Genomic DNA, 71,455 nt, shown 5'->3' with positions numbered 1-71,455 from the left:
GGTCTCAGAAAAAAATGGTTCAATAACTCTAAGTAATGGGGACTTTTCTTAGTGTGCTGTCAACCAGGGAGAGAAACTAAAGAGTTCTCACTTTTAGATTCTGTCAAAGAATGATTTACTGAGCACACAGTGCCTGTTTTACATTTACTCTGATATTGAACATGTGCACTTACAGTGCAGCTTTCTGCTGTAGGGCCAACTGTATCTGAGGAGCTGGGGATAGAAGTGTCTCACTTATGCCAGAGTTTTTATCAAAACATTTTTGTTTGCATTCAAACTTTCTCATCAAAATTCACTTTGTGCATGATTACGACTTAACAAACTTGACAAATCATCCATCTTCCAACTGGCCTTCATTCACAGGTCTTTTCAGACACTGCAGATGGAGCCAATCAGATGCATTCAGCTTCAAAAGCACTTTCCACTCTGGTTTTTCTTTGCAAATGTAAAACTTTGATTGATATGATGCAGCATCTTTTCTATTTGTTTTTTTTTGAGGATGTGAGGTTAGGTTCCACAAGGTTCTCTTTTTGTTTTTGATCTTTTAGCTTGTACCATGCACTTGTATTTAGGGGTTAAGTAGCAACATTTGTTCCTCAAGAGCTTGATGAAAAACAAAACAGCAGTACAACATAAATATATAGTTGCCACAACACAAACAAGTCAGAGACAAGGAAACAATAAACCTTAAGAATAAAAAATAAACACAGCCTCCCAGCAGGCAGAGTACAAAGCTTTTGAAAAGCACCCAATTATGATGAAAACAAAGATTTCTCATCAAATTACAATTCATCACAAATGAGAACATCAACTTAAAATGTAATTTCCTGCAGAGGTGCTTTACCCTCTCCACAGCATCAAAGAGCTCAGTCCTCCAGTCACTTCATAGAGAAGTTTCTATTCCATTTAAGTTTACAGTTCAAAATCAAACTACTTGCCAGAAAACCCTTCTGTCATCTAACTTTTATCTTGAGCAGGAAAAGGTACAATCTGCATCTTTTTCCAGCTAAAATAACTCTAAAGTCTGGGTTTCAGCTCAAAGAGGGACACATGTGAACATAACAAACATAAGACATGCTAATGTCCCAGTGCTCCTCCATGAGTAAGGTCTGTTGTGCATCTCACTAAATCAGTCAGTCTCTCTTCACACAGCACTCAAACGTTGCAACAACAACACTTGCTATTACTAGATGTAGTAGTGTACATAACAGTATCACAAATAAACTAGGGTTGGGCGATATTGGCAAAAAAATTAATCACGATTAATTGTGGCATTTAGCCGATAACGATTAATTTGACGATTAATTGATGACAATTGCACTTACATGTTTTTGACTCTAAATCACCAAATTGTTCTAAAATGATACCGACAAATCATCAGTCAAGTGAACTACTTCATTCTAACAGGTTAAGCTGGTGAGTAGTGATTAGGCACAAACCAGCCATGTTTGAAATATGTATTGATAACAGATGGACAAACTGTTTCAAAATAATAATGAAGCAAACATTTAAAGTAACTTTGTCCTTCAAATGTTCTTATCTTAAGTCACAGAGCAGTGCATGTCAGCATTAAAATTAAACAGGACAAATAAGTGCAGAAAAGTCACATCAGTGACTTTTCTGCACTTCTCAACTTCTCAACCTGCCGTACGTTCTTCCAGTGCTTAGTTTGGTCGTAAGCAGCACAATGACTAAACGTATCGCGGATTCTCGGCTGAGTGGAATTCTTTCCGATATCTGCTGGAGAAGACTTCGCTGTTGTTTTTCTATCTTGCTGTTATCAGCAGATAAAGATCTGGAGGCAGCTTCTCCAGTCGGAGTTCATACCTTTGATCCGAGAAAACATTCAGTTGCTATGGCAACAACCAACGCTCCACGCTTCACACCTAATGCATGTCGCGTATGCGTGCGCAGCACTATACACTACAGCTGTAGCCGGCGTTGTGGCCTTGTCGCGCTTTCTTCGGCTTTCTTCGTACTCCGGCTTATGGTGACGTACATTGAACCTCTGTTAGAAACGTGCTGCTCCGCATCATTTAACTGAATACCACTGCCTTCCGCCATTATTGTTATTGTGGGCTCACGTGTGCGCTTGAGGGTGATGGTGAGAGTACGTCTCACACAAAAATGCATCATCATGACGACACGCGACTAATCGCCGTAAGCGATAAGTGGCAAATATTAATCAGTGACGGTTTTTCTGACGATTAATTGCACACGATACGATTTTGCACAAGCCTAAAATAAACACAGGTGAGTCTCATGTTCACTATTGCTAGCATGCATGCTAGCTACAGGTGAGCAAACTCCGAAATATCATATAACTCGTGGAATTTGACCCATAAACAAAGTAAAAATTGTCCAAAATACATTTACCAACACATTTTATCATTACAAATGACGCAATGTGGCTACGTGTTCATTTAGCTAGCAAGCAAGTTCACATGCACACATTAGCGCTCTGTAAAAACTCCAGTTTAACTCATTCAGAAGTTAGAAAAACCTTTTCTTGGAACTTGCAAAGTCATGATAGACAATTATTATAACCACGAAACAGTGTAAAGTGAAGACATATTACCTGAAAAGCAGGGAGAAATGTTCACGTGTGGCCATCACTGGAGTGAAGAAAACAGCGCGTGCTCCCCCTGCAGGTGGAACAAGGCAAAAGCAATCTATCCAAGCTTAACGGATCAAAACCTGATCAGAACATCAAGACAGATGCTGCGGATGACAGATTATGCTGATTTGCAATAGGAAAACAGGATTAAACAATGAATGAATCACAGATTTTATTTACTCTTTTTAAGTCAATGACTTTTAAATGTTTTTTAATCATCTTATTTATTGTCGTATTTTTTTTACCATAAAATTTGCTCTTTAGTTTTTAAAAGATCCTTAATCTTTACCTTTTTAACCCTTCCAACACATTTTTAACATTTATCCATCCATCCATCCAGCCAGCCAGCCAACCCATTTTATCCTGTTGGCAGATATTCATCTATTTCAACCCATCACATTTGAAAGGTTGTACACCGCTACTGGCTTAATGCATCTATTCTAAATGGTTTCTTGATAATTACTCTTGTGAGTTGTTCTAAATGGGAACTCGAATGACTGATCATTTTGTGCACATCTATAAAAAGCTATTATCTATACAAACACGAGGTAGAGTCAGAGTGTGGATTGTCCCCAAAGTAATCAGTAACAAATGTGCTTGTTTTTTTGCACAATTAAAATGAATGAATAAATGCTGCTTCAGAAAATGTCAAAGACTTGCAGAAGTTGCAAATATAGGTGCACTGGAAAAAGAGAAAAAAAATAACATTGCATGTTTATGTGGCAGCCAACTGGTACTAAGCCATTTGATGTGTGAATAGGGAATGAAGGAATGACTTTAGCTGAGGGACTAACTGGCGATCTAAACACAAAAAACAAGCAAAATAAACCAATAATTTTGTTGTTTACAACTTACTGTAACTGTATTTTAATAAGGCAAAGACAAAAAGAGGGCATATAGATTATAAGCAACAAGATGATTCTTACTTATGGCTGGCTGCACTGAATTAATAAGTATAATCCACAGCACAGGAAGCATGCACCCCCTCAATGTCTTAATAAAATTCCCTAATATTTTGCTTCTGTGCACTGCCCCCCCTCCTGGTTAATCTCACTGTTCTATATTTGCATGATTCTGATCCCTACGCCAGCACGGATTACTGCTCTCATCATGCTTTTCCGAAAGAACGAGCTGGGATGGTTCCACGGCATCAATTAGTCATGTAAATGTCACCGATCATTATTTCGACTGGGTTTTGATACCTTTATTCTAAGCAGCAGGGTTTAAATCAAAGCTTAAAATGAAATGAGGGAAATCTCTGCTGATGGTATCCACACAGCTGTGGATCAAATATTTAACAGGGACCTCCGGGGCAAAAAAATCTATCTGATTGGCAATAAAAACAAAACAAAAAAAAACAATTGGAACAATTGTAAAGAGCACTAATTGGGACGAGACAATTGATGAGATATGGCAGAGGAGGAAATACAATGACACAAACATTTAGAGATAGCATGTGATCACAGATCACCTTGCATTATATTTCCTTTATTAGCTGCGATTTAATTTCACACGAAAAAACAATATGCCGCGTCCTCCCTTCTGCTTCACACGCCTCGCCATCTGTTGTTTCTCCAACTGAATTGTTCTCTTATGTTGCAGTGCACGCTTACAGAGGCCAAGATTGTCTAACTGTACCTCCATTTCTACTCTGATGGAAAAAAGAAATAGATAGAGCTGCATAACCCCCCCCCCTAAAAAAAATATAAATAATAAATAAAAATAAAAAAATTAAATCTGTCAGTGCAAGGCATCAACAAAGTACTGTTTCCTCAGAGCTTCCTCTCAGGCCTTTGATATGCTTTAATAAATGTTAATAGAATACAGAACGCTCCAGGTAGAGTTTAGGAATTACAAATTGCTGAGCTCATTCTCAGGCATCCTCTAGGGACTTCTTGGACTCCGACACCTTGACACATTCCCTCCGGGGCAACAAACGGAAAGGAATGAAAATCGTGCAAAGATGTAAATTGACTGGAGGGAGAAGCTGCCAAGCGAACGCGCAGATGGTTGTGTCAAACTGGCAGAGGACGAAGAAGAGAGGAGGAGGAGGAGGAAGAAGGGTGGTGGTGGGGGGGGGGGGGGGGGGGGGACGTGGTTGTCTTTGGCACAGTGTACGCATCTGGCAACAGAGACACAGACAAAAAATAAATAAATAAAAAAATAACACCACCCTCATTACTGAAGACATCCCCAGCTCCATCCTCTATATTTGGTTTATCTCACCAGCCACAGCATCCACAGAAAGACAATGGCACTGTGGGGAATCCACTGTGTGTCCCCCTATAGTGCCGTGGCCCTCTGTTTGTGCTACTGCGTTGGTTGGGGATGTTACCCAGGACCGAGTGGTCAGAGGCAAAGGAAGGATTGAGGAGATGTGACGCTGGAAAGGTTTTTGTTAAAAGATGGTAATCTGCAGCGCTTCATTTCACAGGTTTTGTGGCTCACCTGGTGTTGTGAGCCTTGTTTTTAAGAATAATAATATTCATAAAGAGTATTTTATTTTCAAATATTCAAAATTTAGCAAGTGGAAAAAACGTGTACACATGTACACAGACACACGTGTTAAGGTGCTAACTAAAGGTTTAAGGGCACTTTACAGCATGCTCAATGGCAAAGTCAATATGCCCCTATAACTTTTTGATCAACAGGGAACTGCTGCTTACTGAATATCTGCTCTTTGTGTGAAAGTGTGTGTGAAAATCCCAGTAGATAAGCAGTTTCTCAACACGCTGCGTTCAAAATCCCTGAGATCACCCTTTTCCCACAGTGTACTGCTCAGTTTGACCTTCTGCAGACAGTTAGAACTGGCACACCAGAAGCACAAACCTCCCAGGGAAAAACAAAGTAATGTCATATATGCAGTCCAGTGCACTCTGTGGACGACAATAATGTTCACATTTTAGAGAGGACAGGCAGTTTGAAAGAGGAGTCAAGGAAGCTCTATGTTAAGCTGGAAAAACCTTCCCTTAACAGAGGTGATGGTCCCAGCACCTCAGCCCCCCTGCAGTCTCATTATCAGTCATTATCCAGTCATTAGACACACCTGAGCGTCAACAGACAGATCAAAGAGCACAGGTAACTAATGAGACATTTAGAGCTACAGTCATGTGAGTCCCTCACACATCCACCCACTGAGGTCCAGTGTTGGGAAATATACTTTTAAAAAGTAATGTAATGTATTCCATTACATTACTCAGTCTGTGTAATGTATTCTGAATACTTGGATTACTTGCACATTTGAATTGCATTTTAAGTGGTTGAATGCAGCGATCAGCCCCTGCTTACTACAAAGGACACTATAGAAAATGCAATAAAAAATGTCCAGGTAGTTACGGCTGACTACATTCACATCAATATTATTCTATTTAGAGAAACAGAAGCAGAACACAATGATGTCAGAATAATATACAGTATGTTTTTAACAATCCAACCAAAAGTCATTTTGAACATGATGATCCTACTTAAATGGCCTCAGATTTGGACCGAGTTAGCTTGCAGCTAACAGCTAACTACTGTAGTTCACTCATTCAAGTGATATTAATGGTGTACCGGCATCATGCATGAGGAGCATTACAAGACACCTTCACTCTTCATCCTCAGACTCTGAACTCCATCAGTCCGGCTGCACTGTCCTCTCTGTCACCCGCAGCACGCAGCTTCCTGTCCTGTTTGCTGATCAAAGATTTTGCGTTGATGGAAGAAGAGCTCTCACTCCAATGACTATTCACCATCAAATTGTAACGGAATACAGTTGCTCATATTTTGTATTCTAATTACGTAACGTGGTTACATGTAATCTGTTACCTCAGTGCTGAGGTCTTCCAACACATAAAAGCCAGTCCCCCCCCCACCCATACAATATTTAAACAGCTTTGATCACTAGTTTATGTGCAGATCACCGATTTTAAAATAAGTCTTAACATTAAATGCAAGTTTATGCTCAAGATTGTAGAGATGACTTACAGTATAATGTGAAACTTAAAGCCGGCTGTACCAGGATGACTCACTACATGCTGGTGTGAAGTCAAAGGAATTCAATTTATATAATGTACTCGGATGTAAAATATGATCTGAGAAAAGTAATTGAAGCTTAGAAAATAAACATTGATTTTGAACTACACCACTCAAAATTCAATAAAAACACCACAGGCTGCATCAGGCTTATTCTGATGGGTGTTCTCGATGTGTCTGTCTGATCCATTGTATATTCCCTGACGTCCTCTCAGTAAACTAACCTATTATTCTTATCTTCACTTATGTGTAATGAATAAATTAATTAGATATAACATTTACATAAATTAGAGTGCCCGGCAGAGCAGATAATCAGAATCTGAAATAATTTGAAACAAAGAAAGAATCTGACCCAAAAAATAATACATAGTCTGCATTTGAATTTTGTTAACATTTGCAGCCTTAAATTAAACTCACCTTGGACTGAGCTGAGGACACAGAGCAGCAGCCACTGGGAAAGCATGAGTCATCCTCCCTCTCATGGTTTACATACACAGAAGACAATGCTCAGCGCACCCCCCATGTGTCTGTCCTCGTCCATTCCCCTGCAGCTAAACTCATTATGGTGCAAGTGCAACAGGGAAGTATCTTCCCAACGGGAATGTTTAAGTTAAACTCCAGGAGCTGTTGTACGATAACATTATTATCTGCATAAACTTAGCTTGAGGTAGCTCTTTGTTAGCTTAGCATAATATGTGTATTCATGGTCAACTGCCTTTTATAAACTTGTAAACATGGGTTCTGTGTTAACCATTAATGTGCTGATTACCAAGCCAGCAAAGATAAATCTGTAGCAATTAGATATCACCTTTAGCTTGGGATGCATTGTCAAAGCTGTCACTGCTGGTTAGCTAATGCTAAACAAAAACACCAAACAACTGAGTGACATCACTGTCTCTGCTAGGACAAAATGGTGCTTTACATATGGGGAAATGTGTGTTTTATTTTAATTTTGCTGACAGTGTCATTCTTTTTCAGAATATAATCCGTCTTTTAAATTCTGCTGACTACAGTCAGTGCTTTATTTCCTCTTTAATTCCAAAAATGTTGGCAGTGTGTAACAGTTTAGATTCTATGCCATAGCTGTGGTATCTTCTATGCATGAGCAAAAAAAAAAAAAAAACTGAAATTTTAATTACAGCGCCTCCAGATTTTATACTTTGCTGTGTGTACACTAGCATCTTGGCACTTTGGCGTGCATCTCATTAGTGAATTTAAACGTATGAGACCAACAATCTGGTATCCATTTACCGCCTGTGAGGAGATTCCTGCTAAGACCCAATCGCTTGGCAGAGGCCTGTCCTCGCGGCATCCAAAAGCAGCCGCACGGCAATACATTGAACGCACTGGCAAAAAAAAGCACACAGCGGTGCCTTATCTACACTGGCATGCAAACAAAATCCACACGTTAGAAGGGCAAAACGTCCTGGCAGACATTTTACAGGCAATGATGTCTCATGCTAAATAGATTTTCTGTTTCAGTGACGGCAAAACAATGAACTGTGCCTGTCTTTATAATACTTTAACTCAATCGGAAATGCATTAATATGTCTTTAATATATTCATGATGAATGATGGCATTAAATTTCAGTTATTAAATTAGTCCAAATAATGGCAGATACAAAAATACTCTAATCAAACACAGATGACTAAATTGTTGTCTGTTTATAGAATGGTAACACAAACACAAGGTAAATAGTGAAACTGGAGCATAGTGGCCCCACTTACCAAGCAGCTACTATATTTGAAGAGCCAAGGCACGCTGCAGTCTGTCAGCCAGGCACAGCTAAACAGACAGTTTGACAGGTTGTGATATTGAGGACATGCTACCGTTGTCACCTCCTTCTGACAACCTATTAGCAAAATATGAACTATGGGCCAAAAACTTTAGAGCACATGAATGGCACGTTCAAGTTGATTTTTATCAACTCTAGAAATGATCACCTTTTTGTTGGTTTGACAGACCTCACATCAGTGATACATACTACAAAGATTTCAACCTGGATGCATCACTAGGGTAACTTAGCAACAAAGTTAATTTAGATCAGTATAGACTCAAAGTTGAGGGGATATGTTTGTCATTCTGTTAATAACTCCACCAAAACAGCCCGTCTCAATAAGACTGACATCAAATTACAGCCCTAAAGCTGTTGAAATGTGCCTATAGACCATCAGATTTCTTTTTTAACACATAGAATCATATTTAAAGAGTAAAGATTAGTGACCACATATTATTGATCACAGTGTTATATTAGTTACAGCCTAACATTCCATCTGTAAAAATCTATTTCCCTTTGAGTAAAAACTAAGCTGATTTCCATCTAACTACAGTGGTGAGGCATTGCATATGAATGAATCAATATTATCAGCATTTTTTCTTTAACCGTTCTTATTTGTTGCAGCATTATAATGGTTTTACTTTCTCCATATCTTTTTGTTTCTGCCTGTTCCACCAGTCTAAAATGCTCTGTTTACTTGCTCAAGTGACATGTCTTAAACCCACTCTAATATGGATGCAAAGAGAGTCTGACACTGACACTGAGGCAAATCTGAAATCTGAAGTTCAGCTGCAAAACAACAGGTTGATGCACTGGAGGTGCATATTAAGACAATACAGGAGGTGACATGCTCGTCAGCCGATTTATAACTTTTGGTCATCTTTTAGGGGCATAATTGTCTGATTTATTATCTCTACCACAGCAGACAACATGTAAAAAGCATGCTTTTAAAAAGGCATCCCCCCACAGTAAAGTGAATCAGCAGAAATATAAATAACTAATAATAATAAATATCATCAGTTTTCAACAACTTACTGTTATTCTCTTTGGCCTTAAAGCTCAAACATCTTGAATAAGAGTGACATTGCTTGAAAGAAGTGTTGCCAACTGCCAGCAGATGCTGATACACACTGTCATGAATGATAGAAAATAGACTCCTGCTGCAGAGGGACAGCCAGAGTCAAGTTCAAATTTTTGTCTCATCTGCTCTCCAGAAGAATCTTCCGAGAGACAGAGGATTATGGATTCAGTCCCAACTCCTCCTGCTGCTGGGCTTCACCAGGGCTTAGACAGAAGCGAGGCCCCAGTTTATCCAGCAGGGGGCGTTTAACCGGCTCATCAGAGTGCAGCTAGGAAACTCTGACCTGTCTTGTGCTGCAGGCTGCCAAGATTAAAAGGCCAGTTCTCACTTCAGACTGCCTGTGATATTCAGGGTGTTCTGTGTGACCCACAGTGCTGGGATCTACTTCTGTGTGAAGTCTCAGAACTGTTTTACACCTTCCAAAGACGCAGAGACTGGATTATTTCTTCTGCAAGAATATAGTGATTCGTCCAGTTTTTCTAAAAACAGAAAAAACACACATCTGTGTGAACGTTTCACACAATTATTTGGCATTAAAACACTTTTTAAGGTTAGGTGTTAAAAACATTATGAGATAAAAATCATGCTGTCTGTCACCAACAGTGGTGCATGAAAGATATTCAATTATATGACTACTGCACAGAAAAACATGTGCATTAGTTAGAAATGTGTGTTGCCTGTGATGAAAAAGGGACGACTTGTGTGTATTGGTTGGTATAGTTGAGTTGCTTGCATGTGTTTATATATATTAGGCATGTACAACTTTCACTCAGTCATTCAATGCATTCACAAGAAGGGCTTGATCTCTGCACACACACACACACACATTCTTCTTATTTGTACAGGCTCTCTCACACATATGTGATTTGTGAGAACCTAAACAAAGTTAGACATTAGCATGCTTTGCTGATGGTATCTTTGAAATAATAACAGAGTGTTTGAGGACTGAGTGGAGCCCATTATTACCCATAAAGCATTCATTATCATTACCACGGACCTGCTACAGTGAGAAGTCTTAGGTTTCAGGCTGCTCTGGTTTGACAGTTTGTGACGAATGCGGGTAGTACTGGGAGTGAAGTTCATCCATTATTTCAGTGTAAACAATACTTCAGCCGCGATCTCCAAGACTCCGCTGCATTGTTGTGTGAATGATTTACGACATACAGCGCTGACTGAAACGCTTCTCCTTTTGGAGCTTTGTGCGTTTGTACACACAACACAAAAGACACACACACACGAGTGGGCCGACCCCAGCCTGGCTGCGAACCCTGTTTTAAATTACCTCTTTGTGATGCAATTACACCCCTTGCTGCGAAGGGTGATGTTGGCTTTTTGTTTCACCGCCATTTGTTTTTTTCGTGTGTGTTCATCCTCTGCGGAGCATCTTAACAAAGACTCCATGACCTTGCCTCCCCATTTAGACATCACTACCAGAACACAAAGGAAATCCAAAAGCGCCACTCATAGGGGAAGGAGGGAAGGCGATTCCCCAGTGGAAACTAAATAAGAATAGGAGATGTGACACGCATGCATGTGTGCTTACATCGTCTACTAAACTGAAAGGGAAGCAAAGCAGTAGATGTTAAACATCTTTGTGTTGCGGTCATTGGAAAAGCCTGCTTCAGCACTGTGGTCTAGTTACAAAAAGTCAAACTTTGCCTGCCACTTCACACAAACAGAAACACTTCTATAACTGGAACTATAGGGTCTCTTTCCTTTTTAGGCTCATCTAAAAAAATCTAAAAATCAAGGTTGTGAAATTTATCATATAATAATCTGCCAAATGGTTGTCACTTACGAAATTACATGTGAAGTTGCATCCTGATTTTAGCATAAAATGAAAACAGAATTGTTGCCAGCGTGCTAACAATGTGCACAATTATCTGCTTTTAGGTTTCATTGAGTCCGGTGTGGGCTGTTTGGCCCATACAAATCAATGTGGGCAGATGGCAGATTAGAACATCACATATAAAAAGACAGTTAATGCCCAAACCCACAGACTGAAAACGATAAAAACAAAGGAGCAAATGAATGAACTACTGATAGTCATTATCACAATTCATTTATCTATTATTGTGTCTTTACTTCACCCACTGTGCGCATGTGACGTCTTCTGCCTGCTAACACAATCAATGTGTGAAATCAACACAGAGCAGCAGCATCTGTTAGCAGACTCCAGTTACTCCAGTATAAAAACACTTAACACCTTTGCTGCTGGAAAGATGTTGCTGCTATAAGGAATTTTTAAAATGTCTTTAATGTAGAAGTCACTGCATTGTTTAAGGTGTACGAAGATTACTTGTCATTATACGTCTAATGGCTTCTATCGCTGGTTTTTATGGTGCTGATGGTGCTAAAACATCTTCCCAAGGGAAGGGGGTAGGAAGAGACAACTGACAATTGACAACTGCTTCTTCAGTGCAGACGAGAGTCCTGAAGTCCATGATCATTTACTTTGTTAGTTCTGCACCACCTTCTTGTACTCCCCTTCATTGTTTTGGTAAATTTGTCACAAAATGAACAGTGTCATCTGCATATTAGTTGATATGGGTGCATTGGGATGTAATGCATGAACATTTATTTCTCTGAGGGCAGCCATCTTTGAGGGTGATGGGAGAGAAAGTGATGCCATGGATTCTATTAAAGAGTATGGTACAGACGAAGCCCAAGTGCGCGCATTTTGTTTGTCAAGGTATGGAGAATGCATCTCAACAAAATTGTTGCTGTATTTTTTTTAATAATAATAACCTATCATCAGCCATGTACATATGTTATTTTCGGAAAAGCCATTATGATTTAAGTACTCTGCTACTTAATGCCTTCATCTCTGAAGAACAAGAGTCATAACTCTAATGGCCACTGGAGGTCTTAGTTGGATAGATGTGAATGTATGAACACAAGATATATTTAAAATGAGAAAGGTTAAAGAAGAACCTGTATTATCTGTTATAATTATGTTATATTTACTTATAACACAAAGAGCCTTGTTGAAATGAAATGACACTTCACAGACATCAACCTGCTGCCACCTACTGTCTACAGTTATGTTACAAAAGAAAGAGTTCTTTGCACAGAACAAGTCGTTCTTGGAAATAGTTTGGAACGAAAACAAAACACAAACCATAGATCACAGTGGCAACAACAAGAAGGGACTATTCATATACAGTTTTGTGTGTGTGTGTTTTATTGATAAAAGGTTGTAGTCCGACATGCTAAATGCTGCTTGCTAACATTCAAACATCCTAAAGGATGTCATAGATTTTAAATGACAGGTGGTTCATCCAATCATCTGTGCCTTTCCAAACTGTTTACCATGGCAACCTGAGTAACAAGCTGTGCAGTGTAAGCACATTTATTTATCTTATTATTATTTGTTTAAACTTGGAGAGATTATGAGACCTTCCATCTCTGGCCAGAGTTTGTTGTTAAGAGGGGGGGGGGGCTTTTTTTATTTCCAGCCACTACAATGCAATTTCTAAACCATCACTGGAAAACAACAGGCTCTGGTGTCAGTCACTCAGCCAAAGGCTTATTTCTAATCTCACAATTTTGCAGCAAGATTCAATAATCAAACAGGGAGAAATCCATCACAGACGGCACAGAGAGACTAATTTCTGCAGCAACAGTAGCCCCAAGAGACTGATGCAATTCAGCCATGAGTTGAGCTGGGAGAAAAAGGAAAGACTTGTACAATGCCAAAATCTGCTCTGGTCATGTTAATCCTGCAATATTGTGTTTAAAGGATTTTTTTCACTCAGTGCATGGTTAGCAATAAGTCAGATTTAGTGAAGCAAATACAGGAAATCATGTGATCATTTTGTGACCACATAAACTCAAGAGGAGCCGATTCGATCATGCCACTAATTATGCATATGTTGTAGAGTAGAACATTTTAACATGGAGGTGTATGAGGACTAACTCACTTTTGGAGCCAGCCCCTAGAGGATATAGGGCAATCTGGTGTAACCAATGATGCCATTTTCTTAAGTCATGTTTTAACCCTTATCATTAAACATATCTAAACATAACCCTGTGTTTTAACACTTTAAGGTGTTTTTAATACATAACCCCAACTGTAAGGAAAAACAAAATGTTACCACACATGGAATGGAAGTGGTGTAGGCTGTCCAAACACATTGCACATATAGAGTGTTTTTTCTATTTTTTTGAACAACAAACAATAATCCACAGACTTCGTGCCTTTGATTATACAGTGATTTTTTTTTTTTTAAAAAGGAATTACTTGTAGCTGAAAGTTTCAGGAACAGCTGAGTAATACTGCATGTAAACAGCCACTATTTGTGGCTATAAAATAAAAGGAGCTACTGGGGATAAGAAAGTCTGTAAAAGTGTCAAAAACTGCAGTTCTTCTTGCAACCACTGGAGACTAGCGTTTTCTTTTAAATTGTGCATAATGTTTGGTGAAACCACTTTGAGTGACAGGCGTGTGTTGACTTAATCACCCTCCCACCCTAGCTCCACCTCTCTACCTGTAGTTGGATTAACCAGGAGTTTAGATTTACTTTAGATTTAGGAGTTTAGATTTAACATGGTGATATACACAAGACATCATGCTCATCCACATTTTATATGGATCAGTCCAATGTTATCATTTGTGTCTAAAGTGAAAGGACAGGTCTCTGGCAGGACAAACTCTTCTTCTGCCTGAGCTAGTTCAATGGTCGTACCATCTTCTCTGTCACCTCTCTCACTCTCTACTTTTTTTTTTTTGCTGTACTAAATAAACACATTAGCACAGAAACCACATCACTGACTAGTTTTCTGGCGGTGTCAGTACAGCACACAAATAAATGTTCTCACAGACACCGGCCACAGGGCTGATGTTTTATTTAAAAACTGCTTTTGGGTAAATGATAGACAGGAAGATTGTTTATACTGCCTGTGTGCTGATGCCGGAGATTGTGTGTGTGTGTGTGTGTGCATGCTACTGTATGTGACCTTTCAGCGTGTGCGTGCGACACTTGTGCGCCTGCATGAGTGCTTATACAGAAAGGGGTTGGAGGAAGTGTGGTGGGGGTGGGGTGAATGGAATCTGTACACAAAACCACGTTAGAGCTGTCACAAGCAGAGCTGAAATTGGATTAGTGTCACCCGTGATAAGGCAAAGGGGTGAAAGAGGGAAGAGGAGAAAATTGGAAGAAAGGAAACGGCTATTTCACCACTACTACCTCCCTCTCTACCTCCACCTCCACAATAATTTCATTTCAAATTCCAGGCACTGAATGCATAACCGTGCTGCCATGCCGTTATGAAGCTGGCTGAAGTTAATAGAATATTTATATGCAGACTGAGGAACCCTGAATTTCCTTTCTTTTCCTAACAGCTTGCAACCCCAAATCCCCCACCGCTGCCGCCGCCACCACCACCCCACCCATCTCCCCTACCTTTTCTCCTATCTCTGGTTTTGCCTTTGTTAGAATTTGACACTATTTTTACACCTCTGAGAGCACTGCATTTCTATTGGCTGCAGCTAAAAGGGCCTGTAGAGAGTGAATGTGAGCAGATTTTTGGTCAGGTGCTATTAGCTTCACCTTGAAGAAATACGAGCAGCAACCGACATCACATGGTTTTTTTTTGGTAAAAGAGAAATAGAATATTCAATTAAGCTAATAGATAGAAGGAGGATATGGCTCTGTGGGCAAGCATTGAAGTGTAACAATAATCTGGACACATATCACCCAAATGCTGTGTTTAAATAAGGACTGCCTGTGTGTGTGGGTGGGTGGGTGGGGGGTGTTAAGATAGAGATGATGATATGTGAAACTGAAATGAAACAGAGGAAGAGTGCTGCATAAAGCCACAATAAGATGCCCTGACGTTGTTAGCATTCAGCTAGCGTAGCATTATGATGCAGCCCCTGCTGTGTCTACAGTAAAAGCAATAACAGGGAGGTATCATGGGATTCTGCAAGAGAAATATGGTGCATTCATTTGCAGTGGGAGGGTGGGGTTGTGGGGGGTGAGGGAGGGGGGGTGGGGTAATTTTGAGAGACACTACACCTGGGATACAGATAGATGCCCATTAAGTATTCAACGGCACGGGGGTCACAGCAGTTACAGCTCCTCCACAGAGATTTCCATTCTGTATTCATACCTGTAGCTTTTGTGCAGCCACAGTCCTGCCAGCAGGGAAGGGGATTTTATGATGCTACTTGTATTGATGCTTTAATTAAGGTGCCAAGTTAGAAATGATATATATTTTTTTTTTCTTTGCAGGAGCTGAATAGGCCCCGACCGTGCACGGCTTCCTCCAGTGACCCTTATTCTCCCCAGAGATTAAGACCATCCCTTCTTTTGGGCTGGCTGAGTCTGATAACTTCTACAAGAGATAACAAGCAAGTACTGAAAGGAAACATATGAGTGAGAGTGAAAAAGATGCCACCTGTACCCGTGTGTGCGGCAGGAAAGAAAAAAAAAAAAAACCCCAACACTGTGCAGTCCATTTGTATGAGTGTGTATTTGTGTTGTTCACATCAAACAATGGGAGGGAGGTGTTCCTTGGCTCCCTGTTAGCGTTTGAAATATCACATGAATGGACACCTTTTGAAACGACGGCACCTCTCTCTTTGTAGGAAAAGGGAGAGGAGAAGGCAGGGTGTAATATTGGAGGAGCAAAAAGAAGATGAGTCATGTCATCTTTAATGAAAGCGCCCGCTGCATCTGTGCACGGAGTTGTGGTTTTGTGGCACCATCAGCACATTGTTATCTCCCTCTGTTCCCCCACACCCCACCTCCAGCTAAGAGGCGGCAGCAGACCTCCCAGGCCGCACTGTGGCAAAGTCAACACTGCAGACCATTAAAGACTGACAGCAGCACCTTGCAAATGGTGGAATGCTTGGAAGACGGAGGAAAATGACGAGAGGCGAGAGAAAAAAAAAAGAAGAATAAAAAGCAAAAATGGAACAGAGAGAGGCTCGTTATCGCTCAGAGCGGGTATTACAGGTTAGCTGTCAGCACCCCTTTGGTTGTGAGAAGGAGGTGCCATTGCTGGATGGAGTGTTTTCTTAATTAGACCTCCACATGATACGTATGAACCATCTAACTCTTCCAGGTCAGAATTTAAATACACAATTTTTCATGACCAAATGTGGAGAAAAATATGTTTTGAAATTAGATTTGGGCAGATATAAAAAGGCCACAGATGTCATAAAGTGACAGAATGCCTGATCTTTCCTGTCTGCCCTCACCAAAAGGCCAGAGTCACATATTTTCTTTTAACTTTTAAGCTCATTTCCCCAGTGGAACCAGTAAATCGTGGATGTTGTAACAGTGCCCCCTAGTGGAAATGGTGAAAAAAAACCTTACAGGTGGCCAGCACACACTGGTTGACACACGCCTCGTTATAAAATATCATGAAAAGGTAGCTGTGATCCAAATGTTTGACACATTCACCTCCACCACATGACAGATGCACCCTAAATGTTTTGAATGAATCCGTTTAGCTTCACTTCACATAAGCAACAAACAATGCAGAACCTTTTTTAATGCCAATCTCAACACAATACCTGTCAGTTTAATGTGCACCTGATTGTAATTATGTTAATTTAAAGTAATTAGTCAAGAAACCTGCTAGCCCTAATCAGCTGCAGCTAATTTCAGATAATGAGCCTCACATTGTGCACTCTGGTTTACATGAAGCTAAACGTCTTCCTTTTCTTTTCTTCTTCTTCTTCCCCACATATAGTCACAACCTCCCCACTGATTTCTTCATCAAACACAAATTAGAAACCTTCATATCTGTCACAGCCGAGACTCTTAAAAAAAGCGCTGTCTTTTACTACCTGCCACAAACACGCCTTGGGGCTGCTATTTTGGCCCAGGGTCACCTATTGACCTGACAGACAAGTGTCAGGGGAGAGGAGCACATGTCATCTGCAGGTGGAAACTCTCAGCAGGGAGCAATGCTGAGGCGCCGGCTGTGCGCAGTCGGAGCCGAGGATAACACAGCGGAGAGTGACTGCAGGTAAGGGGGACTCGTCTTTTTCACCTTTGCATGCTTTTATGAGCAGTTTGATTTTGTGTTTTGTTGGAGTTAGCTGACAGATTAGGAGCATGAGGCGCTGCTTGATTTTCTTGTAATGTTTTATTTTGCACACATTTTACAAAAAAGAAAAGAAAAAAACAGCAGCATAGAGCAAAGCAAAGCAGTCACAGATGCTTTCTTTTTAAATACCTTTCCTGCTGATGTTACTGTTTTCATAGATGTAGCTGGTGTCTGAGGAGGTTACCTGAGGTTTCATGAGGTTGTGTGTGACACAGGTAAAAGGATATATTCATTATTTTCTTCGGTGCGTACAAATTATGTCTCTAAATCTGCAGTTATCCCAGAAAATGTTGTTTGTTTAATCTCCTCTATTATCTAGCTTTGTTCTTAAGATGACTCCAACCTGTGTTTGTCCATTCTCAGTTAAGAACTTAACTTGGGCAGCAGTCTGGAGGTTTCCCGACCCTCTGAAGATGTACGGCCTGTATCTGGAAGCAGTGAACGATTACATTAATGAATCCTACGGAGAGGATGTGTGGAGGCTGATCGAGAACAGAGCGGAGATACCCCACCTTAAATTTGTCAGACATCAGATGTACAAGTACGGCTGACACACAATTCCAGCAAAGATTTGTCAGCGGTTTCAGATACAAGCACAAATGAATAAGTAGTGTTCCTCCTTCTTTACAGTGATAACTTGATCCTGCGGTTGGCAAAAGCTGCAGGCGAGGTTCTGGGAAAGACCCATGATGAGCTCATGTACGCCTTCGGGGTCTATATGGTGAAGAGGATTGGAAACTATGGATATGAGCGGATCTTGAAGGTGATATACTTATATCCCCTTTGGATTTCAAGTAATTTCAAAGTCACATGGCTTTGAGTTTTTCCCCAGGAGGTTATTATAACAGAAGAGAAAGCAGAAATAAATACATTAGTATAATACAGACAGTATTCAGGACCCACAGGGCATCTGTTTAACCTTTAACCTGATTCAATTGTGGAACAATTTTTTTCCAGGTGTTGGGGCGAAATGTGCGCGACTTCATTAACGAGCTGGACAACCTGCACGAGTACTTTCGCTTCTCTTTCCCCAAGGTGCAGCCACCGAGCTTCTGCGTGGAGGAGGAGTGCGAGACGAGCCTCACGCTGCACTACCGCAGCACCCGTAAGGGCTTCACGCAGTTTGTCAAAGGTAACACAAACAGGACAGCATGGGGTGTGTGTGTGTGTGTGTGTGTGTGTGTGTGAGAGGTCACTGTGTTAAAACCACAGGAAACCTAGATCTCTGTGCAGAAGTTTTCCATGTCGGTGTGTGTGGGTTTTTGTTTGGTTTTTGTTTGTCTTTTGTTTGTTTTGTTTTTTTTGCATATTGCATGCTGGGAAAGAGCATACAGGAGTACATGTTGTTCAGAAGTGCTACTTATTGGACAGTTACATTATACACTGGTCAGTAAGGTCCTGCCATTTACATGTGCTTTACATCTGAAGCACATTTTCCAAAATATGCCATCTATCTTCCTGAAAAGCTTTTTATTCATTTACATTTCTGTGGACTAGGAATTTCCTTGTAATTGCAAAAGGTTGTCATTTGCTGGTTGGAGTGACTGGAAGTTCCATTTAGTTATTAGTATATTCCACTCACTTTCTGCCCTACTCCTTTCCCGAAAAACTGTTTTTCACCAGCTTATTATGATGCAATAAGGACAAAAATTATTTAAAATACGAAGATAAAAGACATCATTGGGGGAAAAAATGTTAATCTGCCTTTTACTCCTACAAGCTAGAGTCGGACCTTTAACCATCCATGACCTGTGTGTGTGTTTGTGTGTGTCATCCACTCCTGCAGGTCAGCTCTCTCAAGTGGGCCGACAATTTTACAATACAGACATCGAAGTGGAGATCCTGTCCAAGGAGGAAACAGAGAAAATGACGTATGTGGTATGTACTCTGGATCACTTGACCTTGACCCTGCGTCGGTTCAATTAGCATTGAAATGATTCCATCGCTTTCAATGAGACGGCAGGCAGAGTTCCTGTTTGCACTCAGGCAGCAAGTGTTTATTGGATGGAGATAAGTGTTTATTGGGATGGGATTCTGGGTAAATGCTGAATTTTACAACAGAGCAGTCACGCAACCTTGTGCGCCTGAATTCATTCTATCTAATGTCAATGTCATCTCTGTAGGGGGTGCAAACTTTGAATTAAAGGACAAAAGGTGCCACAGCGGGTTGTCTGAATAAGCAGTCTGTTCTCATTTTTATTAAAAAAAAAAGGTACAGAAACTGAATCATTATACAGGCTTATGAAATCAAATTTGAGATTCAAAGCACAGATTCAAGCAGTCCTTTGTCCTTTTGCAAGTCCATTCAGAACATAAGTTACACTTCAGCGATACAGTTTTTGAAATTTGATTAGCTCTGTGCTACATCTCTCTCTGGGGCCTGACTATTTAAAGGTCACCAGACATAACTGAAACTTTCAATTTTTCATTGGCTACACTGATGGCCCTTTATTAATATACTAAATCATGAATTAGTATTATTTAACTAATGAAGAAGTTAAGTGTGAAGTAATCACATAAAAAGCCCTATGACTTCATCATTAGTTCATAATGACCAATAGGAATTCATGACTGAATGATCATGGATGTAAATTACACACTTCTAATAAAGTGTTACCATGACAACTCATGCACATGAGAGGGGCTATAATTAGAGGATAGGTGTCATCCGTCACTAGTCTGGTCATTGCAGTCAACATATGGGCCGAAAGAAGGGGTAACGTCCCCACGTTTGGTATAATTCAATGTATTTATACAGCAAGTTTGAAGCTTATGGTGTAGCACTAGTAGCCAGGTCATCAATTCTGTTTAGTTTACCTAAGCAGGTACCGCCAACAAGCAGAGACATCGACCATTGAAAGACCATTCCGAATGCCTGTTTCTGTTCTCCTGGTGCAGGTGTATAAGATGAACTTTGACAATGCTGCTTTCAAGCACCGCATGCCGCAGCAGAAGACGGCGCCAAGCTACGAGAAGCTGCCAATGAAGCGGGGCATCTTCTTCGACATGTTCCCCTTCAGCGTCATCTTCCGTCGCGACATGACCATGTACCGCATCGGCGACGGCCTCAAAGAGGTCTTCTCCGACCTCCAGGGCAAGAAGGTCAATGAGGAGTTCACTCTGGTCAGACCCATGCTGGAGTTCAGCTGGGATAACGTGAGTGTGGAGGGTGAATTACCTGTGATTAACTCTAAAAAATCAGATGTATTCATCTGTGTAACTTTCTCCTTTTGTCTACTAGATCTATACCCACTTGAACAATGTGTTTGAGCTGTTGTCTAAAGCTGTGGTGGAGAGCAAGCAGAAGGTCAACATCCCTAAACTAAGCAAGGAGGAGCCAGAGGAGAAGGAGGAGAGCGAGAAAGCAAAAAGAGAAGAAGAAAGGGGTACCGGTGTCTCCATTTCAAATTTCTTTGCAAATCTATAATGTATGAAACAGGTTCATTTTAAATGGATGGGATCACAAAACGTCCATCAAGTCTGTCTGAATATCAGAATAGGACTAAATAAAATATTTAGAGGTGGAACTGAATATGGAAAACCCACCACAGTCAAAGCAATTTTCTTGTTCTATAGATTGACGACACAAAGCGATCCTACAACAAGTAGACCCACACTAAGGAATAGAATAAATGAGAGATAATCCTCACACATTTATGTTTAAAGTCAACTCTGAGCATAAATGGTTATTATGCTGGTTGCTGGTTGATTATGTCTTCTATCCTCCATTAGAGCCAAAGGCAGTGGAGGAGATGAAGGGCACGGACCAGGAGTACAGCAGCGCTCTCACCCAGTACAACAGCTCTGCCAACTCTGGAGGGGAGGACATCGAACTGCTGGCTTTCCAGACGGTCACCGGTCAGAACATTTTACACTTTGTAATGCAGCATTTATGGATACATCCGGCATTCCTGTTTACCTCTGACTCTCCCTAAGAGATTTATTTTTATGTCACATCATGAACATACTCCTCCTGCATGTTTTTTTTTAGGGAAGTGCAGCGAGACCATTTTTGAAGACATGCGCGAGCCTCCGAAGAAACCTCTCCATCTGAAGGGCCAGATGAAGTACGTCCCACAGTGGGACTCGCTCATCTTCCTGGGAACACCCATGTAAGACCTCAGCCTACAATCTGACCATGTAGTCTGTTCATGACTGTGAATCAATGCCCCTGATACAGAACTGGATCCAGGCGATCAGCAGTGATGACACAGAGAATCTATGACTGTTGTTGTTGTTCAAGAACAGGCATCAGTTATCCGGGCTGCACAGTTATAGTGTGCTCTGAATTGTTATTCCTCCTCTACTAATTTAATCTGGGTCAACTGCATTTTGGATTGGGTCTAATTATCATGTCAGATGAGGACAATTAAAGCTTATTTACTCAAATCAGGTCCAACATTAATTGTTATTCATGTGCATAATGATAAACAGAGAATGCACTTTTTCTGCCTGAGCCTATACAGAAAAAGCTGTCTTCAGATTTCATAAGACATATTAGCAATTTAGTGCAGACATCCAGGTTCTTTGAGATGAGCCGTTGACCTTTAGTGAAGTGGTAATCTAAGGAAATAAGTTGAGTGTTCACTTGAGGCTGGCAAGTCAATCTCCTCAAGTTAAAATGTCCATATTTAAGGCCTGACACTGAAAACATTTTGATATTTCTCCTTGTTCATGACAACTGCAGCCACTTGGCTGCCTTCGGGAGGGGAAGTGATAAAAACAGACAATTATCTGTTTAAATTAAAGGCACTTGGACTCAACAGTGATCCTCAAAACTCACCAAAGAAGCAGCGGCTATATGCTATTGCTATATGCAAGCTGCATATTAGACATACTGCCATATTTACAGTCTGCGTATCATTTTCTCTCTCTTGCAGTATAGAGACAGTGGAAGACATGATAAAGATGGGTGTCTACGTGAACGACCTGAACCTGCATGACTCCAGCAGAGAGCTGATATTGGCTGGGACGCAGCAATCGGCTGAGCTGCAGCTGGCTCTGGATCAGGTGAAAAAGAAACCCCAACCCCCCAAATCCTCATTCGGTTCAGCAGGAACTCAATCCTACAAGTTTGTGAACTTTGCAGTTTAAAGTGGTTCACATTACCATATAAAATGTACTGTCATAGGACTCAAATGGATTTAAGCATAAGTCATTTTATAATTGCACAAAGCAGAAGAGCTGCCAGTTCTCTCCGTGAATGCAACCTGACCAGGTGAGCCCAGGTGACAGCTCTGCTACCCTATTGATTTCACCCATTAAATCCACCGCAGTCATGCAGCAGAGGTGTGGATTAAGAGGATTAGAGAAGGCAAAGGGGGATTTTTCGAGCTTTAACAGAGGTGAGACTGTAACTGTAGACTCTTGTGTCCCATTTCTGATCCTCTAGGAGCAACAAAAATATGCTCAGCTGCAGGAAATTATTAAGAAGCTAGATGAAGAGAAGAAGAGAGGAGATTCTCTGCTGTACGCCATGATCCCTAAAGCTGTGGCAGACCGCCTCAGGAAGGGAATCACTGCTCTGGAGACATGCCAGGTATGAAAGGCTGCATTGGCTGTAGTCAATATAATATGAAAAAAATATCAAGTTCTGAAAAATATTAAGTGAAGGTTTCTGTTCAGCTGTGAAAAAGACACAGTGACCATTCACTCACAGAGTGAGCACATCTTGCATCCTAAAGTACTTTTTGTTATATCAACCCTGCTGCACACAAGGTTAGAGGGTAGCTGTGCAGCAGTGGCTGTAACTGTGCAGCACACACACCACATGAAATACAATTACTTCCTGGTGTGTGTGTGTGTGTGTGTGTGTGTAGTGCAGTCATAATTCTACATGTCTGTTTGTGCTGCAGGTCTTCCCAGATGTCACCATCCTGTTCAGCGACGTGGTGAAGTTTAACGAAATCTGCATCCACATCACCCCCATGCAGGTGGTGGACATGCTCAACGAGATTTACATCGTCTTCGACACCCTCAGCGAGAAGCACAACGTTTACAAAGTCAGTCTAAAGAGAAAGCACACAATATGTTGTGTACATAAGTGCACATAATTGATGTTTTGCATACCGCCTAGCCTTCAGACATTTTAGGCATTTTAGCACTAAAAGTATTTAGAATTTTTGTCCAAGTTTTAGGGTGGACAACCACCTGTCACTGTCCAAACCATAAAAATTCATACAACAGCCAGAAGGAAGAGATTTGTACAAGCATTGACAAATTGGATGAAATTGGAAGTAACTCTGGTTTTACAAAATGCTTTTTTTACGTATTGAGCAAGATAAAAACAGAGTCTTTTGTTGTATAAGAAGTTGCCACTGTCATTTCTGTTCAGGTGGAGACGATCCGTGATGCCTACATGGTGGTGGCGGGCGTACCCAACAAGACCACCTTTCATGCGCACCATATCTGTGACATGGCCCTGGACATGCTGAGCTCCATCGACCACCTGAAAGACCCTTCTACCGGGGATAACATCCAGATCAGAGTTGGTAAGAAAAAAAAAATCTGGAACTGCAGTGGTTCGGGTGCGATAAGGCACCCAGATAATTTAGATGCTCTGTGGGTTTCCACACTGCTGTTCATACAGAGGTTGCAGATTTGGGCCGACTGCATAACTGGTGGGCAGATCCTTTGGATCTTTATCTACTCGACCACCCTGAAGTATTTAGGAAATAATACATTTTCCTGTGAGTAAACACAGACTTTCAGGAAGGGTCCAAATTTCTGACCACTGATAACTCTAGAGCAAAGAGGAGATTAGGATAAAATCCATTTCTGGGATTAAGGAAATGTAAAATATTGATGAGAACTCTTCACTGTGACAGTGGTTAAAAATGTAGCTATGTCTCAATTCAGAGGCAACATATTTTTAAAGCTGTGGTAACATCCTAACTCTTAACTTTCACCAAAGACAGAAAAGGTTGCACAAGCAACAAAAAATGGCTTATTACACAACTTAATTACCAGTACTTCATACTCATTTAGTTATTTCTATGTATAAAGGTGTAATAAAGAGGAACAACTTCATTTTGACAACCTAATCACTGTCCCCCTTTGTGCTCTCTGTTGACCACCTAAGGGACCTCACATTGGGAACTAGAGCTTTACAGTATATGTGTAGGCCAACTGTGTCAACTCAGCACCACAAGATTTCTAATGCTGCTTCAATTATAAATGTTTCCCAAAATAGATGTATCCCTAACTTATCATATCCCAGCATTCATTGCACCTCCAGCACATATGGATTCTTTTTCAAGCGACAAACAGAACTTTAGACTTCACCTTCAGATTTTCACAAACAGAACTCCGAAGGCAAAGAGTAAACTTTTAAATGTTAGTATCAACTGCATGTTGCTAGGCAACAGGAGCACAGCACCCTGGTAAAGTGGAAGTCTTGAACAGAACAGACTGTCTCATTTAACAGCCGTTAGTGCGACCTTTACAGACTATGTAGGACGCAGTCCCCAAACTGTGGCACAGCTTCCTTCCTTCAGGTTTATTGCACAAACAGTGTACTGTGGTTATATTAGTAAATGAATGAAATAGCTAATCTTGGATGCTTACATGGTAATGCAGAAATCCTGTTTCTCAGGTATTCATTCGGGTATGGTGGTGGCTGGCGTCGTCGGTCTGAAGATGCCTCGCTACTGTCTGTTTGGCGACACCGTGAACACAGCCTCGAGGATGGAGAGCAATGGAGTGGTGACTACACTAACACTGTTAACGACCTACATTTCCCCCAGCAACATGAGCCAAATAACCATCAGCCATAATATAAATAACAGCAATGACATTAAGGATTTCCCACAGCCATATTTGTATGTAGATTAGAATAGAAAACCATTTCCTGTTTAATGACGCCACAGTGCATGTTGCGTTGTAGTTGATGCAACGCGCTAATCGCTTCATTTGCTTTCCATTACTTACAGTAATGGAGGTTGATGTCACGTTGTGCGGGAAATCTGCCCTGCGATGAAAAGAAAATAAATGAAAAAAGAAGCAGTCAGTGCAGGCTTAATTTACTCGCTATACTCTCCCATAAAGCGGGAAATGTCTGAAAAATGAACTCCCATTTTTAGAGGTTTCGGTACCAAATGGAGCTCGTATTTCAATACTGCGCTTTAGCACAGTTTTCTGTGTGTGCGTCTGTCTGAGCAGGGCATGCAGATACACATCAGTCAGACCACTAAAGACCACCTGGAGCATGAGCCCTACATTATCGAAGAGAGAGGCAAAATCTTTGTGAAGGTGAGTGGTTCATATGTGTCTTTTTTGCCATCATGTTCTCTTACAAATGACAAATTTTTTTAGTCATCATCCAGTAACAGAGATGGACATTTGATTGATACTTTCTTGTCTTGTATGAGACGTGTAATAAAAAAATGGCTTTCACTGACATATTTGCTTCATCTGAAGCCATTTCTGAGTTTTTTCTTTTTTTTTTTTTTACAAAAACACTATCCAGGGTAAAGGCTACATGAAGACCTACTGGCTGAAGGGAAAGAAAGATCTATCGTTCAAGACCCCGGCAGAGCTGCGCTACAGCAGTGAACAGAAAGACTCAGAGGACAAGAGCTCTAATGGGTGAGTAGATAAAAGGGGACCAGTGAGTACTAAAGAAATTTGTGTGGACTCAGGATGCCCCCTGTTGATTCAGTTAGAGCTGTGCTCATTGCCCCATGCAGTACAAGACAGCACTTAAGAAAACTGGAATGACTGTTGTTTGCCCGAAGGAATCAGGCTGCACCCAAAAACCACAAATTATTATTCACATAGACAAAACTACGTATCATTTTAACCATATGTGATAGCCGATAAAAACTCATATGTCATAGTGTTATATTGTAATATCACTGTTGTGTGTAGGCACATGTTAAACCCTTTGCAAAGCCTGAACAAATATATACACAGAATGACTGCTATAGATATTTCTTTTATTATCTCTGCAAGTTTGTTGTAACTAAAAAGATACATCAAGATAAATATAACTTTAAAGGAGCAGCCACAGTTTCCAAATTCCAAACTTAGCAGTGGTTTTGTGTAGTTTCTGCAGCATCAGATCATTCTTTGCATTTGAACTCACTCGTCTTTCATGTGATGCATCTTCAGATCTTTTACTGCTAAAAAAGAAACTACAACATGCACACACTGGTGTTTGGCTGTATGCAACATTGCCCAGTAGCCATGTAGCTAATTTCAGCTAACAATTGTAAATAAATTCATCACTAGGGTAGACAGTTGTGCTGTACAATCCAGGAAAGCACAGAGCAGCAAAGTAGAATTCTGGTAATTGGGATTCACACGCTTTTGAAGAAATCCATTTCAGGACAAGTCCAGGGGTTGTATTTACAAAACAGCCTCGAAATTCTCTGTTAACTTTCCAAAAGGAATCCAAGCCAGTGAGGAAGTAACAGAAGGAAAGTTTTACCTCAGTGAGGAGATGTGGTCCAGCATGTTCTGTGTGAAACATTCATCTGAAAGTCTTTAGGCCTAAGATGCACTGTAAAGAACTTCTAAAGGGAAATTCTAAGAAAATGCACTTATTCAAAGAATGTTCTTACTAAAGGCAACTATTAGCGTTAGGAATTTTTATTAAAATTGCTCCTGGCTATTTTTGGTAACATAATTCTGGAATTATCAGGTGACTAACAAGTTACACTTGAAAGAAGCTACTTGCTGTAAACTACACTTTTCCTTCTACGTGATCCTAACCAAGACATTCATGGCGGACAGTCCTGCATATGGCTGCATGATAAATTATAAAACAATATTAAAGGTGCTGTAAAGTGTAAAAGTGATTGTCTTATTTGCAGTACACTTTCAGTTTTTGCAGGCTTAGCTGATTTGTGGTTCATTCAAAAGTCTGCCTGCTGAGCCAGCATACTATTTTAACTTCCCTTTTAGTAATCGTGGCCGTTTGCTCAAAGCTGAAAGATGAGAATGTCCAAAAATATTTTCTTTTATTATTTTTCTCAGTTTTTCTCAGTTCCTTTAGGACTGGAATGCATAGAAACACTGAAAATGTTCTCAATATGGTAATATTGTACCCACTCGTGTCAACATATGAGTGAAATTTGAAAACACAGTTCTACTCATATGTTGAAAATAACTGTTGTTGTTTATCATCTGTGCTATTTTTAAACATTATTTGCTTATGTATACTAGTTCCACAAGCACCAACGCCAAACGCATGGCCTCCAACCTCCATATCACCAGCAGCGAGGAGCAAGCAGAAGGGAAACCAAGCCCGAGCGACCTCCCCCTCGACACCCTGCCCACACCGGAGGCCGCAAACGAGCCCCCAACCATTTCAACTGAGTCTCAGGAGAAGGAAAAGGCCAAAAAGACTAAGAACAACAAGGGGGCCAAGCTGGATGCGCCTCAGGGAAACGCAATGCCGGAGTCTTCGCCGCCCGCCGACGGGCTGGAGAACCCGGGTCCTTTACTCAACAACAAGAAAAACAGCTTCAGACAGCAGTACGTCAAGCTGCCCGCCAACCTGCCCATGCGCAGCGCTGCCTGCTCCATTCTGTGAGCGGAGAGAGGTGAAGGGGGCGAGAGAAAGCAGAATACTTTACTGAGTATCTGCATTCTAACAAATTGTCATGTTAAGAGTGTGTGTGTGTCTGGGGGGAGGGGAGGGGCATGTGTGACATTCTGAGTAAACTCTAAATTTCCCTTTAAAGTCCACTTTTATTAAGACAAATTGGGTGCTGTTCTGCTCTTGGTTGCCTATCAGATGAAAAACAAAACATACACAGTTCCTCTGTTTCATTTCATGCAACAAAGGACGTGGCCTAGTATAGACATTGGGAAACCTTTTTGTTTTTTTCTTTTTTGTAATCACCACCCTGAATGCTGAGAATTTCACAACACACCTTAAAAAAGGGGAAGTATAGACATCAATGTCCTCTACATACAAACAGAGAAATAGAGAACTTCCAAATTGTACCACAGGTACTGTGGCATGACAACGAGCTCATTTCTTTGAACGCTGTATTGTTTTACAGCCATCACAGCTATAGGAGTTACATTAAACTGCATAATAACAACATGCGACGGGACGCTTTGGAAAAAAATCTGGAAAATTATACAGGGCTTGTACTGTTTTGAGCTAAGATAGGAGCCCTACACAGAAACTATGGATGATTGACTTTATTCACCGAGAGTAGATCATCAGAGGTTGTATTTTACATTGTTTAAACTAGGCGTATGGTAATTGAGTAGATGTTTAGCTAAACTTTTACAGCATTGTCTTAAAGAGTTCAGGTTCTGTATGTAACTACACTGTATGATAGAGTTTATTTATATAAAACTGTCTGTACAGCAACCAAAACATGTCATGTTTTCATTTTGTTACTCATCAAAATTCATGTGCCACTTTGACAACTCTCCATCCTGGTTTCTAAGTATCAAGTTGTGTGACCTCTTTTATACAGGTGTAGTTTCGTACTACTTCTAAACCACTTCCTGGAAAGAACTTTTATTTAAAAACAATTGTAGCAATGAACCCGATGCATATATCTTTAAAACATCAATGTTAAATTTGACAGACACTGTAATATCCAACAAAAAATCTGCAGAAGAGCATCTCTGAATTCATAACAATCTTGAAGCAGATGGGCTGCAGCAGCAGAAGAGCACAGCGGGTGTCACTCCTGAAGCTATGAACAAGAAACTGAAGCTACAATTTACACAAGCTTACCAACACTGGTCAATAGAAAATTGTAAAAACACTGCCTGATCCGATGAGTTTGCCCACATTCAGCTCAAATCATCTCCCACACAACAAGTTCACTGGACTCAAATGGTCTGCACAGTGAGCAGAACTCAATCCAACAGAACACATTTGGGATGTGGTGGAACAGGAGATTCACAGCATGGATGTGCAGCTGACAAATCTGCAGAAGCTATGTGATGCAATATATGGAGCAAAATCTCTGAGGGATGTGTCTAACAGCTTACTTGAAGCTTGAAGCTATTACACCAAGAATTAAGGCAGATCTGTAAAGTGTAACTAACAGGGGAGTGTGAGAGTACATTTTATATTTTTATCAGCTGACTTGATGTGAACACTAAATCTAAATCGCCTAAATTACAGTAGCGATGGACTGGCATGTGGCGAATACCACTAATTTACTTTACCTGAAACTACAGTTGAAGATGGTCAAAATGAACAGCTCGGTAACGTCACAGTTATGACTGACCTTAGCCATAACCTGGTTTGGGTGAGTGTGGTTGTTAAAACCCCAATCCCACATATCCACAACCAAGTCATGCCCTACATACCCAATATTAGTAATGCTGAGTGGACAATTTAGGCATAAACACAAACTGCTGGAACTGCTATTTTTACATATAAACCCCTGCATACTATAATATACAGCATTTTCTAGTATCACACAGCATAATATTGTGATACTTCTGAATGAATGTATGAATATTTTATGCACTACATAAACATCCACTATCATCTGTACACACTGTTATTCCTTTTACACTGGAAGGAGACAGGCAGACCACGATTTAAAAAAGAAATGAAAACGCTGGGTTACTTATTGGATTCCTCATCTAAAAGAATAAGTAGGATGAAGGGTTTTACTAAGTGAATCTCTGTTAGCTGCAGACTGATCATATTAAATCTCTGGCCTCCCCTGAACCCGCATCTGTTCATCTCAATCTGTGCTCACCATCTATCTGATAACACTGCGAGTGGAAAGACGGCACGGGCGCAGAAAGCTCCTGTAAGCTCACAGAATCCTCCGTCCAATTCAGCCTTTGAATCTTCAGGCGTGCTTCTCTGACCTCAGCTGTTATGAAATTGGTTATTCCAGTCTTAGTCATCTGTTGATAACACGCTGCCATTATGTGTGTGACTGTGTGCATGTGTGTGTGTGTAGGGCCAGAGGCCAGAAGGTCCATGTGATCTTTTAATGAAGGATAAGTGACATAATTTAGTATCCTCTTATTATCTCATAACCAAAAGAGGCAAGTGCGTAAGCTGTGTACAGTGCAGCGATGACACAGGTAAAGAGCTCATTTCACACAAACACACCTGCTCTTAAGCACAAACACACACAGGAGAGTGTGTACACACACATAGATATTCGACTGAGCGCTCCCTGCTGATGTTTCCTTGTGAGATGTTATTACACGATAAAGAGGAAGCCATCAGGAAACCGCTTAAGCACTACTTCCTGTCTGTTGCCATGGTGACAGACCTCATTCTGCAGTTGCAAAGTTTAACCAGGACTTTTACTCGGGTTAATTTCTTGCAGAAGTGAGCTTGAGTGGGTGAGAGCAAAACAAAGAAGCAGGTGTGTTTCTGCGTCAGCCCTCATCACATTCTGGTGGGCTGCATCCTGTCCAGGCACTCCTCTCAGTCCAGCTGGGTCTCAGCGTGCGACCTTTAACCCCTAACATCTGACAACAATTAACATTTGTGAGCGCTCAGTGGACATGTCTTTCTCATCGACCTGAGCCTCAGCCAGCAGCCCTTCAGCGCAGCTGTTTGCCATTCAGATAAATATATGGATAAACACACAGCTCCAGAAGCAGGGGACACTTCCTGATTCTAAATGAATCACTGAATTCACAACTTCAGACCCAGCAGACATGTTTGTTGTAGCTGCCAAAGGCTGATTTGCCATGTTGTTAAAAATATCAGACTCAATATCTATCTGAACCTCTGGGTTATTTCCTATGTTGTCCTCACGTGTACTTATATTTCCCTCATTTAGATAAGCCTTGAAATGGCTGGCAGATTTTTACGACAGCCGGCTCAAACAAAGCTTCATTCATCAAAGTGATAACAGGCTTCAGTTTTTATGTGCCTATGAACAATGAAACTCCTCACTCAAAGGGGAATCACAAAGGGGAATATTTTTTAACCATTGAAAATTAATATAAAGAGTTTTGCATGTTTAGCAAACAAAGAAATGACCAAAAATGATGCCAAAGATTAACAGTGATGGCACATTTTTTTTAACTTTTCGTTGGGTTCCAAAAGGACACTTTGCCCTACACTTCATACTTGCAAGTGACATGCTATCTTGGTTTTTCCAAAACATTGTAGGGGGCAATTTGCTCCACGTAACTTGTGACCTGTGTGAAGGGAACAAAAAGGTAGACTGTTCGGCCTTAGCTGTTTTGTTAGCTGTTGTTAGCACTGCTGTGCTAATTGTCCTGCATCGTTTATTAGTTTGACACCATTGCAAGGGAGCAGATCAATGATGACAACACTCAGTAAAACTGTTGTCATTTATGTTATATTGCCATATATCAGATCCGATTTAGGACCACATTCTGAAGTGAATAAAGTCAGATTAGAAAAATCAGAACTGACAGATTTATGTGTCCTATGTGACTTAAGTTTTAACTTCAGCCTTAAAATCTGATCATTTCTTGAACCTAACCAAGTAGTTTTTATACCTAATCCTAATAGTGTTGTGTAACTAAATGAGCATCTAGCAAACACTTTGGATATCAAGCAAAAATAAGACAATCTGTTGGTTTTGATGTGGGTGAAAATGTTTATGTGTATTGATTTGAAACAGGAAGTTTACAGTGTGTTTTTTCTAGTGTCAGTTGTTTTGCAGTGTTGTGTAATCTTTAAATCAGAAGTAGATTGTGTAAAAGCTGCAGTATAATCACAGAGGGCTGATTGTCTGTTTCCTGGTTACTCATTGTTTTGGTTCTACCTTGAATAGACAGACACACACAAGGAGGGACACAATGCTCAGTGACACTGACAGGAGCTGCATTCCAGCATAGGTGAAAACACAAAAGAGGGTTAAGCCGCTCCCCTTTCAACCAGCTGCATCACTGGATTATTGGTAAATTCTTTCTGGGGTTTTCACTTGTCAGAACAAGCAGCAGCACAATGTCAGCAATACCGAGGCAGAGCGAGGAGGTGGAGACAGACAGACTCAGAGAGGGAGCTGGCTGTGTGATGACTTAGAAAGACAGGAATACTGGATTTTGTTCAGTTTGAACTTGAGAGGGAAACACAAAGAAGGGAGGAAGAGAGAGAGAGAGAGAGAGAGAGAGAGAGAGAGAGAGAGAGAGAGAGAGAGAGAGAGAGAGACGCTGAGGGGTGTGTCATAGCAATTTAGTTCCTCAAGGAAGTACAACTCAACATTATCTTAAGACAGGGTGGTGAGCTCTGACAGAAGCACCACAGGAGGGCTGTTTTTTTTTTTTTTTTTGGGTTTGCGACCGCACTCGTAGTGAAGATGAAGAGAACCCGTTAAACTGACCAGGCTCTGCTGTCAACCTGATACACAGAGCAGAGGGAGAGGGAGAGAGAGAGAGCTGTCTGACATACACTAGGAGGGAGGGGGACTCACACACTCAGGTAAGACCCTTCTGTTGTGTTCATGTGTCAATAGAAAAAAAGAAACAAAAAGAAATCTCTGCGAGCACATTGCCAAAATGTTTGTTATCTCTCCATGTTTTAAAAAAAAAAAAAAATAGGAGTGTTTATTGCTCAGCAGACACATGCCGAGCAGAGGGACGATTGGAAACTGTGTGACTTCTCTCCACTTCCCCATCTTGGGCTGAGTTGCGAGATATGCGTGCACGCTGGAACAAGTACAATGACAGGCACAGATGTAGAGCTTGTGTGTTTTTTTTTTGTTTGCATAGACTGAGAGTTGCTCAACTCAAATCTCAAAGGCAGTGGACTTTTCCTTCTCCTCGCTGCTTTACTATGATTTTAAAACAAGCCAAAAAACAGCAGGTCGCCGTGTCACTGGCTCATGGCCTCTGCTGATAGCCTCCATGCCGTGGTGCCAACTGCTCTGTTTCGCTTCCCCTTTGAGGCAGTGCAGATGGGTGGCAGGCCTGAACGACTGAAACATTGTGCAATGTACAGAGGGAAACTGCAATATCTGCTTTGAGGAGAGGTTTCAAAATGTTGGGGAAGCAATGAAGCCACTATGAAACAAATGCACAAAGAATTTGCTTTGCCACATTAAGGCTAAAGATCGGAAGTGACAGAAAGTTTCTGTGTGAGAACGCAGAAATCTTTCTTTCTTTTTTCTTCTGTTTGTGAAAGTTTCAGCTCATCTCTATGTCCACTATGACCTTTCCATTAAAAAAGGCATTTCATTGTTCAGTGTTATCAAAACCTTTAATCCATACACACACAAAAAGACCTTTCCCTTATATTCTCAGTGTGGCACAACCTCAGGCCTGATGTTGAAACACAGCAATGATGTCTTTCCGCACTCTGAGAATCAGCATGCTTAGTGAATCTTTTTTGAACTCTGTGAAAGGGATTTATATTCCTAAATAAATAATAATAATAAAACAAAAAAACCCTGTGCCCTTAAAAACAACCGGAAACCATGCACACAAGTTCATACATGTACACAAACACTGTGGCTCAGTGCTGGAGCCATCTGAGGAATGCTAAATATTTACCTCTCCAGCCTGCTTGCTGGATGGCTCCACCAATCAGCAGTTTCTCTCTCTGACTGTCCATTAACCTGCTACTGCACCGACGTTCATCAGCTCTCTAATATCTCTGCTTTTTGTTATTTTCTGGACAGTATTAGCCCTAACCCTGCATGTTGTTGTTTGTCATTTGGAAGGGAAACAAACACTTGAACATGTAATGCATGTCACTGCCTGGTGTATGTCAGCCTCAAAGCCCCTCTTCAATCCATTTGTGACATAAAATTGCTGCTCAACATGGAACGAGCCCTTGACGCGGGGGAACCCGAATGATGTCCGGCACATGAGTGTTTTGCTGCTCCCACCCAACAGCCTCGATGGATCAGCATAAAGTAAACAGTGTAGATACATGAAAAAACTTAAGCAGCAAGACGTCCTCCTGCTGAGGGAGCTTTGCTGGTTGATGACTGCACACTGTGCACGTCCCTCAAATCCCTGTAGTCTTTTTAGCAAAATAAATGAGACTGAAGCATGAATCTGAAACAGCTATCACACAGCTCCTCTTCCATTATCACTGTTAAAGGAAATTAATCTAATGAACGTTCTTTAATTCCCCACAGGGAATCCAAAGCTTTTGTAACGAAGCAAGCTATTAGTAATGTGACTGATGAAAGGTTGTGCATGTAAAGAGGAACCTACTGAGATCCTATAAGTGACGATATGATGTTATGAATGTTGAAGCTGGGATTAAGGGTGCATGCTGGAGACTCACAGCAAGCGCTGCCTGCTTTGCATGATATGCTCATTAATGTGACTGAATCGTGCACCGCTGGAGGTGGACATCATCTTCTGTGATGACAATGATATCTATATGCACAAACAGGCATGAAAGAAATACATTAAAGCAAAGAGTGACAGCACGCTGTTGCTAGCAACAAATCAGGTAGCGTTCAGTTGTTGCCTTCATGCTATGTAAAAGCAGCAGGCAGGGACCTGCCTCAGCTATGCAGCCTCGCATGCGTGTCCACACAGGCAAGAAGTGGGATGCAGCACACACAATTCTCCTTTAAAGTTCTCCTTTACATATAAGGACTGTTTGTTCAGTCAGCTTCTACATGTGGAAAAACACAAAACAATAATGACACAGGAAGTGTGACAGGATATGCAGCCGTGCCTTTAAATCCTGTGTGTCTTTGACTGTTGGTTCTGTTTTACTAATCAAACAAACTTTGGATTAAGTGGAATCTAAGCACTCACACTTAAGACGTTGTGTTTTTGAAACTTAAGACAGAACAGGGGCTTTGGTGTATCTATTTAGCATAAGACTTTTTTATTTGCGTCATCGATTGAAAGAATCATCTGTGGTGTTTTGGTGAAATGGGAATTAAGCTTTGTTTTGCATGTGATTCTCTAATAAGAAGATAAATAAAATGTAAATAGAGTTTTCCTCTGTGAGTGATCTACTTCCAATCCTTCTGTGTTTGAGTTCAGGAGACAAATTAAATGGAATTAATGCTGACAATCAAAGATAAAAGTGTGGATTTTGTAGTTTTGTCACAGTGTGCTGAATGCAGGCTTGATGGCCTCCCACAGGGGATGACGACTCTTTGTGAAGCCTACTAGGTGTGGTTAAAGTCTCAGTGGAGGAATTAAAAGGCTCTGTGGGGCCTCTTCCATGGTACTGTTCCCATTTGGCTTTACAAATACAAAAACAAACAGTGTAACTAACAATACATAGAAGCAGGTCTTTAGATTCTCACAAAAAATTAGTGTAATATCAGGATTTCTTCAGTCAGAATGTAAGATTTACTTTTTTAAATCGAACATAAGTTTGATCTACTAACAATGATAATTTATAGAAGACTGGCCACTTCTCAGAGATGACCTGGAAAATTTGGATGAGAGAAAGGAACAGGTGTTGTCCACCCCGGCCTCCATAGCAACACATGTTTTGACCTTGAATGTGGCACTTAACCTCTATGTACTTGACTAGAACTGCTGGGGTCCTGGCAGTGCAAGGTCTTGGCAAAAAACCAAGCAGGGATGGACAAAGGTTTTTCTCATTTATGGGCATGCTTATCGTGTTATTCGTCAGCTGATTGTTTTGCTTTTGTTTAATCAAATTTGTAATTAAAATGAAACCTATTTCCTTTTAATTCAGGCAGCCATGGATGCGTTCAGCTCCAAGGACATGGCCTTAAAGGCACAGAAGAAGATTCTCAGCAGCATGGCCACTAAAAGCTCTGTGCAAATGTTCATTGACGACACAACCAGCGAGATCCTTGACGAACTGTACCGTGTCTCCAAAGAGTACACAGGGAATAAATCGGAGGCTCAGAAAGTCATCAAGGACCTGGTCAAGATCGCCGTCAAGATCGGAGTGCTCTTCAGAAACAACTGCTTCAGCAAAGATGAGCTGGTAGTGGCCCAAGAGTTCAAGAAGAAGCTGCACCAGGGAGCCATGACGGCCATCAGCTTCTATGAGGTATACTTCTGTGCCTTAAATTACATGAACATACTTGTCTCAGTGATTGGAGAAGAGAGCAATTTGCTCTAAAACAGAGAAAAGGCTTTAGGAAGGTTTTCAAATCATACTAAAACTGCCTCTTTCCATCTCAGCTTTGATAAGATGATGTGTAAAAAGGTCTTGATGACATATTACTGTGACACTCAAGCATCCTGAACAATAACATCAGGAAACCTCTTGTTTTTTTTACAATCAAATATTGGCAGATGGCAAAGCTGAACCTCGCAATGATTCCTGTTCACACGACGTCAATACGCAGTTCAGTAAAATAATATGTGCAGAATGTCAGTCATCCTCTATGATGCTACAATACCAAATCCAAAAAATATAGCCATCATTTCAAAGGTTTTTACAGTATCATGGTTTATGGTGTCACCCTGTTAGCCACCGCTAACACTCAGGCTTCAGACTGAGCCAGTTTGTGATCCCAAGAAGTCCTTGATCCAATACCAATATGTTTCTTTTAGTCTGTGATGTCACTGTTGGACAAAGACAACAACATAAATGCTACTCTAAAGAAAAAAGTATACTCTATATATATGTACACTCAGGATAATATCGACATATCCGCAGTAATCCAATATCATGCCTAATTACTTGTTTTCTTTCTGATACACCTTGCAGAAACTTAGGTGTAATGATGTATAATCAGACATTTCTCCTAACATGAATGCCTCCTGATTGACCCAGGTGGACTTCACTTTTGACAAAGCCGTGATGGAGGAGCTCCTGACCAGCTGCAGGGATCTGCTGCTGAAGCTGGTCAAAACCCACCTGACCCCAAAATCCCACGGTCGCATCAACCACGTCTTCAACCATTACTCCGACCCACAGCTCCTGACCAAACTGTACGACCCCAACGGCTCCTTCAGACCCCACCTCACCAAGATCTGTAAAGGACTCAACAAACTGGTGGAGGATGGGACAATATGACACACAAACTAAAAACTGATCAGACAGGTACTGGGAGATCAACAGGCAGACTGACTGAAATGAAAAAGAAGTCTTATGGCTGCCGAGGACTGGCAACATATGACAGGTGATTTGAGAACAAGTCTGCCGCTCGACGGTTCTCCAAGAACATGTAGGGATAAAAACAAAGTTTGTGCAGTCATTCCTCAAGTTTTTAAATGTTTAAAGGTTATACATATAAATACACTGTACAATTATGATGTCTATTCAGACAAGGTCCGCAAAAACGAACTTGAACAGATTTATATGATGCAAATTGTTTTAGCGGCATATAAAATGTCATCGGATGTTTAATATTTGAAACTTTGAAATGTTTTATTTAGAACTACTGCTATGATGCTCTCTGGTCAGGTGAATTAGCTGGCCAGATGAGACAGGGAACAAAGCCACTGAAATACTGCACTGCCATCTAGTGGGCAGGACAGTGCATTGTATTTACAGCAAATAAAAAAAAAAAGAAATAACCCCACAATCAGTTTCAGAGCATGTTTAGAAGCATAAGTGCACTTGAATCCTTTGATTCATGAGTTTCTGTGAAATGGATCCATGGCGACATATGCCAGTCTAATATTGTAATGTTTTTCGGCAGATATATTTTCATTAGGTGAGCAATAATTCGCAGAAATCATTTAACCTGGGATCAAGTACAGTTTTATTTGAAAATGAACTATGCAAATCTTGAATGAAATAAAAATATATATCCCTAAGAAACCATAAAAAGACTGATGTCAACTCTTTAAGAGACATCTTTTTGTGTTTTGTTGTTTTTTTGTTTGGGCTATATACATTTTCAGCAGAGACAAACAAAACAACATTTATGAGTAATGTTGTGCTAACAGTACAGTAAACATGATTTATATACATTCCACAAACGTTCTAGTCTAAAACATATGAGACGGCGTCACACAGTCCACTCAGTCCTTATGAACTTTGTCATATGACTAAGCCAATGTGACTAAACCATTTCCCGCAAGTGAGAAACACAGCTATAGGCCTTTTATATTTAACCATATATACAAATAAATAATGCTGTAAGTGTGCAATTAAAAAAAACGTGTTAAAAACAGTGTGACTTCCAGTGATAAGCTCTGCAGAAGGCTGTGTGAAAACACAGCAACAATTCACAGCAGCAGCAGCAGCAGCAGGATCACCAGGGTCTTTTTTTAAATCCGTAATCCTCCTGGATACAAAAACCCTGCAAGCATTGCTTTCTTGGAAAGATTCGTTACTGATCAGCGTGAGACTGGCATGTCACAGTTCGAAGATCTCATCCTCCCTGTCTCTCAGTCGCTTGGTGAGTTTGGTGACAGTGAGGGGTACAGCCGCCTGCTGATGCATCCTAGAAGATGAGACGACACTCTGCGACCTTGTGAGCGGGCGCCTCTCTGACGTCCTGCTGGTACAAGCTGCTTCTAGGGCTGCAACCCTGCCAAGCAGAAATAAAGGTATAGTGACTCTGGAGTGACGCAGCCTGTAGAGAAATCAGCCTCTTGCTGAGAGGTTATGAATTCCATTGATATGCATCTACTTAGAACAAGCAGTTTTCTTTTGATTTACAGATGCAATGCTCAACATGAACCCTGATCAAATTTACAGATTTGGTTGATGTGAAACAAACTAGAGTCTGATTGTTCTCTTTACAGTTAGGGGGAAAATGATTGAACCCCTGCTGATTTTGTAAGTTTGGCCGCTATCAAAGAAATGAGCAGTCCATAATGTCAATGGTAGGTATATTTGAACAGTAAGAGACAGAACAATTTTTTTTTTAAAGTTATACATTAATAACTATTTGATCTCCTATCAATCAGCAAGGTTTCTGCTCCCAGGTGCATTTCATACAGATGACACTGGGAGCCCTCTCAGCTCATTACCTGTATAAAAGATTCCTGTCCACAGAAGCTAACAAGCTATCAACCCAGATTCCAAACTCTTCACCATGGCCAGGACCAAAGAGCTTTCCAAGGATGTCAGGGACAAGACTGTGGACCTACACAAGGCTGGAATGGACTACAAGACCACCACCAAGCAGCTGGGTGAGAAGGTGACAACAGCTGGTGTGATTATTCACAAATGGAAGAAACATAAAATAACTGCCAGTTTCTCTCGGTCTGAAGATCCATGCAGGATCTCACCTCATGGAGTTTCAGTGGTAATGAGATGGTGAGGAATCAGCCTAGAACTGATTGATGAAGGACTGAAATCCTGCCCAAGTCTGAATGAGGTCTTGGAGTGGCCTAGTCAGTCTCCAGACCTTTATCCCATAGAAATTCTGTGGAGGGAGCTGAAGGTTCCAGTTGCCAAACATCAATGAGCTGTGTGCAAACTTTGTCTCCAACTACAAACGTCTGATCTCTGTGATTGCCAACAAAGGTTTTGCCACCACACCTAAGTAACACAACACACCTAAGTACAAGTTTTGCAAAGGGATCAAATACTTCATTCATCAACATGCATACAATACAATTCATAACGTTAACATTTTTGTTATTGTTCTGTCTCTCACTGTTCACATTGAAACTATAGACTGATCACTTCATTGTTAGTTGGCAAACTTACCAAATCACCAGGGGTTCAAATAATTTGTTCCCTAACTGTAAGTATACATGCTTTCATGTAAATCTCCAAACCAGGACCTGGATCAAGGTGGGTCTTGGAATGAGTCTGAACAAACTCAAGTGCAATTAAACTAAATATGCATGTGTAACAGACATCTGAACAAACCAAAAACAGGATGTTGTGTCATAAATGCAACCTAAAAAATCATGTAATTTGACCAAACACAAAGCATGAAATTAATGCAGCACTACAGGCTTAATCTGAGAGTGCTAATCTCCGTTTTGAAACAAGTTAGGTTCACATCATAAGTGCTGTGCAGTCAAGCTGTAACTTGTGGCAACTATGCACTTGTTTTAAAAAAACATCCAGCAAACCAAGACTGTGTCATGATTTTCTCCTAGGTCTGGACCTGGGAATGCACAAAACAGATCCATGGGGCCAATCCATTCGCTTTAATTCTATGTTTTAAATGCCAGCTAGGACATGCCTCAGCAGCAAACACAGCATGCAGACAGACTTGGCTCAAGACAAACACACAGAGCAACATTATAAAGAGTCACGTGTATGAAAGTATTTTATGCAAGCTACACCAGCAAATCTGCTGGCTTCCTGCACCAACCTGCAAAGGACATTAAATTGGTTTGGTATATCTGTCAGCTGATAAAAAAAAAAACATAGGTATCTGTACTATTACTGGGACTAGTGCACCCCTAAAGGAACCAGACCTATGAGGGTGAACATAGCTTTTATGTATCCGGGAGAACATAGTGCAAACTTTTGCAATATACTTATGCATGAAATGACAAGCTACAGTACAGAATTGGCTGAAGCGGCATGGCTCTACACCTGTGTTATGCTACAGACTTAGAAATAACTGTGTCTGAACAACCAGTGTAAACAATCAAGCAGCAGTAAAAAAAGCCACACAGTTGTACCTTTTCTCTGCTTCCTGGCATCCTTTAACCGCAGCCTGCTTGGATTGGCTTATCAAGCTGTCCAACCTCTTCAGGAAATCCACAGGAGTAAGGTCTGACGCTCTGTCTTTTCCTTCTTTTTGCAGCCTTTCAGTCAAACTCCCCGTGTGGCCATTCTGAACAGAAGCACCGTTCTCTTCAGCCAAATCCACCCCGTTACTGCGATCATCCAAGTCTGACAGCACAGGGATCGACAGGGACTTCTTCAGGAATATAGAGTCATTGGTGTAGAGCCTGTTTGCTCTTTTGATTTGCTCCATCTGTAAAAGAGAGTTTCAGTGTGAAACTTGGATTCAGCTTGACAAAAGCTTGCTTGATCCTGAAAAGTTTGACTGATTATTTAGCATCTTTCAGCACATAGCAGGGTTAAACATGGAAATTCATCACTAATTGTATCTAATGGAACAGCAGAGTTAATGTAATTATGTTGTTACAGTTCAAAGCTCTGTGAACAAAGGCTAATATAGTCAAACTAAAAATAAGATAAATCCTCTCATTGTTATGTGCATCTTATTAATGGGAAAAGGATGGCATGCAATAAATATGCAATTAGCAAAAAGGAGTAAATGGCTTCAGAAGTGTACCGGCACATACTTACAGACACTCCATACTTCAGGGCCAGGCCTTGGAGCGTCTCTCCCGGTTGAAGTGTGTGTTCAATGCGTCTCTGACGAACAGGAGAGAGCGGTGAACGGGTCAAACTACCGTAAGACCTGGTGCGGCTGCCGCGTAGAAGGCCGTCCCCGCCGGCTGGCACAGGCGCTCGCTCCCCGGACATAGTCGAACACCTCTTTATATTGGTATCCGACCAAGTTGCGGTAAAGTGCGGTCAACGTCAAAATATAGCGTTGTTAACATCACGGAAGCGTCACATTAGCCTACTTAAAGAGTTTAAGTATCAAACTTAGCGGCTTAGTTAGCCAGCTAGCTAAACTTATCAACTTATCAAAGTGGACGCTGCTTCTTTATACCGAGTGTCAAAGCGTGAGCGCACTGAGACAACGACACCTGTTAAATCAGCTGTCGACGAAAGCTTTCCTAAACTTAAAGCTGTACACACAGTGTCTGTCAAACAAACTGTGCCTGAAAAGCTGCTGCGAAACCTGCTCATGTCCTCGTGTCTCGTGTGGTCAGCTGTCCGCTCAGCTGCCATATGTTGCCATGGCTGCCGTGCTGAGTGAGTAGTCAGTCACACACGTCACGTGCGCTGCCTTTAAGACAATGCGGAAAAATGGGAAATGATCACAAATCAATTACCTGAGCAACACACCGGCAAGTACATTACTGATACTTACTAATTAATATATCACGTATTTACAACACGTAGAAAACAGTGATACCACCACCAACAAACAGCTGAGGTGAACGCTGTTAATACAGCTAAAGTATCTATGTCCAACTTTCATAGTTGTGCATGAACGCAACAGCTGCTAATCAGGAATTAGCTTGTTGTTGCAGTGAAGCCAGCAGAATTGCTGCTAATATTATAAACCGAAATAATTATGTCTTTCAAACGAGAAGGCGATGACAAGAGTCAATTGAATATCCTGAAGGTATCGCTTTACTTTTTTATATTTTATTTTTGTCTCCTTAGTAGGAACTTCCGCTAAAATACGCATGTTGTCACAGTTAGCATCATGTTAGCTAGCAGGGAACTGTAATAATCCTTAAATGTATAAGCAGGCAAATAAAAAAGAAATTAGGTGCAAGACTCTTGTGTTGTTATTGTTTCAGAAACGACGTGTGGCAGACCTACTGTCAAATTTTATTCCAGAAGACGAGGCTGCTCTCATGAACAATGGAAGGTAACCAAGTTAAGTAATGTTTTGGACTGTGCATATCTTGCTTTAAGCTGTGAAAACAAAGTAACTGACGCCATATTTGTCTAATTTGTCTAGATACACCTGCCTTGTGTGCTTCTACCGTCCTGTGTTTGATACAGTCGACATGCTGACTGTCCACAGAAAGGGGAAGAAGCATCTAGAAGGTGAGACATCACAGCTCATAAATCAGTGTGTGTGGTGTTTACTTTGGTCCCTCCGAATTTTAAGGAATACTCTTTTTTTAAAAAAAAACAAAACAAAAAGGGGGTTGTGTAAAGTACAAATAAATAGTATAGAGTTTGATCATACTTACACCTCGGTTTTTAATCAAAAATAGTACAGACATTTGATCAATAATTAAGAACTTTTATTGTCATTATGCAAGTCACAACGAAATTTAGTTCAGCATTTCTCAGCTTAAGGAACACAGTAAGACACAGTGTGATAAAGGCACACTTAAAATATATCTAAATACATATAAAAATAGAATTAAAAAGTAAAGAGTATCTGTGCATTCATTTATGTTTAAAGTGACATGAATATATCGTACATACTGCAGTGTATTGATGTCCTAAAGTGCAGTGCATTGTGAGTGTTGGTCTCTTTCTGCAGGGGTTTGATGCTCTATGAGTGGGTAGGGTGGGTGGGTAGGGTGAGTTGGATGTGTCTGTTCTCTCCGGAAAGAGGTACAAACAGTTTGTGTCCTGGGTGTGGGTGGGTGGGGGTCTGCAGCTGTATGATCGGCCCTCCTGTGAACCACCCGGGCCAAGTACTTCCTGTCTTGTGCAGTGCAGCACACCACACTGTTGCGAAGTGGTGCGAAGGCCCTATTGTAATTGATGTCAGAAATGTGTGTGTATATATATATATATATATATATATATATATATATATATATATATATATATATATATATATATATATGGGGTATAAATATATGTTTTTGATGGAATTTGGGTTTGCTCTGTGTTGCTTTGTTACAAATTCTATTTAAATTTCATGTTTTTTATTCAGGATTAAAATCATTCTATGGCAAAAAGGCACGGTTGAAGAATGAAATAACCAAAAGGCAACATGAAAACTACATCCAGGCGGAAGACAAAAGTCCGGTTGGTATCCGTGTGTTTACTCTCTGCAGTTTACTCCCTGAGCAAACTTTGCAGAATCTTTTTAGGAGTGTCTGGCTAATGAATCATCAATGAAAAACAACATAAGCTGAACAGACATTGTTAATCTATGGCGTCTTGTGCTAAATGCATTATGTGGCGTCCATGTGACTAACATGTGACCCTGACAAATACAGCCTGATAACCAATTCATCCTTGTTGTCTGGCGGTGGAGCATTAACATAAACCATGCTGTTGTGATTTCAGGAGCCCTCCGGTTCAGCCCCTTTATTGGCACAAACCCGGAAGCTCACCCATCACGCCTTATTGAAGACTGTGCCATATAACAGCCGCCACAGAACAACCAGGCATGTGCTTATTTAATGCGTCTCATTCTTAAGATTTAACATTAATGATAAAACATCGCTCTGTCATTCTTTTAAAGTACAAAATCTGAAAAGGGTCCAGTGAGTACCAGCTCAGACGACAAAATTCCTGAAGTTTCACACCTTTCATCATCCAGCGATGCAGGTAAACTCTGTCACAGGGAATATTTCATTTTTAGACTGTATGTAGAGAAAAATTCACACACCTTCCACTTTAGCCAGTGAAGAGTCATGTCCATCGAAAGGTGCAACAGAATGTCAGGCAGCAGTGACAGAGGAGGCGAAACCTTTGACAGCTCAGAGGAAGAGAGAGCTCGAGCACTACCTCAAACTGAAGAGGTACATGACTGCTTTTTTTTATAACCTCAAATAATACCAGCTGAACTACTGCATGTCATCTTGGACATCTTTATCTTTTTCTTAGTGACGGGTGGGTGCAAGACCGAAGTGGTCAGTGGGTTAAAGATGAGAACGTGGAATTTGATTCGGATGAAGAAGAGCCTGCTTCCTTATCTACAAGTCACTGAGAGGACTAAGAACTGTGTGCTACTCACATTTTGTACCACAATGGTACCTTCAGATGCTGCTAGAAGTAGCTGGAAAGCGACTTAAAGGACTCGTTTAGATTCATTTCTTTTTTCTTGTGGATTCTAAAAGGTCAGCAATACCCTTTCACTTGATTCTGCACACATAATAAAAATAGAATTTTAAAAATATTTTGTTGTTATATATCTTTTATGTATAAATTCCTTTTATCGTTATGTTTTACTTTTTGCACGATGCAAGATGTGAGCCAGGCAGACACAGTACATTTTAATATATGTGTACATCACTTGTCGTTGTGTTGGCTGCATTTCATTTCAAACCTACACCACACAGGCTGTAGGTCTTTGTTGCACATTCATTTCTTGGATATTTGAATGGCTGCAATCCAGTGTCCATACTTCTACACCATTTAATACACCAATTGTAGTGTTGTGTTGGGTGTTTATCATGCTGGTAAAATCCATACAGATTACAGATACAGATTTGTCATAATTTAAAACCATTGCTCACGATTACGTTCACATCTTGTGAGTTTTCACTGTAATTCAGCAAACAGATGTGCAGTGCTGGCGCTAACCTTGGCAGTCAAGTCTGCTGTTTGCATTAAGAGCACCTCTCAGAGCACAGTTGGTACAAATTGGACAACACCATCAGGATCAGTGTGAGAGGGCAGGAGGACTTAACATGAGTTAGTTTCTGATGACACTGATAATATGTGTCGAGTGTGCTCATCATTATTTTGGACTTCAGTGTTGCTACCACACGAGGGCGCACTTATCTTAGCAGAGTCCAAGTGAATATTGGAGAATTATTACATTCTGATGATCTTTAACATCATATGATCAGTTTTGCACAAATTTATATATCTATATCTATATATATATATATATATATATATATATATATATATATATATATATATATATATATATATATACACACACACACACACACACACACACACGTTACAGCATTTATGACACAGACTGTTACAATCCAAAAAACACATCTGTGTTTTACTGCAGGGCATAAGAGAAGTTGCTGGAATAGACTGTAGAGAGCTGACTTGAAATCATTTCAACACATCAAATGTCAGCTAAGTCTGTGTGGCATTTCTTTAAAAATGTGACCTTTGAGAAATCTAAAAATCATGTCAAACTTGACATTAAGCAAGAGCGCTCTTAAGAAACGAGGAAATGGGTTAAGGAAATAGAAAGAAGGGAGGAAGCCGAGCATTGCTGTCAAAATCCTCAGAGGTTAGCAGCTGTTTCTGTTCATAAATCCGTGCCGGGTGTGCTTGGGTGCAACCCTCTTAAAGTTAGTTCTTATATTTGGAACAAGGTAACTCAAGCTCGGTAGCCTAGGTTGTATTTCGCATCGGCGAGGGGCGGGGTGTAAAAATAGCTCAGGTGCTCGGGGGAAGTCAAAGGATCAGGGGAGACTACAGGATTTAATCCTTCACATGATTGTTAAATGGGTCCATTTCATGCTATTTTTTAATGCTATATCCCTTCATCTAGTTTCTGCTTGCATGATATTGTTCATATGTGCAACAAAATGTAAATGCAATAAAGTTAAACTGCCAAACTAGTTGAATATATATTTTTATTTAAAGTATTTACAGTTTTCCTTCCCACATATAATGTCTTGTAGCACCACATTGTAACAGTTGAAATGTTTTGGATGATGGTTTTTGATGAACAAGCTAAAAGCACAAAAACAAAAAGAAGACACTTCACATTTTGCTTGTGACCTATACACACTTTTATGATGAATTCAGCAGTCTACACAAAAAAATGAAATGAAATGATAATGGCTGAACATGAAGGTTGGATGTCATTTTTCACCATGACCAGGATTGATTTGGGAGGATGCTCTGGTGCACCCCCGGTGAGGAAGCTGGCACCTGGAAGTCATTGGCAGTCTTTGCAGGAGATGGTCGTTTTCCTGTTTTCATCTTAATCTCTGTTGGCGAACTGCAGAATAGATCAGGTCAGACAAAAATCTTCTGCATAAACATTTTACTGTGGGTGCAGTCGTAGCGTTTCTTACTCATGTCGTTGTTTCGTGTGATGGCCATGGCGGCTCTGGCTCGGGGGCCCTGCTGAGTGAAGTGGTAGCCGAACTTAAGGATGCTGGAGTTGTTCTCCAACATGGAGGCGATCTCCATCTCAACACTGTCTCCCAGCTTCTGCCTCTATATAACGGAGAAGAGGAGCATCCACATTGCTCGGAGGGATGTTTCAGTTAAAAGTAAAAAGGAAAACAAAGATTCATCCTGACCTGGTTGTCAATCTTTAGCTCCACCAGCGTGGCGTTGTTGGCCATGGCTTTGATGATGGCCATCATGCCGTCTGAAGTGATGAAGTTGGACTCGATATTAAGACTCTGCAAGCTGGTGTTCTCCTGCAACATCTCAGCACACGCCTGGCGACACAAATGAAACTAATGTGACCACCGTGCGTCTAAAAAACCATGTGGAGTGGTTAACTGACAGGAATAACAACAAGTGTGTAACAATCACAAGGTCACAAAGGAATCCAGGGTAACCTCTAAGCAGCTGAAGGCCTCTCTCACATTAGCTGTAGCACTGCTGCATAGGTATTTTTCAGAATTTTGGTGGTACCTGTACACTAGGAAAATGCTATTGTTTTATTTGATGATTTGCCACATAAGAAGGTTCCTGGTTTGATTCCGTGTGTGGAGTTTGCATGTTCTCCCTGTGCCTGTGTCGGTTTTTCCAGGTACTCCAGCTTTCTCCCACATACTAAAGATGTGCTTGTTAGACAAGGGTGTAGTTGCAAGGGCTTAGTTATAGCATGGACGGAGGGGACGCGACCCCATCAATAATTTGATCCCCTCCTAAAAAACAAATTCTCATTGGGTACAGAAAGGGCCCCCACCAATGTCAAAAGCAAATCTACAAGGCATCTAACAAGGAGTCAGTTAGGTCCGTGAATTAGTATTAATAATTGCTATTAATTAGCTCCCCAAACACCACTATGAGCTTGATGTACTCACGTAGGCCACAGGGTCATTGCTACGGGTCGCAGCGATGCTCAAAAACTCCACATGAGAGTTGCCCTTCATCCCCTCAAAGATCTCTTTCAGCGTTGGGATGGGAATGTCCTGCAGGAAGGATCAAGATTTGGTTCTCAGGTTTAGGTGACTTAGGTGAACCGGGCAAGGAAATCTAATTTAACACACTTTAGGGTTGTGCTGACCGTGATGTTGTTGAGGTTGACTTCAGTCAGGCTGCTGTCATTGTTGTGGATCCTCTCCAGTGTTTCTTCCACGTTGGTGGGGTTCGGTGGTTCTTCGGGGAAGATTTTGAATGGATCAGGTTTCACAACACCTGTAAGAGACACAACATCGTTTCAGTCTTTGCTTTAAATACAATATTCAGGTCATATGCGATGATGTCACACTTACTGTTGATGCCCTCTGTGTTGGCGATCGTGCCCGTGGTACCCAGGGCATCGTAGTACTGCTTGTTACTCATCAGGGTGTACATTCCAAGAATGGCTGCATGTACAGGAAGACAATCACTATGAATACATGTCACAGAGGCTATACAGATTAAAATATCTCAGTGATATTATGAATAAGATCATATCACAGGTTGTACTGTTTGTACAGTTTGTCTCTGGCTGTGTCCCTGCACTGATATCTCCAGGACAAATTCCTTTACATCTCTGCTGTGCAAACAACATTTTTCAGATGTGGTTCTTAGTCCAAAACAAAAAAGAGTCCCAGTTAGGTGTATCCTCAACTTCTATGTGTGTGTGTGTTTGTTCTCAGTGTATCTGTTGAACAAGATAAGGACACAGCAGTCTGAGCTCAGTGGGGACCTCGCGTGTTGTAATCTCGTAGTCTGCAGGGCCCCCAGAGTAATACCAGAATACACAAGTTTCAGGGTCATGGGGTGGCCTCAGTGGTATTCTTGCTGATATGCCGTCAGTGTTAAGACCACACAAATTCTCTTTATATTTCTGGATATCCACAGTACAGTATGGGACAGGTCTCATATATATAAATTATATATGAATTAATGAGGTAAAAAATGTCGGAGGAAAAAAATTATATTATGACACTAAGGTAAGACATCAAATAATCAAAGAAAATGCCTGATATTTTATTTTAGTTAGGGACATATTTTAACTTTGCTATGGCAAAAATAAATTCTCAATTTTTCTCTTGCAGTTGCACTTTATGACCAGAAGGGGGCAGAGCTGTTGGTTCTGACTGCACCAAAACTGCATTTTAAACCAACTGCTGTGACAGCACCCACCCAGGGAACAGTCTGGAGGGGTTAGGGTGTGTGTGTGTGGGGGGGGGGACCTACACGCCATGCAGTGTGGCCCTGAGAATAACCCTCAGTAGCTTTACAGCACAAACTAGACTGTAGATAACAAAAAAGCTCAATATAGCAACTTGTTAGCGTCTTAAATTAAATCATGAATATTAAAATTCCTGGGTGCTTGTCGGACACTCTCTTTGAGCTCCGGTCCGCCTGGCTATTCATCCCTTGTAGTCTGTTTGCCAAAACACCCATACAAAAGACTGACAGAGGCTATCTGAGGTTTAATCCTCATCTGGACTCCGTCCAGGGTTAAAACGGCGGGCCGATTGAACCGGACAAACAGGCTGCACCGCACTGCACTGCCTGTCCGGATGCCTGGCTGCCTGCCTGCCGGCCTGCCTGTCTATCTGTTAGGGGGACAGTGTGGCCAGGTGATCAGAGGATCACACTCAATAAAGCATGTTTTGTGATTCTTGACCTCATTTAAAATGACAGCCAGCATTTCAACTGCATGATGAGCCAATTAGTAAATAAACAGTGGATTAAAGCAGGAAAACATGGAAAACTGTGGTTTTTATCTGTGAACACAGCAACTTCCCACTAGTCTGTTTTAAACAGATACAGTATCTTTGCCCCCCCCCCACTATCCCTGCGTCCACTCCACCCTTCCTTTTCTGTGGCCCGGGGCCAGGCTTATTTATTTTTGTGTTGCTGAGCATGGGGAATTGGACCCCATCGCATGTCTGGCCGTGCCTGTTAGCCTGCTAGCTGCTTCACTGCTGAAACAATATGGAGCTATAACAGCAGAGTACAGCGCCTCAGTATAATAGAACTATGTGGGTCAGAGCCGCTGTGGTGAAAACACTGAGGTCACACATGAATGTGCATGTTATGATGGGTTAATAAACACCTGCTGATGGGGAAACTGAAGGACAAATAGATGATATCATAGCAGAAACAGACGTTCGGCCATGGTCAAGGGAAAATTCAACACTGTAATTTACTGTATGTGAGGCAGTATCCTGGTATAATGAAGGCTGCCTCATTACGAGAACAGAGAAATGTGCTTTACATATGTACATATGATATAAAAATGTTTAAAAAATTCCAAAAGAAGACATTTTAGACAAGTTGAATATATATATATATATATTTACAAAATAAAGTCAAGTTTTATTAAAAAAATATTATTATATATAAATAATATTTATTTTTGAAAAAGTAAGTACAGTCAAATAAGTTGTTGACACGGTTCAACAGCAATATGAATACATATATAAAACGTGTTTTTTCCAACCTGCAATATCACACATCTCTGCATCGGTAGCGTTTCTCAGAGCCTCCTCCAGCTCTGGCTCCAGGATCACCCTCTCGTTCTCGGGGATCTCTTCTTTCTTTGCAATAAAGGCCTTTCCTGGAAACACAACACAGACGAATTAAAAACACCAGACACCATTAATCTAACGAGGTCTTCAGTCTAAGAGTCTCCAAACATAAATTAGTCCCTTCTTTCCTCCTCACTGCATGCTTTCTCCTCTTTTTCTTCATTCATCTTTCAGTTGTGAATCCCCAAAAAAGCTCATTTCAGAGAGAGATGCCTGTTTCCATTTATTGGATTTGTCGCACAGGACCCAGAGCCAAGTTATTTCCCCGTGTGGGTCTAAACATGCCAGCTTGTGGGGATATAATGAAAATGGCTCCAAAAAAATCAGTGAACTGCAAAAACCCCACACAGACCTGAAACTAAGAGGCTGAGCTGCTGCTGCTGCTGCTGCTGTGCAGTGGTGCATCACTGAGAGCAAGTCTACAGCTGTCTGAGAGGCCGAGAGGAGACTGACAGAATAAGACACACCGACCTCTGCTGTGTGATTTGTGAGAGATTCTTAGTGTGTGGTTCTTAAAAAATCATCTTATTGTGTGTTTAGTAGCAGAGCAGCCTGCTCTCCAACCTTTCTTTTCCCCAGTGAAGGGCACCAGGTCCTCTCTGTCTGGCTGCTCCAGGGCCTCTTTCTCCAGGTGCTCCATCAGGGCATCGCGGTCAAACGGCCCTGTCGGACTCTTCTTTGTCTGGTCTCGCTGCCTAAATCCAGCTGGCAGCATGGCATTCTGGGAGAACAGGAGGTTGCATGTTTATATTTATGTGTCCACATAAAGAAATCTATCATTACACACTACATCTGCTGACATAGGCCACATGTGTTTTTACATTATATCACACTGAAACAAGTTATTTCATTATACAAGCAGGCAATCAAGGTCTTGGATAGAAAACCCACGAGTGCTTCTACAGGATTTGATTAGTTGAGCTGCAGCAGGTGCTGCTGATCATCAGTCCTTGATGAATTGATCATCAGCAGGTGTGCAGACCTCCCATATGACTGTATATTGCGTGTAAGGTTGCTTGTTTCCTCTCACTATTTTCACTAAAAAGTGCATATAAAGCTGCCTAGCATGCAACATGTCTTCACCAGCTAATGATACAAACTTATAGAATTGAGTTATTAATAAATGGCCAATGATAACATGGGTGAAGAAACCCATGTGTGACCATCGAGACCTTATGGCATAACGATCAGAATCCAGGCCGCCGTACCTCAGGGTCCATCTCCTGCAGCTCATACTCCAGCTGATCCAGCTCCTCGGCGCTGAGGCCCTTGAGGATGGCATCCTCATCGATGTCCCTGGGATCTGACATGGCTCCTGAGGCTCCGGCTCACACACACACACACTCACTCATACACACCCGTGGGCAGGAGGGCACTGAAGAAAGACAGAGCATGAGAGATGAGTCTTCTTAACCTCTTTCATTGGAAGTAAATAACTGAGAACGGTTGTTTTGTTTTTGTGGGAACCTCCTGGAGCTTTGTCAATAGCTGCAGGGGATCTCCGCATTTTGTTAACCACTGTCCTTGGCAAAAAGCTTCATGATCGTCATGGAGATTATCAGCTGCCCTATTCAGAGTGCTTCAGTAATACAATGATGATAATAATAGATGTATTTCCAATAATAAACCTGCAGTACTCAGGAGGGTGGTGTCTGTGTAAACATGTTGCAGCAGCCTGCAGATGACATTCTAATTTTCATTTTCACTTAGGGTTAAAACACGAGAGGGGCATAACCACCCACTGATGCCCTGCAGTTCACAAGGCGAAGACACTAAAGCAGACAAGAGCAAGAAATTAAAGAGAGAGAGAGAGAGAGAGTAAGGTCCTTGTAACTTTAAACCCTTAGCTCACCACACAGTGACTAAGAATAGCTGAATGGAGAGAAGAGAGGAGTGGAAAGTGCAATCTTGCTCATACAGTAGTGGACCCACCCTGGACATATCTGCAACCAAGTGATGAAAAACAACAGTTAACTGCAAAGAGTTTCTAGAGAGAGAGAGAGAGAGAGAGAGAGAGAACTACGCTACAGTGTCCTCAGCCAAGGAAATTCCACAGTGATTTCATACATATACCTCTGCTTCAAAGTATGAGTAATGCAACTATCAGGTTTTGAGGGCTAATGTTTTTATTTTGAGTTCAGATTTTTATTCCCCAACTTGGACACAAAAGAAAAACCACCTCACTTCAGGTCACACGATGTGGGTTTTCATGCAGCTGGTGTGACGTCAGGTACAATTCTGTGATCTGTGATGGCAACAGAAGTTCAAGTGTTTCACAGCAGGCAGCTTCATAATCATGCTGTATGGGCGAGGATTATTTCAAAGAATGTCAGGCCATCATCAAGGCATGTGTTTCAATGAACGACCAATAAGAAGCATTATTCACACTCCCTAATATCCAGTATTTACAGACGGACCACAGACTGTATGCTGTGGCAAGCCTGCAGTTCACTGACTGCAATGTGTTTTTTTTCACAATATGCTTGTTGAGCTTGTGAAGCCTTATGTATTAGGTTCTTAAACTATTCTGAGTGCTACAGCTAAGTATCATACTATCATGATCCTGGGTTATTATTTCCATGTTAACTCCTTGTTGCCTTGTCATCTTTGTGGTGTTTGGTTTGCCTGGATTTGTTGCTGTTCCCTGTGTTGTCCTGTTTCTGGCTGTATGTTTTGTTTCCTGTTTTATTTTGATAGTCCTGGCTTCCTTGTGCATTTCCTTGAGGTTTATTTCCCCTGTGTTTCCTGCCTTTCCTGATTGCCTGCTCCGCTCAGATTGTCTTCACCTGTGTCTTGTCTGTGTCTACTTAAGTCCTGTGCGCCCCTTTCTTCTTGTCAGGTTGGCGTGTCTTTAACCTTGTTTGTCAGCCCTCTGAGTTTTTGGGTAGTAGTGTTTTTTTTTTGTTTTCTGCATTTTGGATTAGCCCTTGCCCTTAGCCTTTTGCTCATGAGCTCTGCCAGTAATGAAACACCTGGATTTGAACATTGAACTCTTGCCTGCCTTTGCAGTTGTGTCCACAACCTCAAAACCATGACACTACTACTCTCATAAATGCTGACCCGCAGGTAAAGCTTGTGTTTGTTTGTATGACTGTGTGTGTTTGTGGTGTGTATGGATCATGTTCCTGTACAAAGTCAAGGAGTTGTACAGCCAGAGCATAAAGTCCGGACAAACCACAGCCAAACGATCAAGTTTCCTTGACAACAGCACAGCAGTTTGGTTACTATGGTAATGAAAGTGAACTGTAGAGAGATGTTCCAGGACTCGTAAATGACTTTGACTCAACTTACACACTCCAGAAAAAAGCAGATGTTTAGTAATTTAATGCATATTTAAACATATTCACACTAAATTAAAAACTCATTCCTGTGCGCCTGGACTGTGCTGGCAGATCCTCATCACTGCTGTGTGGCTCTAATGTGTAAAGCCAATGACACAAACACTGGATCACACTGAGAAGATGGAGGAGATTTAAAGGCTGAGTGGAAGGAGGCTGCGGCTCAAAAGGACCTGGTGAAGGATAAATTTACCTTAAACCACCTTAACATCACCTTATAGTGTTGACATTTGCATTAAATGAAATTTTAGAAAAACACGTAATATTTTCCTGCAGCAGTCGTTTTCCAGTTGTTGACCTCACATCTGTGATGGTCTGGGTGTTTTTTTTTTTGGTCTTTCCTGTTGTATTATGACATTGATTGATCCTCTTGCTATGTCAGTAGCTTCTTCCTCTGTTTGTTTCCTGCCATTTTTGTGAGTCACCTATGTTCAATCAGCCAATCACTGACCATGTATACAAACAGCCCATTGTTCTCTGCCAGATTGACATCCTTGTTGATCAATCCAGCATTGGTTTGTATGACTCCTTCTTGACCCTGACTGACTGAGTCACTTTCTGGTCTCTAGTCATCACAATATATATGTTTAAAATTAAAATATCCATTTGCTAATCAATATTCAGTTATTGGATTCCAGTTGAACCTTTGAGCCTTGCTTATTATTGAGCTAAATGCATGGCTGACACTTGAGCTGCTACTGAGGGCTGCATACCAGCAGCCAGCCAGTTAAAGAACAAAAGAACATAACACACTACATATAATGCTGCACAGAGACACACAACCATCAGTAACATCACAATTCCCAATAGTGGATCAAAGCGAATGACGTGTTTGGACAGTGAATTTATTAGGCCTCAGATAGACCACATTTTTTGTGACTGTTTTTCTGTCTCCAGTAGTCCCAGCAGGCTCTCTGTACCAAAACAAAAGTGGTGTTGGAGTGGAGCGCTGCCTTGGCTGTCACCTGCCACTGCCAGCTGGCTCCTTCTTTTTCCAGTTAAAATCTCAACCATCTCCTCCACCTGCAGCTGCTCTCTTTATGGGGTGAGCTGTGACCTCGGATGAGCCTGGCTATATATACAGGATTGCATGCATGTCCATTTTATTGAGGGTTGATGTCGCTCTAACCTGATGTCCTCTAAGTCTAAGTTTTAATAGACCTAGGTCTGGTGTCCAGAAGTCAATCAAACACCAACTCCCCCGAAAGATCAAGACACAAAATGTGTCAGTAAAGTGTATTAGTGTTTTTAAAGCTTTCATTTGTCTTTAAAACAAGCTGAATGACACTATAAAGGAGGAAATGTCATCGTGTCAAACAGTGTACCCTGTTTAGTGATGGTAATGCCCACATCTGCTTTCAATACACTCATTAAAGCGTTGACCTCCAGGGCCAATACATGAAGCCAGCATAGATGTGCCAAATTGCAGTTCCTCAAGCGGCCACTTGGGGCTATAGACTCCAAAAGTGAGTCAATCCCCATACAACTGCAGCACCAAATACATTAACAGCCTGGTACAAGAAAACATATTGGTCCATATTTGGATTAACTGGGAGCCATGATGGCAGTAGTAGATCTTCCAGCCTGTCCTCACCAGGTAACATAACATAAAGTCAACATTTCAGTGCTTCAAAATCAAAACATGCGCATGTTTATGGGAGAAGAACCTGTCACCATGGTAGCTGAATGTGGCGAAAGTAGAAGGGGTTTCCTTCGAAACTGTTTTTAATGCTATGAATGTGTGTGTTTCCAGACAAATTGTGGTCTTTACCTTAACCCCTCACTCTGTTTTTAAGGCCAAACTTGAGTGAAAACCAAACAGCTCCCAGAGACAGGAGGACACAACCCTGGACTCCTGAATGAAAGTCCGTTGTACATGGGGGGATGAAATATTAACCAAATGTGGCTTTGTCCAAAATAACGCACTTACTATGGGGAGTTCAATGTAGGGCAGCATATAGTGGACTCATTGTGAAAACATTTTTTTAGGCATTTCGGACACTACCTCCCTCATTTTCTGTTGCCGTTAATGACGTCATCGTTGTCGCAAATTAAACGAGCCGATCTCTGCCGGCTAAACCAACTCTGTTGTTAGCAGTTATAATTTTATTTATAACCCAATAAACGTTTTATGGCAAAACATTAATAAAGAAAACACAATCGGTCATGCTACATTCTTTAAACGATGATTATATTTATATTTATACAACAGGTAACGTAACTTCCGTTTCTGTTCTTTTCGCCAGTCTGCGCAATGCATGACTTTACATATCGCTAAAAGTAGTGACAATCGGATGGACACTGTTGCATAGCACCTTTATCAGTGACCTCAAACCACTTGCAGTGTAGCTCCACCCACACTGAGCAAACATCCAATCATTAAGACACAGGTGTAAGCGGGACTTCATTGAACAACCAACGTGATCATTACTTCCACTGCAAACCTCACTTCAGAGGATTTCACGGACTGCATTTCAGCGACTGCTCAGTGTCATTTGAAGAACACGAGTGGAGCTTCTTGACTTCGAGGCAGTGATAGAGGTTTGTTTGGAGGACATACAGTAAAACTACATCCACCTTCTCATTGGTGGAAAGGAGCTCCTGCACCGAGACAAGCAGCAGTGAAGAGTGACTGTGTGTTTTATAAGTAAAAGACCTATTCACTCATAAATGCCCCGAAATGATTTACACCCCACTTCTGTGTCAGGTCGTGCGTCTTTACTGGGGCAGAAATAAGCTTTGAGGTCACTGCTGCTCTAATTTTCAGTAACAGTAGCACGATGAAAAAGGCTTTTTGAAATGTTTCCACCAAGGGCTCAGAAGGTTTGTCACCATCCGCCGGGTCATCTTCTCCACGTCTTACCGCCCAAGTGTAACATTCCAAATTAGCCCTCAGCTTAATTTTAGCTTCACAAGTCAGCTACTTTCAGCCGTGTGAATCCTTGACCGGCTTGGGTTGCTCCTCAAGAGAACCATTTTGAGAACAACCTCTAAGTTTTAATGTTAAATGGAAGACTTTTAAGTCATCAGTCACAAAAAAACACAACAGAACTCAAACTCCTTCCAAGTGAGCCAACATCTCCAAATCCCGTGTGACGAGATAACTACAAAGCGATGAGCAGCTATTGGGTGGCTTAACCTCTCCACATGCCATTCTGATAGATCCATCTGACTGACAGTCCTCTAGTTGTCGGCTTTCAACAAACTTTAACACACACAGCACAGCTTCAAAGTGAAACCCACAAAACTTTTTGGGTGCACACGCAAATATTTTTCAGGCCCTCCGTCTCTCCTGCACTTTTGTTTCATTCCTACCTCACAATGACAGAAACACAATGACAAGCCAAAACAGACACGGGGACACAAACGAAGCAGCCTCACACCTACCTCCACAGAAGCGCAGTGCTGGAGCTCCTAGGCAAGGCAGAGCCTGCAGTTACACAAAGTTGTTGCCCCCCCCCACACTCTCTCTCTCCCCCACTCCTCCTCCTCCTCTTCCTCCTCCTCTCTCTCTTGTATCAGGCTTCAGGTTCTGCTATGCTGAGACAGGCATACTGACGGCACTTTGAGAAGTCAGCATTTTATTATTTTGGCTGTGTGACAGAGGAGGGGGGGGTGGTAGAGAGTCATGAGAGAGAGAGAGAAGTGGGGCATGAACTCACAATGAATTCAATTAAAAGTGAGGGAGGTCAGAGTGGAGGAGAGCTGCTGACATCTAGTGGTCCGGGTGTAGATGTACACTGGAAATGAAATGGAAACAGACAGTCTTTGTTTGCATGAGGGGGATTTTATGAAAACGTACTAATAATTATAATAATACTAATAAGATGCTAATAGGACTTTTCACCATCACAAAGTTACAGACCCACAAAACAGACCTACAGAACCTTTTTTAAAAAGCAAATGCCGACAAAATTTTGTAACTTATATTTACTATATATTACTTTACTGCAATCTGTTTTTACAGCAAATTGTCAAGTATTGGTGACTAATTGTTGATAACTAAGCATATACTAGAGGCTTCTTACATTGTTATTGTCTCCCACCCCAACCATGGACAAAGGTAACAAAAGTAAATTTACTGGATAACATTCTACGGACCTTCTACTTCAGCTTTATTGAGAGCATCATCACCTTCTCAATAACCTGCTGGTTCCACTCCATCAGCCTCCACAACAGAAACCGACTGCAGAGCACTGTTTCAGTCTGCTCTAAGGTCATTGGCCCGCCTGTACGAACTCTTGCTCACACTCATGACCAACAGACTCTCCACCTGGCAGTAAAAATCCTCAGAGAGCCTCCACTCAGCATTTCAGTGGCTCCCCTCTGGACGACGGCTCGCTGCCCCGCCTGCAGAACCCAAAGAAGAAAGGCCACCTTCGTCCCCAAAGCCATCCCTCTCCTTAACTCCTCCCCACACTCTCTCTCTCCTCCCTGACTCCTCTGCAGTCAACACACAGCCATAGTACAGTCAACCGGCCCCCTGCCCCCACCCCCTAACTCACACACCTGTAATTACTAGTCGCTGCTATAACCGTTTTTACCTCCGCTTTAATTTGCACATACATATACTACTGTTTACTGCTTACTCTGCACTTCAGCCACTTTACAATCTATTTACATTGTTCATGGACATTTGTCATAACATTTATGACTTGATAACCTGTACATACTTAATATTTTATATTTTATTTGTATCTATTCTCTGTTCTATTTTACTGTGTCTTATATTTCAAGCTGCTCACTTGCCCCTCGAGGTTAAATAAAGTTTTCTGAATCTGAATCTGAATAAACAAACAGCAGTAAACTAATATCCATTATTACTGTGCACATGCAAGAATTTTAGCTCATATGTGTATTAACAATGTTTCTGACCGAGGGTTGAATATAAAAGGAGATACTACTACAATTAGCATCTTTTAGCTTTTATGGTGCATTCAAACCAGAGGAACAAATATTAGCATTTAGCAGCAGAGTCACTATATATAATAAATTATATTATATATTATAAGTCAGATGGCTTAGAGGAGACAAATAATGATTCAAGTCAACAGTAGTCCACTGACTTTTTATTTACTCTCTGAGTAAATAACAAGATGTTACACCACGCCGCTCTTGTCATCATGTCAAAAATGTACTTTCACTTACTGTAATTGTTGTGCGCACAGGATTATCATTCCAGGAAAAGATTATGACAATGGATTACCCCCCAGAAGGGAAAATGATTGACGGGTAATTCCCATGTGTGAATCTTTTAGAAAGTCCATGAAAAGAGAAAGTTTTGGTTTCACTGCTTTTTGTCCAATGATGTCATCATTTACCGATACATATTATGTGTGTATTTAAATGTGTGTGTGCGTATATATGTATATATTTCTTAATCACAAAATGTGTAAAATTGTTCCCCAGTATTTTTTCACCAGCAGGTGGCAGCAGATACAAAACAGTACAGGGTAATTAAAGCAGCTTTCTTATGAAATCATTGCCCTTTAAAAGGAAACTCTTCCTCCTTGTTGTGTTTTGATTGTGAAATGGCCTCCGGTGTTAAACCCTCGGGCTATAAATGAGCAACGAGTAAAACAAAACATGCAATAAGGATGTCTCTAAAAAAATAAACTTAATTGTATTAATGATCAATTAAAAAAAGGTTCAGGGACATTTTTCTGTTCTGCTCACACCCATAAAGAACCTTGATGTTATAATTAAACAATAAAAATTCCTCAATGACTATGGTTTCACCTGGACACACACACATGCACACACCTTAGTATTCAAGAAATGCAGCCTCTTCTCTTGGCAACAACAAAAACAAACAAAGGCATGCTCATTCATTCTTTTTCTGCTTGTGTATACAGTACAATCATACATAGATATGAGTGTGAACGGTGAAATGCCTGCATTCCCACGCTGGTTTTCTCTCATCTAAGTGCTTACTAAGCACACTTTTTACAGTTCTGATAGGATCTGCTGCACCTGCTACTAAAGGGTACATTTTAAAGGGTTAGTGCACACAATACACAACAAACAGGGTTCATATTACACTAAGGACGGTCTTTCACCTCATATACAACTGAGGTTTGTATTAACTATGCTCACCAGTGTGCATAAAAATAACATAAAATAACATATTATAACATGGCACTCGACAATCACAACAAAAGTAATAAAAATGTCAGATTATATTGAATAATCCCCACATATAAGACTGGGGATTTCTTTTAAAGCTTCCCCCCTAAAACAAGGAGAAATAGTCCCTGAATACAATGATGGAAAATAACCAAAATAACACACATAATAAAATACAACAAACTTCGCTTTGAGCACTATATATTATACAGAAGAACTGAAATTCTGAGAAATACATGATGATACATGATACATGACGTGATCAGATTATGCTTGTGTGTGTGTGAATTTAATTTGGTACATTTCCCATTCTGAAGGTGCCTCTGAGAGAAATTTTCTGAGAAAAAAAGCTGCATGACGTCAATCTCATCTGCATTTTAAAGATAAATGTTTGCACAGACCTGAGTGTCCACTCTTGAGATGCAGCCTGGGAATTTACTAAACTTTATGTCGGTAAAATAAAATTTACATAGTTTTATAGAGGCTAAATAAAAAATAAATATGACGTTCCCCATTCAAGGTCAAGATTCCACCTGGTTTCATTATCAGTTTGACGCCACAGTTGTAATAAAAGGCATAGATTATGTGTGTGTGTGTTTGTGTGTGTGTGTGTGTGTGTGTGAGAGAGAGAGAGAGAGAGAGAGAGAGAGCCTAATTTACAATAAGTCCAAACAATAAAAATGTCCATTAGTTTTTTGTTTTGTTTTTATTTTATTTTATTTTTGAGCTGTGTGTAGGCGTGTGTGCGTGGGTGTTTCCAGTTACTATGCAGTCAGCCATGAGGGGAAGGGAGAGAGAGAGAGAGAGAGAGAGAGAGAGACCGAATTCAAAAACTTCCTTTGTTTATGCTGAGTTTAGCTACTTAGCAATGCTAACATGTGAGTCCACGTGCAACATTTTCCTATATTCTGGATTGACTTTTACAACCTGCTTTGTAAATATTATGGCATGTTTAAATTTGAATTGAAGAGAGAGAGTGGGAGGTGCTCTCCCCCAGCTCAAGCAGGAAGTGTACGGGACTCTCCCCTGGCATCCGCCATCAAAAACAAAGATGTGTTTTCATCTTTCTCTCCTCTCTTCTCTTTTCTCTTCTATTTTTCATTTGCATGAATCAAAAATGAGGGAAAAATGTTTCCTAACACACACACACACACACACACACACACACACACGCCAACATTCTGACCAGATGCCAGACTAGTTCCTCTTTTTGTGTGTTGTCTGAGTTTCTGTTGTTAAACTGACCACTAGATGGAGTACATTACATAACAACAGTGAACACAAACACTGCTGCCTTTTCCCCTCACTACTGCTTCTTTTGTGTGTGTGTGTGTCAGTGCGTTACGTGCGCAGCGTGATCACAGAAGAACATTAGAGTTTTGTTGACAGCACACACACACACACACACACACATAGACGAGCCCTGCCCTTTGCTAGATGTTTGTGATTTCTTTTTAATCCAGCTTGACAACAAACAGCCGAACATTCAACTGAGTGATTAAAGCCGGGCCTGGACCTGTCAGCAGTCAGTGAGTCTATTGTAAATCCTGTGGTCAGACTCATGCACTAGAAGTGGCAAAAACCAAAAAGTCTTATTCATGGTGCATTCTTGTACGTGGCCATTATTTTGCAGGAAGTGGTCTGTTTAGTCCTCTACAATGAAATGCCATAAAAATGTGTAAGAGTGTTAAACAATGAAAAAGGAGGTGGTGATGTGTCACACTCTCGTCTAAAATATCAGGCTATAAAGCATTTCAAAGAGAACTTCAGTGTTGCAAAGGTTAAACAGGATAAGATACTGTGTGAGGTGTGGTACATACCTGAGCTAGATGGCATGACTTGATACAGGTAGAGACACGTAATGATGATTAAATGCAATGACCACAGAGATCAGATCTTTAATTTAGTTTTATAGTTGATAAAGTGTCAAACAAGCCTTAAACACATACAGTTTTTTATACCTGCAGCAGGCGTCTGCATCTTTTTCTTGGTGGGTTAGTCCTGACCAATCAGGTCAAAGTTATATAGCATAATAAGCGATCACTATGAGTGTGCTGCTATAGGGGCTGAGGATGACATCACCTAAATTTCACCCTACCTGGGAGATATTACATGCACTTATTCACATGACCACAGGAGGGTGCATGTAAAAACTCAAAGCTTCAACAGCCGAAAGTGCAGTTCTACAAGTGGCCACTTGAGGATGACTGCAGGTTTTTAAAGGGGCGTTTAAGGCGGGTGGGCAGTCACAAAGCAAAAAATTTACATTCGCCTGTCACTCAAATCAGGCATGGCCATAGACAGCATATCGGTTTTAAACTTGAGCCGTTTTGAGTCTCTTTGGAAGGCTCTCGCCATCGCCATGTTGGCAGCCTCACAGTCCGCCTAAACTCCAAATACAGGCAAAGAGGTGCAGCTCGCAGGCAGCTGCTTTAACTGCACAGAAACAGCGAGCTTGCGCTGTGACAGCAATACATATGCAAATGTTAATCATGTTTATTTCTGCTCTAAAGTTGGACAGTTTAACATGAATGTCTATAGGGCCTATTGTTGACGTCCACTATACTTACATATTACATATAAACTAAATACAAATTTACATAAATGCTAATGTGTTTGCAAACATGTTTAGAGTGGAAACACTACAGTCTTTGAGAGTTTATCATTAACACCATTAACTTGTACCCATCATTGTTCTCTGTGTCGTCTGACCCTCACCTCAGTTAGTCTCACTCACTATACAGATCTAGAAAGCTGTTCTGGGTGTGTATCTGTCCATTTATGTTTTTATGACACCAAATAGGGAAATTACTTTACACCCATGGAAGTTCCATATATGTCCTTCCTTAGTGATAAGAAACATGCTGGTCATGCTGCTTTGTAAAAAAGATGCAATACTAAGTAATATTTTATACATACAGACACATACATACATTTTATATATGTATATATATTTGTCTGTATTTTCCTCTAGGTGGAAATTTGAAACCATGGCACAGTGTTTATTTAGTGAGAAGGCTGGCAGCTGGCACTGATCACACCCAGCATGGGTATAATCAGGCATATGAGCTGTGTGCTGTGTGTACTTACACACATCACCTGAGGTGTGTTAATCACCAATAAAGGGTTCAGCTGATGTGAAACAAATGTTCTTTATTACACCCTCAATTAAAGAGAACATAAAGTACCTTAGTGTCTCTGCTCCTTACAGAAAAGTTTCTAAGAGTTGTCTGACACATTACTTCCACCTCATCACTGTCTCGTAGACTCTGTCCTATTACTTTTAAAATCTATATTTGTTGTAGGCCTAATGCTTTTTCTTCCCGCATCTGCCTTTTGCAGCATTAACTCCAAAGCAAGCCAGCAGGTTTGAAATCAACGCCTTTTTTGTAAAAGCTTCTTCAAAATAAAGTTTAGAACAGTGGTATTTTATCAGAAGTGTTCCATTATACATAGTTTGAATTAAAAAAGAAGACTTGAAAATGAAAAAAAATGCCCAAAATAAGACATGTACACTAAAAATATACTGCCAAAACTAAAAAATCTGCACTCCACAGCAACTGGAAGCCATGATTGACTGGCTGTTGGCAAACAGTCATGTGAGAAAAATTCTACAAAAAAAGCACCATATATACTTTATGATTTCAGTTTACTTTCACTTTTACTTTTTTAAGAAATATACTGTATGATTTTTCGGATTTATGTCTAAATATATTTACATAGAATCGACTACTACTTCTGTTGTACTGGGTGGAGGTTTATTACTCTATATTGCAGTTAAAAATGTGACAGGAGTGAAAAACTTCCAAAACCTACATCCATCCATCCATCCATCCATCTTCAAACCGGGGCCGGGTTTCCCAAAACCTACATATAAAGGCTTATTTATACTCAACAACCATTTGTGTCATTCATGAGAGCATATGCATTTATTGTATTTTTCCATTCATTTATTCAGGTTTTTTCCATCACCCGTATCACAACTGTTTTAGGATCAAACAGGCGTGGAGCTCCTTTCAGATTCCAATAATGGCGATGAGTGTAGGAATATATTTTGCCAACAGACAGATGACTTACACTGTGTTCCCTTTGTACCCCCAGGTGATCGGCGTATTTTCTTTAGTTCTCTGTGTGTGGACAATGCTGCCGAGCTGGTTAGCTGGAATGATGTGAATGCATCACAGCAGAATATGTATGGTTCCTCAGCAGTTGAGTGAGCTTTGATAGATGAGATGTTTTTGTGGAAGGACGCCTGAAAACTATGTCACACCAGGTGCCTCCAGACATTAGGTGATAAGGAAAGAATTCCCTCAAACACCTGTAAACACCTCAGGGGTCCCTCTGGTAAGGGCGTGGGTCTGAAAATGTAAATGTGGCTGGTATCATGAAAGAAAGAGTCAGCTGGATGAGGTGTTTCAGACATGTTGAGGCAACCAACTTCATGTTGTCATCCACATTACAGCATTACTGAAGAGCCTGTGTGAAGTCTGGCTGTGGTGTGTGATGTCACAGGTTGGATGAGCATTAGGCATAGGTAGCACTGACAATGAAAGACAAGAACCGAACAAGGTGGTCTTACCATGGCCTAAAGGACCAGGTCAGGCATGAGTGATCCTCCACCATCCCTTCTACATGGACTTTGTGCCGGTCTTTATAAGACATCTCAAGGCCAAGAACATGTTCTACAGGGCTAGTTGAAAACTGGTGCCATTAGCGGCATCAGCATTGTTGTTTCATAAACATCTGACATCTTTCCAGCTAATCGAGCAGAGACCAAGTCAACCCTGTCATTACCTGATCCAGAAGCTGCTGACACTGAAGCAGCAGCATTTTTGAGCATGTGTCGGCGTGCCTGTGTTTATAGTTTTGAAAATGATGTGCATACTTTGTATGATACTTTGAAGAGTTTAAATGACAGTCGAAGCTGTACGGTGATCTCATCCTGCAGACGCACCAACCACCGGGGCCCATGTGGAAGTAGTAGTTTCCCTCATGACCTGGCCTCTAGGGGCTGTCTCCAATAGTGAGTCAAATCCACATAGACCTCCATGTTAAAACTTTACAGCAGAAATAAACATATGTTCATATGACCCAGTCATTATGACTATGCATACCTTTGTGTGGAACTATTTTGATTGACATGTCAACAGCTTTAGTTACTGAATAATGTTCACCTCAGCCAACATTATCCATATGGCAACACTGGGCGAAGGGTACCTGACCAAGTACTCATATGGGATATCAACTTATTGAGAGTCCAAAGTTGATATAGTTTTGGGTCTGTGTAGGATGTCCATTGCTCGAGTCTCCTCCCAGTTTATCCAAAGATGAAGTAGCATGAAGCTTTCGATGTGAGTCAGCACACACATCATTCACAAGTGGCCGTTCTCGTGACTTGCTTTTTGGAAGCACTACCTAGAAACTGCGGTTTCTGACACTTCCGCATTGGCTTCATATCTCTCCTCTTCTTTTTTCATCTTGTAAATGTTTTCATAATGACAATGGTTGCTTGGAATGAAAAAAATGAAGATCGGCGTGATTCATGAGGCGCACTCTTGTTTGACATTAACATTTGATATTTAACACAAAGTTATTTCCCTTTCACAAAGGCACCGACATATATCTGATCTTTGGCCATTGGCTGTACTCTCTGTGTTGTGTTCAAGTCCAATTTTTTGAGCTGGACAAAGGTGATAAGTAAAGCTGCACTCTTGTTGGTCCTTGGTCACCGTAAGCTCCTGGGTGCTAATGATGGTGATAATGTGTCCGTAGGGAACACATTATCTGCCGGACCAATTGTCCACAGGGTCATTATAATATCACTATTACACCTAAAATGTTACTATAACACAATCAGACTTCCTGTCTGTCCTCAAAAGAGAGTCCCCACAATAACTGTATTAATAGTGTATGTCCCCACAACAAGAGTAACAGTGAAAGAAAAGAACACCCCCCCCCCCCCCCCCCCCCCCCCCCGCAGCACTCAAAACTACACTCTAAAACAAACCACAAAATACTCTTATGGTCAGTGTCAGCTTGTTGTGAGTGCTTGTTGTGGCAGTGGGGCCTGATAAAGCTGAATGAGTGAAAAGCTGAATGGAGCCAGACTTGGGGGGTGTGGGGGGGGGGGGGGAGGCATGCACGGCGTTCACGGTCACATGGCGGATCGCGTTCCCTTTGTCTCTGAACCCTATGGCCTGCTTTGTGGAAAGAGGGGATCCAATTTCCCCCGTCTTTGATGTCTCCTCCTCCCACGCTTCCACGCCTCCTCTCTCTCCTAACGCATCCCCCGTCGCCCGCACACCCAGACACACACACACACACATGGTGTTGCCTTCTGCTCACGAGAAACCCGACACAAGGCTGCATCTGCTGGTGGAAGCTGGCTGTGAGCCCGAATAACCTCATCTGGTGACTGCAAGTGGAAACAATTTGAGATGAATTGTACAACAGGCCTGTAACCAAAAACTGAAGACGCTGTCAGCTTTGCTTCTAGAAATAAATGGAGTACATAATATCTCATTGTTTTGTGCACAAAGAGGGTACAGTGATGGACACCATAAAGAAGCAGGCACATGTGTCTTTTATTAGCAGTGCTGTCTTTTCATTCAGTTGTACATGGTCCTTCTAGGACGAGGTTCCTTCTTTGATACAAAACATGTGACTTCTAGGAACCTAGGAAATGACAGATGCTGTCTCGATTCTAATAAAAAAACTCTAATAGTAGTAAATAGATACAGAGCAGATGCTAGCATGCTAACACAGTCAAACACAAACAAGACCTTCTAGAACCTCACAGAAAACCAATCATTGATTTACTGATGACTATGAAGAACCAGAACTCAAATCAGCTTTTAGTTGCTGGAATTTTGTGAAGTATAATATTTACTTTCAGCTTGTGACCTAAATTTCCATATGGCCTGTCTATGGGCGGATAATCCATCTTAACGATCGTCGGGCATCTCCATTCAATTTATACCGCAAAACAACATGTGGTATGTAAAGCATCCCTTTGATTGCATTGTTGTAGGGGCTTCTGCTGTCAGAGATGGCGGGGGGCCCTCCACCCTGCCAGGGTCCGCCAGCCAGACTGCCGGGGTCACAGGGGGCCTCTGCCCGCACACAGCCGTTTCGCTATTGAGGTGGGGTCCTTCCTGCAGCCGAGCTGATGTCAGGGCCCAGGAATGTGGAAAACAGAGCACACTGGGGGGCCTTGTTCTCCCAACTCTGAATGGTCCTTGGGCAGGAATCCAAACCACATGCCACACACGCAGCCTGAGATGAAGCAGAGAGGGGGTGTGGGGGGCAGGGTGGGCGGAAACTGAAAGGAACAGAGGAGAGCACACAGAGCACTGAGAGAGGTCTGAGGTAATGCAGGGGTAGTTTGAGATGAGTTTGAAACTGCTTCGAACAACACAACTGTACTCCAGATCAGGTGCCATTATGAAAACCTGCTGTCATATCAATAGTCATATCAATCACTTTTTGAAAACATATGCTTAAAATGTATTAGGTTATTTCATCTACTGCATTTGTACACCGCTGTGTATGGAGTTCCCCAAGGTACATAACTTCCTTTTTTCTATTTAACACTTTGAGTCTACAAGAGTATTAATCAGGGTAAAATGAACATACTAGCAGGTATGGGTGTGGGTGCAGCAAAGCACACTGTTATCAAAACAAACGGCATACCTTCTGTAGAAACACAGAATGCAGTGATATAACACCCTTGAGTAAAGTCTGCCTTTGAGGGGTTGACTTGAAGTCACAGTGGGTGTGGCTTTAGGGTGTGTCCATGTCATCACTGGTGGGTGTGGTTCCAGAGCAGAGTTTTGGTCCTGGGTGGGTCATGAAGAAACCTACTGAAAAGTTTCAATCAAAGATGAAGGAAAGTTATTAAAGCAATAAACAATAAGCGAACAGGAACCTAGCATCAACTTTAATAAAGATAATAAAGATGTGATGTCAGTGATGGGAGGTCATGGTTTGCAACTTAACATATTGTGTTTATGGGAATTTACTAAGCCTCATGTGGTCAATAATGGAACTGCACGTTTTCAACATCTGAGGGTTGGCATTGGGATTTTCTAGTATTCAGAGGGATACTGTAGTTAGCTAGCTAGCCAGCTATCTAGCTGGCAAATCTAGATTTTTAGAGAATTTGTATATGCAAAATAATAAAAACATTATTTGCGTATATAGTGTACATTTGTATGTCTACACACACCAAAGCTTTTATAATCAGGAGGGATAAGGATCAACATGGGCTTTTTTAACTGTGGGTACCAAAATCATGATACATGCCAAATTAAACAATACAATGTGATTCAGTCAGATCAAAAGTGAAAGAAACAGATGAAAGCGAAAGGAGGAGACTCAAGAAAACAACAAAGAAGCGGGCTCCTTTAAAACCTTCAGGCAAAACACAGGCAAAAAATTGTTCTGGGCCTGAGTTCAGATCATGCAAATGCCAGGAAAAACCTGCAGGCTGCACCGACGCACACAAGTCACACACAAACTTTGTGATTTGCTGCAAGAATTCCTTTAGAGATGTATCTAAATATGACAAAGAAGGACAGAATAGAAAATTAGAGAACTTGATAACATACAAGTATGAAGGATGATAACATTACATCCCAACAAAACAAACATCCACTACAGAAAACCCAAACATGGCGATGACCCACTGCATGACTCAAGATAGGAGAGCCTTTCTGGTAACACCTAACAACCGGAGAAATCCAAATAAAAAGCACAGTGTCTCCGTCTTCAATCTGAAACAACATCAAACACACCTTCTCCGCCTAGGGAACACTATGTTCACATGAATTACACACTGATGAGACCAGTGTCCTCACCCAGTGATGACGCACTCCGGCGGCTGGCTGCTGCATTCTTGTTGAGATTAGCAGTCTGCGGTGCAGGGCCTGGGTGCTATAACACACCACTAGGGACGACAAAGGATTTCTGCAAAATGTACCAATTAAATGAAGGAAATTTCTGTATTAATCCCAGGTAATAATCCCAGGGATTATATAACACTGATATGTACATTTCTGTGTCAAATCATTGTCTGAAGAATGCTGATTGCAATGCATGAATAATCCCAACCCTTCCTCCTAGAAACACTGTTTATACATCCAAACAACAAAAAAGTACAGTATTAACTGCAGAGTATCTCAGAGTGATGCAAGCACTCTGAGATTAACTCTTTCCATCCCAAGTTTATTATCAAGGCCTCTTGCCCAAAATAGAGTATATCTCAGCAACCTCAAGGTGTATTTGAATAATTTTGGTGTCATAATAAAGGGAGATCTGGGAGATCTGGGGATTATGGGATTAAAGATAAAATTATAAAATTAAAATTTAGAGAGATTATGGTCAAAAATTTAAGACAAAAGGGTTAAACAAAAGCCTTACACAACAGCTTGAAGATTTTTATTTTTACATATGAATGTGAACCGAAGGTTATGCTGACACAGACAACACACCCTGACCCTATTACCAGTTTGAATACTGTGATGCATAAGGCATACAGTAAGCTCTATATAATTGTATAACAGGGCTCACACAGAGAGGTACCCTGCACTTCTCCTTCACATCTCCCTGCCCTGTTTTTGCTGTGGTGTGTCATCAGCCGAGCGTCTGACCTCCTTTCATCTCATGTTGAGCTGCCTCCCATGTTATTGTAAGGCTATATAGGCACGTCTGATGGGATTACATCAAGTATCTTATGTAAGGCTATAGCACAAGTCCAGACATGCACTTTTGAAAGCAGTTATTTAAACCTCTAACGGACCATCTTCACCGCTGTTAAAGTTTCAGGACGAGATGTTCCCAAACCAACTGATGCAGCATTTATGTGGAATGTCAGGCGGCATCAAAACAAGCTGCGGTCTGCACGTACGTTCCCCCAGGATATACACAAACACATGCTGCACAGGATACAGCTTGTTGACACTGGTGATCCTCTGACTTTGCTTTGATAGCGCCGCCATGAGGTTCAGACCGACGGTGTTGTTGTTGTTTTGCTGTGTGTGATCTGGTACAAACTTACAAACTTATGCAGGTTTTCTAATATTAAGACTAATTTTTTTTAATTGAAAAGATGCAACAATGCACAATATTTTCAGCAAACATTGATGCATTGTTCATTCTTATGCCATAAATTGAACATAAATAATAAATAAATAAATAATAAGGCTTTTTATAGCCAGCTAAAAGTCTTTCAATTCTTGTACTCGGGATTTTCTCACATTCTTCTGTTCTGTTCATAGTTCTGTAATATTCTTTGGACGTCTTTTAAGATCTACCACAAATTATCAGTGATGTTTAAATCAGTGAGATGTCTCTTGAGGTATTCCATAGTGGATTTCGAGGCATTCTTAGGATCATTGTCCTCTTGTAGAAGCCTTCTCAGCTTCAGCTTTTTTACAGATGGTGTGATGTTTGCTTTCAGAATTTGCTGCTATTTAGTGGAATCCATTCGTCCCTCTACCCGTGCAAGGTTTCCTGTGCACTGGCACAACCCCAAAGCATGATAGGTCCACCCCCATGCTTAAAAGTTGGAAATGAAATGCTGCTCCTTAATTTCTCCAAACATGCCTTTGCTGATTGTGGCCAAAGAGTTGTATATTAACTTTATCAGTCCACAGCACTTGTTTCCAAAACGCAGCAGGCTGCTGTAGATGTTCTGTTGCATCCTGCTGTCGGTGGATTTTATGATGGGGATGCAGGAAAGGTTTTCTTTTGCTGACTCTTGCAGGTCTTGTCTGGGCAAGCATCAGCGATGCACCACTACTCCTCAGTGTGCTAAATCTTCCTGCAGGTGTTTTGCAGTCAAATGGGGAGTTTTGATTTGTCTTTCTGACCAACATATGAGCAGTTCTCTTCAAGAGTTTTCTTGGTCTTCCTCATCTTGACCTCCACAGTTCCCCTGAATTGCTCCTCTCTCAATTACATTTCTCACTGTGGAAACTGCAGGCTGACAATGCTTTGCTGTCTTCTTGTAGCCTTCTCCTGCATTGTGGGATTCAATAACTTTCGTTTTCAGAGTCTTACGCAGCTGCTTAGAGGAACCCATGGTTGTTGAGTGTCTGCAAGTGTGTGCACAAGGTTTGAAGAGTCAAAGTATTTGTAAAGCGTTGAAACTGACATTCACTAATGACAGCTGTTGCAATGCATCAGATCTAACAAGCTGATTAAGGTCTGAATGCGTGCAGATTGTATTGCACTTTTGCAAAATGTTTTAAAATTGAAGGAACTGCCCTCTGTAGATTCTTTTAAAAAGAGAAGAACGACAAGCAAGTTGAAACATTGAGTTGTAACTGCTTCACCTGATCATTCGGCATTTTAAATTTACGAGCATCTGTTTTATATGTTTTATTTATATAATTCCTGTATTGTTTTTTTTTTGTTGTTTTTGTATTGTTTTATTTCATCTTTGTAAGCTTTTTAT

General features: G+C 41.1%; 4 protein-coding genes, 1 long non-coding RNA gene and 1 pseudogene across 6 annotated transcripts; 3 read left to right on the top strand and 3 right to left on the bottom strand.

Moving 5' to 3' along the window:
• Window positions 1-17,375: 17,375 nt before the first annotated feature.
• On the top strand, window positions 17,376-28,091 carry LOC114448837 (soluble guanylate cyclase 88E-like; annotated as a pseudogene).
• A 4,219-nt stretch (window positions 28,092-32,310) lies between these two features.
• Window positions 32,311-37,929, top strand: tnfaip8l2b (tumor necrosis factor, alpha-induced protein 8-like 2b). Of its 2 annotated transcripts, none has more exons than XM_028424924.1 (3): window positions 32,311-32,908; window positions 36,111-36,440; window positions 37,173-37,929. In XM_028424924.1, exons 2-3 carry the CDS (start codon window positions 36,123-36,125, stop codon window positions 37,413-37,415), a joined length of 561 nt encoding a protein of 186 aa, XP_028280725.1. In that variant the 5' UTR covers window positions 32,311-32,908; window positions 36,111-36,122; the 3' UTR covers window positions 37,416-37,929. The 2 variants fall into 2 exon arrangements, with proteins under 2 accessions (XP_028280725.1, XP_028280726.1); XM_028424925.1 differs by having other exon boundaries at window positions 32,312-32,912; window positions 36,117-36,440.
• Window positions 37,930-38,088: 159 nt separating this feature from the next.
• On the bottom strand, window positions 38,089-42,156 carry lysmd1 (LysM, putative peptidoglycan-binding, domain containing 1). Its single transcript, XM_028424922.1, has 3 exons — window positions 41,583-42,156; window positions 40,946-41,244; window positions 38,089-38,880 (listed from the first exon to the last, which is right to left on the bottom strand). Exons 1-3 carry the CDS (start codon window positions 41,760-41,762, stop codon window positions 38,706-38,708), a joined length of 654 nt encoding a protein of 217 aa, XP_028280723.1. The 5' UTR covers window positions 41,763-42,156; the 3' UTR covers window positions 38,089-38,705.
• A 243-nt stretch (window positions 42,157-42,399) lies between these two features.
• Window positions 42,400-45,015, top strand: scnm1 (sodium channel modifier 1). Its single transcript, XM_028424921.1, has 8 exons — window positions 42,400-42,537; window positions 42,719-42,789; window positions 42,883-42,971; window positions 43,822-43,916; window positions 44,181-44,281; window positions 44,359-44,444; window positions 44,518-44,638; window positions 44,724-45,015. Exons 1-8 carry the CDS (start codon window positions 42,487-42,489, stop codon window positions 44,824-44,826), a joined length of 717 nt encoding a protein of 238 aa, XP_028280722.1. The 5' UTR covers window positions 42,400-42,486; the 3' UTR covers window positions 44,827-45,015.
• Window positions 45,016-46,585: 1,570 nt separating this feature from the next.
• On the bottom strand, window positions 46,586-57,350 carry tmod4 (tropomodulin 4 (muscle)). Its single transcript, XM_028426424.1, has 10 exons — window positions 57,259-57,350; window positions 51,742-51,908; window positions 51,098-51,254; window positions 50,446-50,562; window positions 48,278-48,370; window positions 48,070-48,200; window positions 47,867-47,974; window positions 47,129-47,272; window positions 46,898-47,042; window positions 46,586-46,821 (listed from the first exon to the last, which is right to left on the bottom strand). Exons 2-10 carry the CDS (start codon window positions 51,841-51,843, stop codon window positions 46,799-46,801), a joined length of 1,020 nt encoding a protein of 339 aa, XP_028282225.1. The 5' UTR covers window positions 51,844-51,908; window positions 57,259-57,350; the 3' UTR covers window positions 46,586-46,798.
• Window positions 57,351-57,435: 85 nt separating this feature from the next.
• Window positions 57,436-58,182, bottom strand: LOC114449011 (uncharacterized). Its single transcript, XR_003671940.1, has 2 exons — window positions 57,973-58,182; window positions 57,436-57,611 (listed from the first exon to the last, which is right to left on the bottom strand). It is a non-coding gene; the product is annotated as an uncharacterized LOC114449011 (long non-coding RNA).
• Between the last annotated feature and the right edge of the window lie 13,273 nt (window positions 58,183-71,455).

Source organism: Parambassis ranga, chromosome 16 (genome assembly GCF_900634625.1).
Source record: "Parambassis ranga chromosome 16, fParRan2.1, whole genome shotgun sequence".
Lineage (NCBI taxonomy): Eukaryota > Metazoa > Chordata > Actinopteri > Ambassidae > Parambassis > Parambassis ranga.
Note: the sequence above shows the minus strand (reverse complement) of the source record. Positions and strands in the feature narration are given on the sequence as shown.

What these genes read in the sequence shown, in the direction of transcription:
- lysmd1 (XM_028424922.1), bottom strand. Translation starts at nt 41,762, where the DNA reads ATGTCCGGGGAGCGAGCGCCTGTGCCAGCCGGCGGGGACGGCCTTCTA. An exon ending in CCCTGAAGTATGGAGTGTCT is followed by an intron (nt 41,245 to 41,582) that starts GTAAGTATGTGC and finishes TCTCTTTTACAG; the next exon opens with ATGGAGCAAATCAAAAGAGC. An exon ending in TGCCAGGAAGCAGAGAAAAG is followed by an intron (nt 38,881 to 40,945) that starts GTACAACTGTGT and finishes TCTGCTTGGCAG; the next exon opens with GGTTGCAGCCCTAGAAGCAG.
- tnfaip8l2b (XM_028424924.1), top strand. Translation starts at nt 36,123, where the DNA reads ATGGATGCGTTCAGCTCCAAGGACATGGCCTTAAAGGCACAGAAGAAG. An exon ending in CGGCCATCAGCTTCTATGAG is followed by an intron (nt 36,441 to 37,172) that starts GTATACTTCTGT and finishes TGATTGACCCAG; the next exon opens with GTGGACTTCACTTTTGACAA.
- tmod4 (XM_028426424.1), bottom strand. Translation starts at nt 51,843, where the DNA reads ATGTCAGATCCCAGGGACATCGATGAGGATGCCATCCTCAAGGGCCTC. An exon ending in AGAGATGTGTGATATTGCAG is followed by an intron (nt 48,371 to 50,445) that starts GTTGGAAAAAAC and finishes CTGTACATGCAG; the next exon opens with CCATTCTTGGAATGTACACC. An exon ending in AGCTAAAGATTGACAACCAG is followed by an intron (nt 47,043 to 47,128) that starts GTCAGGATGAAT and finishes TCCGTTATATAG; the next exon opens with AGGCAGAAGCTGGGAGACAG.
- scnm1 (XM_028424921.1), top strand. Translation starts at nt 42,487, where the DNA reads ATGTCTTTCAAACGAGAAGGCGATGACAAGAGTCAATTGAATATCCTG. An exon ending in AGGCGGAAGACAAAAGTCCG is followed by an intron (nt 43,917 to 44,180) that starts GTTGGTATCCGT and finishes TTGTGATTTCAG; the next exon opens with GAGCCCTCCGGTTCAGCCCC. An exon ending in AGCCGCCACAGAACAACCAG is followed by an intron (nt 44,282 to 44,358) that starts GCATGTGCTTAT and finishes ATTCTTTTAAAG; the next exon opens with TACAAAATCTGAAAAGGGTC.